Below are 72,089 nucleotides of genomic sequence, written 5' to 3'. Positions count from 1 at the left end.
TACCCCACCCTCTCCATAAGCCAACGTAATTCCTGATTTATGAACGATGTGTCCTATGGAAGGACCGCAAACTTCAAGAGGGTTTCGCCCACAGTCCCACCTACTCAGCCTTATTAAATGTCATGAAAGGTTTGTTTCCAAGCAAATCCCAGTCATTCCTGTAATTGAAACACACAGAAGCTTGTCTATAAACAGGAACATTGACGGAAGATGTTAAGCAAAATATTAAGACAGCCAAAGCTGCTCACTGAGATGTGCAAGTGACTCGTGGGGAGGCAGACATGCCACTTCAGCACCAGAAGTTATTAACTTAAACAATGTGATTCCACGACCACCACCCTTACCCAATCTCCTGCCTTCCCACACCTGAACTCCAAAGAAGTTTGAATGCAAGGGGAATTTAAATAAAAGTGTTCAAAGGAAAAGGTATCGAAAAACCCTCAAGTGGACGAGTGGGTTTTTTTTTGTTTTTTGTTTTTTTTTTTTTGCAGAGGGTTTCAGAAATGTAACTTTCATTAGTGTTCATGTGAGCCGTCCTGCCTAAAGCCAGCTATTGAGCAAGTTGAGTAAATCCCCCGAAGGTATGAAACAAAGTCCTCTCTCCTTACATTAAAAGGAAGAAACATTTAACAGCAGAGTCCAGACATACCACAAGGCTTGCTTCATAAATAAAGGGTTTTATTTAAGAGATAAGGTGAACTCTGGGGATCTGTAACAGTTCCTTTCTGTGAGATAAATGCTATGGCATTTGTAGAAAATAAAACTCTCAGAGAAGCCAAGACTTTTCTTGTCAAAACAAGGAGATTATTTTTTAGCAGCTAAGTTCATTCTCTTTGACCTTGCCTGCCATTAGGGTAAAGGAGATAATAAAGGAGGAAGGGGGAGATTGAATGAGATGGCTAATGTGCAAAGAGAATGAGAAATATATTTAAATATTTCTGGAGAATTCTGCTCCAGTGAGATACTTTTAGGAAAAGAAAGAGAAAAAAAAAAAAAAAAGATGCATTCTCCATTGCTCCCAATTGGATTGCAAAAGTAGCACAAGGTTATTTGGAATCACGTTTTATTTTTATTTACGATCTGGAGGGGGAGGTGATGTGTGAGGGCTGACTCCTATTCCACAGCTGCACTCTCTGGGTTCTGGAGCTGAAGACATGGCGTGCTCTTGAGGGAAAGGTTAGCGCTGAGAACACATTGCTGTTTCTTGCTCAGATGTGCTGGCAAGAGGGGCCCTGGCTTTGCCTTGTAAAAGTAGCTCCGGAGCAAACCATTAGCACATCTAACCTCAATGTTTTGAAATCCAGAAACAACATTGAGTCATGCTGGTCATACTATAAAGTTTTACTGCATTTTTTTGTTAAGAAACAGAGTCAAAAACAAGCTGGGGATCATGTGAATTATCTCTTTACATGTGTCAAGCCCAGGAATTTGGCACTTGGATCAAAATGATGGAATGGAGCAGGGAAGCCACCAGGAGCATGTCATTAGAGGGAAATCACCCTGGGCCCCTGGAATGCATGGCATTTTATCAAGCGGGGTGCCCCTTGTCTTAACCACATACCTGGCACAGTGTCTGATCTTTGGAAAACTACAGCTATAAATATCCTTCGTCTGTACTAAAAATAGAGACTCTTTAACATGAAAAAAAGTCAGAGGGAAGAAGGATCGGCCACTAGTGACATCAGTGTGTGTCCAGTGTCTGTGTCATCCTGGCCATGTCTCTGTGAGACGGTGAAGCCAGGATCTTAGTGTTTTCAGGAGAAAAACGAATGAATGAACTAATCCCCTTCTGGAGAAAACTCAGGATGCGTTGATGACTGGAACTCCTTGTCAGCTTTTCCCAGATGCTTTCATGAGTCTCAAGGTCAACCTTTTCTGGGAACAGTCCAGCAATTTCACCCCAAGCGTCAACTTTGTAAAAATACTCTGTAGACACAAATCCAGGAATGGTTCCTTAGTCTACGGCACCCAAGGCCACGAGAGCAGACAGTTTTCCCAGGCTGCTCAGGGGTGACTTTACTAAACCGACCATAATTCATACTAACACCTTGAATAATGAGGAGCTCTAAACACATGAGAAAATACAATAAAGTATTTTAGAAGACACACAAGAAGATGAGCAGTAGACTTGCAGTGCCAGGTGCTATTACAAAGCTGCAGTAATTAAACGAACATACCAGGAGCCCCAGAATGGACTAGAAGTCAATGGACCAGAGTAGAATGTTGAGACCAGATCCCCCCAAATTCAGTACTGTATGATAAAGGTAGCAAGTTCATTTAGAGGGGAACAGATGATTACTAAGTTGTGCCAGGATAACAGGTTGACCCTGGAAAACACAAAGTTAGTGTTTTACCTCATGGTTTACACCAAAAGAAATTCCAGATGGACCCAAAAAAATAAGGATTTGAAACAAAATCATCAAAGGAGAAAATTTAGTTGTTTATAGAGTTGTTTTATGAGAAGGGCAGGTCTTTCTAAGCATGACACAAGAGGTAGAAACCACACTAGTAAAAACGACCAGTGGGGATGCAAAACAAACCTTCTATACATCATACACACACACACACACACACGGAGAGAGAGAGAGAGAGAAAGAGAGAGGGAGACAGAGGGAACAATATGTAAAGGAGGTGAATATGCAGTTCATAAGAGAAGGCATACACACAGACGATAAAACCATGAAAAACCTCACTAATAATCAGTTATGCCAGGCATGGTGGCTCACACCTGTAATCCCAACACTTTGGGAAGGGGAACCAGAGGATTGCTTGAACCCAGGGGTTCAAGACCAGCCTGGGTAACAAAGCAAGACTCTCTCTGTCCCTGCAAAATAAAAATAAAAAATTAGCCAGGCATGGTGGCATGTGCCTATAGTCCCAGCTTCTCAGGAGGCTGTGACGGGAAGATCACTTGAGCCTGGGAGGTCCAGGCTGCAGTGAGCCATGATTATGCCACTGCACAGCAGCCTGGGCAACAGACTGAGACCCCATCTCTTAATACAAAAAGCCATGAGTTATTATTTGGTTCTTATCACATTGACGAATATTTAAAATAATGCTAATGCCTAGATTGGGCACTGTAGAAAGGCAACCTCTCTCATACCCTGCTGGTGAGAATATAAAATGTGTTCAAGGTTTTATAGTTATTCTACTGTATTTGTCCTACTGTATTCTTTTATAAGATAATTTTTGAATGATCACCCCTCTCTAATATAAAGCTCATGGTGCTGGTATGAATGATCCAAGAGTCCAGACTGAAAGGACAACTGAGTGACATCAAAGCCATTTTCCTGGTAACTGGAGCATTGAAATAGTCCTGTGGCCATCGTATGTTGTGGCTGGGCATGGCAGCTACCACTGGCTGGCTGTCCCAACCACCATGTGTGAACCTCTTCCTCCTAGTTCATGCTGATCATAAAGGCTATAAAAATCTCAATACTTACTTTCCATACTTGCAGCCATGGTTGATCACATGATGTGAATCTGTACAAAGAGTTGTAAAAAGAGGTTTGTTATAGCTTCTGGGACAGTCTTCGCTTTTGTCTCTGGGGGGCACTTCTTTGTTTCTTCCCATCTTGACTGAGGAGGCAAATCCTGGAGCAGGGGCAGCCATTTTGTGACTGTGAGGCAAAGTCAAGAGGCTCATAGAGACTTTAGCCCCAACACTGAGAACCTTCTGCCATCCCCAATTTTCTTGTTGTATAAAAAAATGAACCCATATTTGTTTAAGATAACATAAACCTAGCTCTGTACTACCTGGTAGCAAATAGCATTCCTAACTGATTGAGAAGTTCACAACCGTTAGAAAACGTAACATAAATGTGTAATATATGTCAAATCCCTTAATACATAGAAAAGAGGAAAGGGTACGCATTCAGAAGACATTTAACAGAGGCACATTATTATTTTTTTAATAAGTATGCTATTTGGAATAAGATGCTTACATTCTAGCAATATCATTAGCTCATGAACAGCCATGCCTGAGCATTCTGAATGAATAATCTTTCACCACATATCTAAAAAGCTTTTAAAATAATTCTGGTATTAAAGTAACATAAAATAATAGAAACAAAATGTACATTCAGGAATGTTCATTTTAACAGTATATTGTCAAAATAGAAAGGGAGGAATTCAAAAACCTAGGTGTCTAACAAGAGGAGATTGGTTAAGTGAATAATGGTCAATCTATAAAATGAAGTCATATGTACCCATTAAAAATAATGTTGTAGAAGAATATTTATTGGAATAAGAAAATTGTCAGTATATAATTAAGTGGAAAAAGCAGCCTACAAGATGGAATAAATAGTATATAATTATTTCTGTTATTGAGACCACCTTAATCTTGCTTTTCATTGCATTCCCAGTGTCTAACACAAAGCCTGACACATACCAGTGGTGTTTTTATTTTTTTTTAATTTTTTTGGAATGGAGTCTTTCTCTGTCACCCAGGCTGGAGTGTAGTGGTGCAATCTCAGCTCACTGCAACCTCCGCCTCCCCAGTTCAAGCAATTCTCCTGTCTCAGCCTCCTGAGTCGTTGGGATTACAGGCGTGTGTCACCACGCTCAGCTAGTTTTTGTATTTTTAGTAGAGATTGGGTTTCACCATGTTGGCCAGGCTAGTCTTGAACTCCTGACCTCATGATCTGCCACCTGGGCCTCCCAAAGTGCTTGGATTACAACTGTGAGCCACCAGTCCTGACCTTAATTTTTTTTAATGAGGCTGGGTGTGGAGGCTCATGCTTATAATAACACTTTAAGAGGCTGAAGCCAGGAGCTTGAGACCAGCCTGGGCAACATAGTGAGACCATGTCTCTACAAAAAATTTAAAAGGTATCTGGGCATGGTGGTCCACACCTGTAATCCTAGTTACTCAGGAGGCCAAGGCAGGAGGCTCACTTGAGCCCAGGAGTTCGAGGCTGCAGTCAGCTATAATCACACTACTGTGCTCCAGCTTGAGTGACAGAGCAAGACCCTGTCTCTAAATATATATATATATATATATATATATATACCAAATATAAATGAAAATTGCATTAAATGAATTAAAATGTGAAAGAAATATACTACATTGTTGCGAGTGTTTTTCTTTCTTTTTGCTTTTCGCTTTGAACATATACATATTCTTTTTCTTTCTCGTATTTTCCAGATTTTTGCATTCAACATCTATGACTTTTTAAATTAGGAAAAACTTAAGACAACTCATGAAATGAACTTTCCTTTTCTCTGACGCCGCTTTTCACTATTGTATCCAGAAAGGGTATGCAGACTTTACTACCCGAGGCCCCCTCCTGACCTGTGGTCTTCACAGGTGTGGAAGTGAGCATGCGCCAGGTTGGAACAGAAAACCAAATGCCAGATGTTCTCACTTATAAGTGAGAACTAAATGATGAGAACACATGGACATGTACAGGGGAACAACACACACTGGGGCCTATTGGAGGATGGAGGGTGGAAGGAGGGAGAGGATCAGGAAACATAACTAATGGATACTAGGCTTAATACCTGGGTGATGAAATAATCTGTACAACAAACCCTCACGACACAAGTTTACCTATGTAACAAACCTGCACATGTACCTCTGAACTTAACATTTTAAACAAACCTATTATTAACTCATAGTTTTAAAAGCCACCTTTTTCCTACACCTGTACCTGTACATTTTGTTCCTGTCGCATTACCCTCTTCCTTAAGCTGTTCATTTCAGCAGCTATGAAAAACAGAGTGCTCTGAAAGTTTGCAGGGTTCTCCCAGGCCAGCTCTTGTACATGAAGTGCAGAGCTGCACAACTGCAGACTATTCTGAATGTGCATTTCTGTGTAAACACGAGTACCATCATAACTGGTCAACATATTTACACAGCTTGCCTGAGAGTGTAAAGAATTAAATTCATACACACACACATTTTACATTAAAATATACGCATGGAAACATAAAAGACTTAATGCGTGTGTATATCCATATCTGTAACAACACAGATAAAGACAAAGAAAGTTTGCACCAAGTAATTCTGGGACACCCAGGGCTGTACAGTGGGCAAAACAAGCTAACTGTAGGGTAGGAGTCATCGTGATCTTTTTGCATGGCCTCAGAGAGAAAGGAAGCTGCTAGAGTTATATAAGATGCTGAAATCTCAGCCGGGCACGGTGGCTCACGCCTGTAATCCCAGCACTTCGGGAGGCTGAGGAAGGTGGATCATGAGCTCAGGAGTTCAAGACCAGCCTGGCCAAGATGGTGAAGCCCCGTCTCTACTAAAAATACAAAAATTAGCCAGGCATGGTGGCGCATGCCTGTAATCCCAGCTACTGGTGAGGCTGAGGCAGAGAATTGCTTGAACCCGGGAGATGGAGGTTGCAATGAGCCGAGATCACACCACTGCACTCCAGCCTGGGTGACAGAGCAAGATTCCCTCTCGGGGGAAAAAAAAAAAAGGCCGGACACGGTGGCTCACACCTGTAATCCCAGCACTTCAGGAGGCTGAGGCAGGCAGATCAATTGAGGTCGGGATTTCAAGACCAGCCTGAGCAACATGGAGAAACCCTGTCTCAACTAAAAATACAAAAAATTAGCCGAGTATAGCGGCGCATGCCTGTAATCCCCGCTACTCAGGAGGCTGAGGCAGGAGAATTGCTTGAACCCAGGAGGCGGAGGTTGCGGTGAACCGAGATGGCGCCATTGCACTCCAGCCTGCGAACCAGCAAAACTCCGTCCCCCTCCCCGCCCTCAAAAAAAGAAAAGATGCTGAAATGGCAGGAAATTTAATGGTATATGTTCGCACTCTGCTGTAGGAAGCATTCCTAGCATTACTACCCTGAGACAGGCATGGTTATAACCTCAGAGGTAAATGCTGGATCCTCTTGGACACTATATACATGAAATTTATATTCATTTGAAAACTATTCTGGCTGTGAATGGGAGAATACAGAGAAACACTAGAGGACAAGGGGGCAAATTTCAACAAATTAAAGAAAACAAGGGAAGTGTTTAGAGAGCACAAGTAGTCTCATTAGAAGAGACTCCTTACTTTGCTTTGCCTCTAAGGCAATCTGGAGTCTTCGCCACTCAGTTTGCCAAGTGAAATGTTTTTTTCTGTTTTACTATTGACCCAGCAAGTTGCACGGTGCCGTTTTATTGAAAAAACATGTGTAAAGTGTCTCCTAAGCAGCAATGAGGATGAGGCTGCTTGCTGCACTCTCTTGAAAGCAGCCACCAGCAGGGAGCCCGCTCTAGTTAACTGATGAAATGGCAGGCCGCCACAGCCTCAAACAATTGATGCAATCAGCCAAGCTCAGAAATAGCCTGACTTACCCTCATTTGTGTGTGTGTATGTGTGTGTGTGTTTGCCTTGTATTGGTTCCCTACTCCCAGGACCCATCTTCATTTTTGTGCTTGTTTTGTTTATATTTCCAAAATGCAAATTTTGACTTTCTCCCTGGGAACACTACAAAGTTCTTCCGCACAAACGTTGAGGAAACAGGAAACCCACAGATTTCTCACAAAAGGGGCTTTTAATTCCTATTAGATAAAATGATATTCATAACAGGTTCCCAGAAAACAAAATACTCTTTTTTTTTGCAATGTAAAGGAGACTGTAAGATTCACCTAAAAAATAGGAGAAGCAGGGATTAGGGGGTCTCTTTACTGTCTTTTTAAAAAATGCCTTACCAAAAATCTCTTGAATGTTAATAGAACTTTCTAGAATTTTCTAAAACTTTCTACACAGAACGTATAGAAAGTTTTTCTCATGGTTTCTCTTTGATTAGATAACATACAATGATTCCAGGGCTATGCCCCCTTTTTTCCCTCTCAAAAAAAGGTTAAAGGCCATTGTTTGGCAGGGTTTTCTTACACATCAGCCTTCATAGAAAGCTGATACAAAAGTTACATCAAGAGAGGGTATGTATTAGGAAGAGATGAAAACTTTCCATGCTGGCCATATTTCTTTCTTCGCAATCCTCACGAATTTCTGGCTAGCATGTTTGTCAGCTTCAACTTGGTTAGACATAAAAATTCTTTTTTTTTTAATGGAAACAGCAGGCGTTACACTGTGACATTGAGGGTTGACACCATTCATCTATCAATCTAGAATAGGTCTTCTGTGCCTAATAGTGTCTTCATCCTGAAATGCAGGACTCACTGCATCTGCTATAATCACTGCTACCGAGTGCTGTGGGTGCCCGTCTCACTTTTCAGGTGAGCTGAAAGGAATAGCTTGACTGACTTCCAATCACAACTAGGAAAAATTTGATCTAGAAGATGGGCCTCTAAGAAATGTCACCAATAGTCCTACCAGTAGCATTCTTTCCTTTCCATTGGCGAAACAATTTAAGATATTTTATAATAAAAATCTCTTCCACACTGCTCCAGCATGGGGCCTGTAACTTAAAACACTAGTCTTCCCTATAAGGTTAAATCACAGGAGAGTCACTTTTTAAATACAGAGGGTTTAGTTGACAGGGACCAAATCCAGTGAACAATTTATTTTTTCTAGAGACAGGATCTCTCTCTGTCGCCCAGGCTACAGTACAGTGGCACAAGCATAACTCACTGCCGCCTCAAACTCCTGGGCTCAAGCAGTCCTCCTGACTCGGCCTCCTGAGTAACTGGGACTACAGGCATAAGCCACCGTTCTAGGCTAATTCTTTATTTTTTGTGGAGACAGAGTCTCAGTACGTTGCCCAGGCTGGTCTCAAACTCTTGAGCTCAAGCGATCCTCCCACCTTGGCCTCCCAAAGTGTTGGGATTACAGAAATGAGCCACTGTATCTGGCTTGGTGAACCATTATTAGACTTAAACATGAATAACAGAGAACAGGTCTTAGAGGAAAGGACAGAGGGCTGTCAAAAAATAATACTGTTGGCTGGGCGAGATGGCTCATGCCTGTAATTCCAGCACTTTGGGAGGCTGAGGCAGGCAAATCATGAGGTCAGGAGTTCAAGACCAGCCTGACCAACATGGTGAAACCCCATCTCTACTAAAACATTCAAAAATTAGCCAGGCATGGTGTCACGTGCCTGTAATCCCAGCTACTCAGGAGGCTGAGGCAGGGGAATCGCTTGAACCCAGGAGGCGAAGGTTGCAGTGAGCCGAGATTATGCCACTGCACTCCAGCCTTGGTGACAGAGCGACACTCTGTCTCAATAAAATAAAATAAACATAAATCATACAGTTGAGGCAAAGGCAAAGTTTCAAAAAACATGGCTTTGCCAGGGCTCATGGCAGGATAGGATGCTATAGCAAAGGCAGCCTGGGGCCACAAGGGTATTAATTAAGATACTGGATACCTCCAGGTGGGTGGCCTGGAACAAGAATACCACTAGAGGAAGAGGTGGGTGGTGAGACACCCAGAAAGCTGTCTGCTAGGTAATTCTCCCTGGTCTACATTGTCCAGATAAAGACATTGCCTTTGAGATTCTTATATGACATGATTATTTATCTCCAGACTTAGGGACACCTGGCCCAGGAGGGTGACGACAATCCCACCATCCTTTCTATTCCACAAATATGGCAATTGGTTTTCTAGGCTTCCTCTCTAGGTTTCATAAAAGAGAAATGGAAATTAAACTAACGATGCACATCCATCAATACCTTGCTCAAATTGTATTTCAAAACAGTAAGTTCCTTCAGAAATGTTTTACTGCTATAAAACATTCAGAAAAAATACGTATCTCAGATGAAGTGACTTTATGCTTCTAGCAAAACAATATTCCTGGAAATACGTCAAAGTCTACCCATTTCAAAGACAATATTGATATGAGAACATCAAATATTAACAAAATAAATCATGCCATCTGAAGGAAAGTAAAGAAATGACACAGGGCTGGGCGCGGTGGCTCAAGCCTGTAATCCCAGCACTTTGGGAGGCCGAGACAGGTGTATCACCAGGTGAGGAGATCGAGACCATCCTGGCTAACACGGTGAAATCTCTACTAAAAGTACAAAAAATTAGCCGAGCGCGGTGGCGGGCGCCTGTAGTCCCAGCTACTGGGGAGGCTGAGGCAGGAGAAGGGAGTGAACCCAGGAGGCGGAGCTTGCAGTGAGCTGAGATCGCGCCACTGCACTCCAGCCTGGGCAACGGAGCGAGACTCCATCTCAAAAAAAAAAACAGAAAAGAAAAGGAAAAAAAAAAGAAATGACACGGAACTAAGCCTTTCATGTGTTTTTGATGGGGATGTAATAGGATTTATAAGGAGTCTGAGTTTCTCTTTAAAATGGTAGAATCCTTGTGAACACGTGTTAAATTCCTCATATTTATGGTCCAGTTGGTGAAGTAGTTCCTTGGGAAACGAGATGACAAATGCGTTTTGGTTTCATAAAATGTACTTCTGGCTTTCTTCGGTTGGTATTTAATTGGCTATGAAAACACTTTCCACAGATTGAAACAGACACCTCAGGATCTCATTTATAGTCCACTGGGACAGGGAAGTATATGGCAGGAAAACAGTTTCAGCTTCCTTGGAAACGCAAAATGAATGAGAGTTTGCCAAGTCAGAAGTGTTTTGACCATCATCGAGTGTGGGGATCCTTAAGGCTGGTCCACATCAAATTTTAGGGTGAACTCCCCGGGTGAGTTTGTGTGTTTATGTGTGAATATCCATTGTTCTAGGGCTATGGTTTTCATCATATTTGGAGACAACTCCTAAAAGGTTAAGAACCACTGATGTAAAGTAAAACAAAAATGAAATAGTAAGAAACACAAGTGTATTTTGGAAAGAACAAATATTGTAAAATTGAATAATTACTGTAGGAGAAGGACTTGTTGGCTCCAACATTTTCCTAAAGACTCAGCACCCAGGCCTGGGAAGGGGCAAATGCACAGCCCCATTCCCTTGGGGGCAGAGGCCATCCCTGAACAGTCTTTGTATTTTATGTCTTAATGTCCTCAAAGCCAAGGTTTACTTTTAGGGTTTTACAAATGTATGGTATTTGTAAAATGAAAGGCCAAAACCCGTTGTGTCCAGAAACGGAGATGGGGCAGGTCTAGCATGAGAACCAACAGGTTTCCCAAGGACTCAGACCGGCACTGCCTCATTCTTCAATTCTGAAATTAGGATGACGTTAGAGAATATACTACAAGCAAAATGAACCCTTTGTAATTGTCTTGAAGTCAACACCTGCAGGAGGATTTCATCTGGCCTACAGATATTGACATTCATATCTTTTAACATTAGTGTGTGTAAAAACCAAGACAGACAATAATGTAGGTCATAGTCTTGCAACTCACTTGCATACATGCAAAGCCCAGCTCAAAGAGAAAGAGTGCAGCAGTCAGGTTCTCCAGAGAAGCAGAACCAATAGGATGTATACTTCTATGGAGTTATGTGTAGACAGAGAGAGAGAAAAGACAGAGAGAGGAGAAAGAGAGAGACAGTAATATAAGGAATTGGCTCATGTGATTATGGGGACTGGCAAGTCCCAAGGTCTACAGTTGGCAACCTCAGGATCTAGGAGAGCCGACAGTATAGTTCCAGTTGGACTCTGCGGACCTGACAACCTGGTGTACTGATGGCACACATTCCATCAGCCCAGAAAAGCCAATGTTTCAGTTTGAGTTTAAAGGCAGGAAAAGACTGATGACCCAGATCAAGGCAGTACGGCAGGAGGAGGAGTTTCCTCTTACAGCCTTTTTGTTCTATGTAAATCTTCAATTGACTGGATGAGGCCTACCCACATGAGGGAGAGCAATTCACTTCACTCAAGCCACCAATTGAAATGTTACTCTCAAAAGCATCCTTACAAACACACCCACAAAAATGTTTGACCAAATATCTGGGCACCACATGGCCCAGTCGAGTTGATACAAAATTAAGCATTAAAAAGAAGCTGGTTCTTTTTAATCAATACCTCAGCTCCTACATATCAAATGTCTATTGTCTTCTTCAAAACTGGCAATTCAGTAGTCTTTGCAGATCTAATAATAACGGCTGGTCTTTGCTTAGCGGTTACTGCATGTGAGAAAAAAAAATCTGAGCATGTCACACAGTTTGACTCACTTGACCCTCACAATAACTCTGTAATAGGGGTTCTACTATTTTCCTCATATTATAGATGAAAAAACTGAGACACATTTTCTACAAGAGTCCAAGAGATTGTAAAAGAAGGGAAGGAGCTGAGATTGAAATCCAGGCAAACTTGGCCCCAGGATTAGGCTTCCAGATGTCTCGCACTCTGTCTCATGCATTTACTACTAGCCTACAACGCTTCCGCATCTCAAAATGCTTTCATCACTTTTTTTTCAGAAACACATTCAGTGCCAGTATGCACTAGTTTGAAGTTTATGTCCTCTGAAGCTGAATTTTTTTTAAAGCCAAGTATAATTCCATATCATATCTGCCTATTAAGGTAGTTGATAAACTCAGATAATACTAACTTGGCAAGGGGTGCCTATAACATAAGAAGGTGAATCCTCAAGTGTTCTTCATATAATACCTCTAGCAACAAAAGCAAAAGAGAATTTGGTCAGTGCTGCAGTGTAAATGTTGTGCCCTCTCCTAAATTAATATGTTAAAATCCTAATGCCTAAGGTGGTAGTATTAGGAGGTGGGGCCTTTGAGAGATGATCAGGTCATGAAAACACAGCCTTCATGAATGGGATTGGTGCTCTTGTAAAAGAGACCTAAGAGAGTTGCCTTGTCCCTTTCATTATATGAGGACAGAATAAGTTGCCATCTATCAACCAGAAAGCAGGTTCTTAGCAGATACTGAATCTGCTGATGCCCTCATCTTGGACTACCCAGATTCCACAACTGTGAGAAGTAAATCTTGGTTGTTTATTTCATCATACCAGTCCAAATAGACTAAGACAGTGATTCAATGACACATGTAATTGATATGGAAATATTCTATCCTAACCAAATATGATAGCAGAAAATATAACGATAGTTATTCCTGGAATTGGAAACAAAGTGAGTGCTGTAATTTTACACACCAATCCTCTGCCTGCATTCCAAACATGTAGCATTAACAGGTTAAAGTAAATTAATTTTTAAAATCATAACCGTGCAAAAAGAAAAAAACCCCAAGATTAGTGACCTCATGGGTTATGAACAGAACAAAATACACCACAATAAGTGGGAACTGAAGCCTTCCTACTGGGATTCAAGATTGAAACATGTGTGAAACCAGGCTCTAAGGTGGCCCTCCCCAGTTCGAGTGGAGCTTTCATGCTGTGCCGTTAAACTGCACAGAGCTGCTGCCTGATGTGGTGGGAGGAAGTAGAGACAGCTGTACAGTTTGGTGGTGAGCAGGCCCTTGCTGGTTTAGGAGCAGGAGCTCTGACATCCCGTAGGACACACTAAGAGAAGAACTGGTTCTGAACTGGGAAACCTGGTGGAATAGAGCCAACTGTAAGATATCTACATAGAGGTATTAACAAGGGGGAAAGGAAAAGAAAACATACCACACACACATAAACACACACACATCCTTCTCAAGGTGAGCACACATACACACACATATCCTTCTTAAGGTGAGCACACACACACACGTCCTTCTCAAGGTGAGCTTGAAAACCAAAACAAGAACAAGACACTATGAAACAAACAAACAAATATATGAATCCAGAACAGGGACGATTATAAAAGATAAGTACTACCACTCAAACAATAATATATTAAATGAAATTTAAAACTAAATAGAAGTGATAATAAATACTAGACTTGTCATAGCCATAATATTAAAGAGCTGTAATATACTGAATGATCCAAAATGAAGCACAGACAGATAAAGAAACCTAAAATATGGAAGAGAAGCCAGGAAACAGAGAGAACAGATTGAGACCCTCTCTGATGGACCTAATTGCAGTTCCAGAAGTAGAGAATATAGAGAATGAATGGTTGGTGGAGTGGCATTTTTGAGAAGGCAATGGCTTAACATTTTCCTGAATTAAAGGGGAAAAAAAGAGTGTTCATACATGTAGTGCATGCCAACTGTGGACAGGACAAAAAAGAAATAGAACTACACCTAAACATTTTGTAGTGAAATTGTAGAACACCAAGGAAAAAGAAACAATCTTTAGAAGTTATAAGGGAGAAATGACAGATGCGCTACACACTGGTAACACTAAGAGTACTGTCTTAGTTTCTGTGCTATGTAAAAAATTACCACAAGCTTAGAGCTTAATCAACACACATTTCTTATCTCGTTGTTTCTGTGGGTCGGGAGTTTGAACATGGCTTAGCTGGGTTCTCTGTAAGGCAGCAATTGAGGTGCCAGCCTGGCCTGGGTTCTCATCTGGAGGATCAATTGGGGAAGGATCTGCAGCTTCCAAGCCCACTCAGGTTGTTGGCAGAATTCACTTCCTTGCAACTGTAGGACTCATGGCTGCTTGCCTCTTCAAAGCAGCAAGGAGAGCAAGACTCCAGAACCAGTCTGCAATCAGTCAGTGTTATGTGACACAGTGTGATCGCAGGAATGGCATCCCATTACTCTTGCCATATTCTCTTGGTTAGCAGAAAGTCACAGGTACAATCCACACTCAAAGGGAGGTGATTATATAAGAGCTTGCACACCAGTTGTTGAGATTGTGGAAGCTGTCTTGAGGTCTGCTTGCATAGGAAGTAGGCATCTCACCAGCAAGAGATACCAGAAGACAGTAGAGGAATAGCCTCAAAGTGATGGAGAAAATAATTATCAGTCTGTACTGGGATGAAATTTCATTTAAATTGAGAGCCAAATAAAGTCATTTTCAAACACCTAAAAACTTAGAAAGGTGACTATTGTTTCTGACTTTTGGAACAGTATTTTAAAATTATTTTAAATAACAGTAACAAAGACAGTGGTAAAATATGTTGACATGGCTAACTACTATATTTAAATGTTAAATGATTGATTATATTTTGTCTTCATAGAGATAGTTCTAAAAATTCCAGCTAGAAATATCATGAAGATGGGGAGATAAGATGGAAAGGAGGAGGGAATGCATGCTAACCGACTAACAGAGCCTTTGTTGTTCAGAAGAAAGACAGAGGCACTGGATAACTTTAGACATCATTAGGAAAATGTAAAATAAAATATATATATTAAAACCGAATTTCACCAAAAAGTGAAGGAATACAAGCTATAATATTCAAACCAGCCTAAGGGAGAGAAAAAAGCAAATTCGAAACAAGAACAATTAAATAAAAAGATCTTTTTTTTTTTTCTGAGATGGAGTCTTGCTCTGTCACCCAGGCTGGAGTGCAATGGTGTGATCTTGGCTCACTGCAACGGCTGCCTCCCAGGTTCAAGCGATTTTCCTGCCTCAGCCTCCCTAGTAGCTGGGATTACAGCTGTGCACCATGACACCCAGCTAATTTTTGTATTTTTAGTAGAGATGGATTTTGCCGCGTTGGGCAGGCCAGTCTTGAACTCCTGACCTCAGGTGATCCACCTGCCTCAGCCTCCCAAAGTGCTGGCATTTACAGGCATAAGCCACCATGCCTGGCCAAAAAAATTTTTTTTAACCAATTCAACAGATGTCAGGAAAGTAGGAAAATATATGCAAAAAAAAAAAAAAAAGAAAAGCATGGTTCAAAAAAGATAGCAGGAAGAAGTCCAATTAAACACAACAAATAAATGAAACATGATTACACTCACCTATGAAAATACGCTGACTGTAAAAGGCACAGTTAAAACATCTGGGGAAAGGTTTAAAATGAAAGAATTTTTTGAATTCATGAATTTCCAAAGCACTCTATTGCTTAGCCAATGATTCTCTAATGTCTAGTGAAGGATTTGATGAAAATGTGGATTCCTGGGCACTGCCTCAGAAATATTGGTTGAACAGGTCTGGTTTCTAAGCCAATCATCTGGATAATTAGTAAATTAGCCAGTTTTCTCTGATGAAGATGACCTGAATGCCAAGCTCTAGAAGGTCAAGTTCTTCAGCAGCCTTCGGCCTAGCCATCTAAACCTTCCATCATCAGCTCATCTTACTTCTCTCGATTTAGCTTTCCCTGATCCCCTCACAAACCATATTTTTCCTTTTACCAAGAAGAGAAGGGAGGCGTGACTTTGTTACAGGAAAGGGGTCCAGATCTAGACCCCAAAGTGAGGGTTCTTGGATCTCACACAAGAAAGAATTCAGGGCGAGTCCCTAGAGTAAAGTGAAAGCAAGTTTGTTAAAAAAGTAAAGGAATAAAAGAATGGCTACTCCATAGACAGAGCAGCCCTGAGGGCTGCCAGTTGCCCATTTTTATGGTTATTTCTTGATGATACATTAAACAAGGGGTGGCTTATTCATGTCTCCCCTTTTTAGACCATATAGAGTAACTTCCTGACATGATCGTGGCATCTGTCATGGCACTGGTGGGAGTGTAGCAGCGAGGACAACCAGAGGTCACTCTCATCACCATCTTGGTTTTGGTTTTGGTTGGCTTCTTTTTTTTTTTTTTTTGAGACGAAGTCTGGTTCTGTCGCCCAGGCTGGAGTACAGTGGCCCAATCTCTGCTCACTGCAACCTCCGCCTCCCTGGTTCAAGTGATTCTCCTGCCTCAGCCTCCTGAGTAGCTGAGATTACAGGCGCCCGCCACCATGCCCAGTTAATTTTTGTATTTTTAGTAGAGACAAGGTTTCACTATGTTGGCCAGGCTAGTCTTGAACTCTTGACCTCAAGTGATCCACTTGCCTTGGCCTCCCAAAGTGCTGGGATTACAGGCATAAGCCACCACGCCCTGACTGGCTTCTTTACTGCAACCTGTTTTTATCAGCGAGGTCTTTATGACGTGTATCTTGTGCTGACCTCCTGTCTCATCCTATGACTAAGAATGCCTAATGATCTGGGAATACAACCCGGTTGGTCTCAGTCTCATTTTACCCAGCTCCTATTCAAGATACCTTTTGCTCTAATTCAAATGCCTCTGACAACTTGTCTAGTTTACTGCTTCCCAGGCTCAAAACTACAAGAGTAGGTCCAGGGTGCTCTTCAGCCCTTGTTTCTGCAGCAGCAAAGATGAAAGTCAGACAAAATAAGCCAAAAAGTGCTGAACTATGACGGCTAAGTCCTTAGGGGTTTATTAGATTTTACTTTCCTCGGACATTGAGAAAAGTCTTCAGCTGAAGTCCATTAAGCAAATTGAAACACTGGAGAAAAATAAACATAGATTGATGTAGATAGCAGTTTTATGAGAGAAAGGAAGCAGTTAGTTCTAACAAAGCTCCCGTCTGTTACTTGGACTCTTGGATGCTCTTAAAACTCAAAAGATACTGTTCTTTCCAAGATATTTCTTTTATGACTGCTGGCAATCATAAAAGAAAGTTAATAGAATTTTTTTCCCCGCAAATACGAAAGTTGGTACAACCTAAAATAAAAACATAATCACATTGTTTCTCAGGACAATTCCTGACACCAAGTCATTTGTCCTTGTGTCTCCAAACAGGGAATTAAATACTAAACCCAAGACTATGGTATATTGGGTACATGCCACATACCGCTTGGACTTCAGATGAAACCAAATCACACTCATATACACTTCCCCCAAAGTAGAAACCTGTATGATAGAGAATCACTTCAAATTCATACTTTGGGGGAATTATTAGCAAAATCTGAAAAACAAGACATTTTACAATATTCCAAATCTTTAATAATGCAAATTTCAAAAAAAAATTTTGTGGCACACCTATGATGTGCAATGCTTGGGCCTATGATGCATGCGAAGAAGATGAACAAAAGATTTATATGCAAATCATCTTTTTTGCAGATGATTCCGTGCATTTATTTTAGGCATTTAAAAATAAAATCACCACTTGGACTTTGTCTCCAAGGCAAGGAATATTCCCTCAGGGCGATGACTCTCAAAGCTCTATGCATGCATATTTTCCTAAGGGACGGGGGTGAAGCCAGCGTTAGATTTTTCCATTTCACATTCTGTGGCATATTCAGAGGCCCTGCTCTCTTCCTCACCTTGCCCTGAGGTTATGGAAACAGAGCCTGGTGCCAGCCTCACTCTCCAGCAGATCCACATGCATGGGCTGGTTCCTCTCCAGGGGGCAGGACTGCAGAAGATGGAGGAGGTGAAATACAGATGTAGTCCTTGGATTTTCTAAGCCAAGTAAATTCAATATTTCAAAACATTCTTACATTTTAAAAGGTTCAAGCTTTCTAAATACTGCAAAATTCTTTACTTCCAAATATTTCTAGCCTTGCTTCATACTGAACATATATGTGCATAATTATAGACATTGCATATTTCCAAAGAAATAAGGGGGAGCTAAACCCCTGAGTCATCTAAACCTATTACAAGTGAGAACTGTTGTTTTGCAGAGATGTCACTGTATTTTTTTTAAAGGGAAAAAAAGCAAGTTGTACTAATTTTGTAATAGATGAAAGCACAATTTCCTCTTTTGTGTGCAATTAGTTACAAAGGAGAGCATTTCAGAAATATAAATGGCCAAATTCTCCCTCAGCCCAAGTAAATATCTCTCAAAAGAGCCCATAATAATCTCAAAGCTAGCTGCTGCTCTCTTGACACTGAAAATCAAATTAATCTAATTATCCTTTCTAGCAGGGCTCGGGAAAGACATAACCAGTTTAAATCCACAGAAACCCCGAACTTCGTTTTTGCCACTCATTCTAACGTTTCCTTGAAATCTTTCACAAGAGCTGCCTTAAAAAAACAAAATGGGCTAATTTGGCCCCTCCTGTGCCATCTTTTCTCTCTGGTTAGTGAAGACACTATGGTATGCATTGCGCAGAAACCAGAGACAAGAGGTTCAAATACTCCACAAACCAGATTACCAGCCAAAGGAAAAATCTAAAGAAGCGAGGTTTCCCCAAACTCCCAAATGAAATGAGAAATAATAACCCCCTGGAAGTGCCCAAGGTCTTTAATACTTGTGGAATGCTCGGTTGAGTTAATATCAAATATGATGACCACATCTGGGTTAGCAGGCAGAATTCCCACTCAACCCTGGAGCCTTGATTTTTCTCATGCAACCTTATTAGTGGCAGAAACCCTGCCATGAAAACCCAGATTTGCGATTGGCATTATCTCCTGTTAAAAAGACTATGTGTACAACAAAGTGTAGAATTCTATGCTGTGTAAAATATGGGGTGTATTTATAAAATGGGGAGCTTGAGAGGTGGGGGTGCCTTCTTAAATGGGGCTGGTGACCCATTGCCCTTGGAGTAGAAGATAAATGGGGACCAGCCTTCTGAGCACTCAGAGGTTTGGGAGGGGCAAGGGGATCTGATTAAAGTAGATGGAGAAACTTTTTTTTGCAGAGATTGTGAAAAAAATGACGACTTCTAACAGGGACAGAATGCCTTTACTCAACATCAGCTACCATGAGCAGAACACTTCTCAATTACAGCTGACCCTTGAACACCAAGGGTTTGAACTGTGTGGGTCCACTTGCCTTCAATTTTTTTTCAATAAAAGTTGCATGTAGTATGCCTGCCTCTTCTGCTTCCTCTTCTACCTCCTCCACCTCTGCCATCCCTGAGACAGCAAGACCAACCCCTCCTTTTCCCTTCCTCCTCAGCTTACTCAACATGAAGACAACGAGGATGAAGACATTTACAATGGTCCACTTAATAAATAGTAACTATATTTCTTTTCCTTGTGATTTTCTTTTCTTTCTTTCTTTCTTTTTCTTTTTTTTTTTTTTTTTTTTTTTCAGAGTCTCACTGTGTCACCAAAACTGGAGTGCAGTGGCGTGATCACAGTTAACTGCAGTCTTGACCTCCTGGGCACAAGTGACCCTCCCACCTCAAGCCTCTCAAGCAGATGGGACCTCAGGTGCAAGCCATGATCCCTGGCTAATTTTTGTATTTTTTGTAGCGACGCGGTCTCACTTTGTTGCCCAGGCTGATCTTGAGCTCCTGGCCTGAAGTAGTCTGCCTACCTCAGACTCCCAAAGTGCTGGGATTACAGGTGTGAGCCACCACACCCAGCTGTGATTTTCTTAATAGCATTTTCTTTTCTCGAACTTCTTTTATTATAAGGATACAGAATAGAATACATATACCCTACAAAATATGTGTGAATCAACTATTTATGATGTCGGTGAGGCTTCCAGGCAACAGTAGGCTATTAGTTGTTACGTTTAGTGGGAGTCAAAAGTTACACATGGATTTTTGGCTGTGTGGGTGTTGAGGCCCCTTTATTCAAGGATCAACTGTAATCTGAATGATGGATATTGGGCAATGGCAATAATTTGCTGTTCTGGTTTAGAATTGTGCTAGATGACTGCCATATTAACAAAGGAACATGATGACATAGGTTTTCATTTTACACTGATATGAGCTGGTTATGTGGACAGTTGCATCTCTGGATTAAACGATAGTTTATTATTATTCATTTGTTGACTGAGCTTCCACAGCCATGTCCTATTAACTCAATATTCATTAAGCTCTGACTGGGTACCTGGCACTAGGACTCTCTTTCTCAGAGCAAGTCACTCGATCACAAATATTGACTCAACAAGCACTTACCAAATGTATAACTCAGAGCCAAACTTTGTGCTACACATTAAAAAGGCAAAAAAGTAACTCGCTGGGTCTCAGCTTTTTTTTTTATCTGTAAAGGACAGTACTGGACCACAACAATTTTGGGGGGGTTCCCTCCTGTTTTTTAAAAAAAATGAAATCTCATTTTTGGTTTTATTATTTGTTTATAAATAATTACCTTTAATTTATAAACTTCAAGAATCTAGATTCATTATTGTGGCTTCTCCTGATTCTAAATTAGACATTCGAAAAGTCACCAGATGATTCCATGCTCACCATTGGAGCCTGCCAGTGTTGGGAGATCAATGTGAACTGGAAATTTCAACACATGCTTACAAATTACTGCAAACCCCAGATACAATAAACACATGACAGAGAGGGAATTGAGATCCTTAGAATCATTTCATAAAACACCTTTCCCACTTGATAATGGCAACATAATCAGGATTCCAGCACAGACGGGACCCTCCTGTGTGAGGAGGAGCTCAAGGCTGGAGGTGGTGGGGTTGGTGCCTCCTGTCCCTCTTTATCCATCTCAAAGTAACAATCATTTTGCCATTGACAGGAGCCCACAGTTGTAAGCCTGCTGGGTTTCTGATTTTTCTTATTCTGGGAGTGCATGGTTGGATTAAATGATGGAAAAAATCATGCCACACAGACATTTTCCTTTGAAGACGTTAAGGAGAGTTCAGCCACAGTGCAAGTTCTTGCTGCATTTATCTTGGACTTAAAAAAAATTGGAAATGGCTATAACATGACATGCTGACATATGAGAATAAAAATGGGAAAGATCTGTAAAGATGTTGGCAAAGAAAAGAGGTCTACCCATGAGTGGGCATTTGTAGGAAAAAAGTAGCAAAATGCATTGGGCATAGGACTGAATGTTCTCACACACACACACACGCACACAAATACATACACACTCACATAAAGACACACTCATAGCAGGAGAGATTCTCCAAGGGTTAGAGCACCAATAACTCAAGAAATTCCTGGAGTACCACAAAGGTAGTGAATTTGTGTTTCATGGAGTAATGCGTGTTATCCTACTGTCCCGAACTGTGTGTGCCTAAAGGATTTTGGAGTGTTTGGGATCCTGGAAAATTTCTGCAAGCATTTGGCAAATGTCGAAAATGTCAAGGAATTGAAATAATTTTTAAAAGACCCAGTGCAAGATGAGTGTGGCATGGAAGATGCTGAAGGATTCATGTCATATCCATCCACCTGCCTCCAGACTAAACAGCCTGCAGAAAAGCTATTTAACTTAGCAGGCTCGAAAGTAGCAGTTATTAACATTGTGGAAGTCCCACGTTCCTTTGAGAATTTGGTCACATTTAGAGTGTGTCCCCAGAAAAATGAACCTGAATACTCCCACTTAGCATAAATTTACAGGTTTTTCAGATTACTTGACGCCTTGGACTAAGAACTCCTACCCTTAATAGAAAACACCCCTAGACCTTATTGATGAATTAATCTCTATGCCAAAGGGCCTCACATTTCTTCACCAAAATAACTCAAACCTACCTGATACTTCCGTCTAAGGCTTCATTTTTTTTTTCACCATGGGGGTGGGGTAACAATAACATTCATAGTAGTGATCTCTCTACTAATGATCATAATAACCATATATGTTGAGCTCTTGTCATGTGCCAGGAACTATTCCAACAGTTTTTATGGTAACAATTGGTCATTGGCAGGGCACAAGTTAATATCCTAAAAATCTGATGTCAGAGCTTGCATTCTTAACCTTCTAGATTCTTCTACCCATGAAAATGTTCCTTTTCTATGCATGACAATGGAAACTGTTGAACAACATACACGATACAAAACTATAAACCGTATTAAAAAGAAATTTTTTTTGAAACAGGGAATCACCCACCACATCTGTCTGTCACCTAGGCTGGAGTGCAGTGGCACAATTGTAGCTTACTGTAACCTCGAAGTCCTGGGCTCAAGAGACACTCCAGCCTTGGCCTCCTGAGTAGCTGGGACTACAGGTGCATGCAACTATGCTCAGCTAATTTCTCGATTTTTTTTTTTTTTTTTGCAGAGACAAGGTCTCACTATGCTACCCAGGCTAATCTTGAACTCCTGGCCTACAGTTATCTTCCTACCTTGACTTTTAAAGCTCTGGAGCTGTAGGCATGAGCCACAGTGCCCAGCCTTAAAAAAAAAAAAAAATTATCCTTTTTCCTTATCATTTCAAAGAACTCTAGATGGTTACCTAGGGTTGTGGTCAAAGTGCACATCCTTTTGTGAGGATGGACTACTTTGCAGTTCCAGTGACCAGCTGCTACCCACCAAATTCATAATTGGAACCCTACAAAAATCTAAGAAAGAGTGTAGTATTGACATAGTATGATGTCAAGATATATGGATGGGTCTCAAATGACCACTGGAGTAATCCAACCTGTTTGATCACTTTTAGAAACATCTAGAGAGCAAAGACCAACTCTTTCCTGTGATATAGTTGGTGCTTCTTTTGTGTTTGACTTTTTGAAATAAGCTTAACCAGCAATGGTAGTGTCTATTGTACAAGTCTAAAATAGTGGAGGTGGTAGCAGAATATATACAGTGGGATGGACCAAGGCTTACGACTTGGCAATGAGGTTTGATTTCCTGTAAATCCATCTCTGTGTTTATAACACGTTCTATTGCTGTGTTAATCCTGGTGGTACTGTCTTAGTTATATCAGGAAACTTACCCAGTGCACTTGACTTAGAGATGCATTACCTGTGGGCACCCTTGAAACTTAGAGCCATGTGCTACAGTCCCCAAAGTTCCCTACAGTAGTCTTAGACTCAGCCCTACCTGTCACCCTAATGGCATAATGACTCCCCCACTGGTCTATAACAGTGTCAGAAATCTGACTAGTAGGAGTTCATTGATTTGGGTTAAGGGGGTGTTTTTTTGTTTTTAAACAGATTTGAAACCAAGTCTTATTCAGAGCCCAAATATTCAAGATACTTCCACTTCCCCTACACCACAAAATGTAGAGCTGCAGAGCAAGTTGGATGCCCTGGCAACAGGAGTGGGTCTGTCCATTCCCAGGGTGGCTCATACCTCCTGGTGTGGGACTTCGGGAACAGGGGCATCCATCCTAAGGCAACTTCATGGGGCCTTTAGTCTCTGAAGAACTAAAGTTTTCACAGTCTGAAAACAGGTTTTGGGGAAAGAAAACCACAGTATTTTAAAGATATCTCAATTCATACTGCCATTCTCTTGGGAAAAGTTACACATTGAGTCAACCTCAGTGATTAATTCCCAATCATAAATTCATTTGTCAAGTTGGTCAGCTGAGCCCACAGGAAAGTGGCCATCCACAGTGTCAAGGTTAATAGAAGATGGAGAGGACTAGCTATTTCAGATTTTCTCACACTTCAGTAGGCATTAGGATCACCTGGGGAGTATGTCAAATCTCAGATTCCTAGAGGCCACCATACCCTTAATTCTGATTCTGCAGACCTAGTCTGAGATCAAGAAAATTTTATTTTAACACGTTTTTCAGGTGAGGTTCCCAGGCTGATGGTGAGAACTACACTTTGAAAAACACTGGTAAAATCATTGTAGACCCAGTTACAGGAAATATCCAGAACAGGTAAATCCATAGAGACAGAACACAGATCAGTGGGTACCAGGGCTGGGAAAAGAGGAAATGGGAAGTGAATTAATGGGAACAGAGCTTCCTTTTGGGGAGATGAAAAAGTTATGGAACCAGAGAGAACGGATGGATGCCTGCTGTGAATGTACTTAATGACTCTCATTGTATACTTTAAAATGGTTAAAACAGTACATTTTATGTACAAATTTTAAAATAAATAAAAACACTGCACACATTTAAAACCTCTGCTGCCATCATCACCGCTGAGCTGACCAAGTCTATGTTTGATTTGCTTCGTGTTTCTGCGTGGTCTCAGCTTTGTGGCTGGTCACTCCATGTAGGTAAATGTGTAAGTCAGCTGAGGAGCTTGAGTCTTTACCCCTGTGTTGTTTGGCTCTTGTGTCTTCATCTCACTTTCTATGGCCCCCAGATAAGAGGATGGAGAATAATGTATCAGTTTGCTCCTTTTAGTTTACTGCAATATGTGGTCGTTTAGATGGCACAGGATATCACCAGTGCAGTCCTATTTTATACAAAAATAAGTAGGATGAGACTGTATCTGTAGAGTGAAATTAATACAGTTAATTTGATTAACATGAGACCTTTAAATAATAGAACCTTCACAACAATTGATCATGAGAAGAGGAGCGACTTTGAAAACCTTTTGTGGTACATGTGTGCTGGGTTTCTCACTGGCAACGCAGTTACAATCATTGGCCACTGTAGAGATTAGTCAAGAGATTTTACAATAATCAAGCAATTCAAATCTGCTCACCTCTTTTGTGATAAGTGGCTATCAACAGTATGCTAGCTCACAGATTTTTTAACTTATTTTGGAATCATTTTAGATTGATAGAAAAGTCGTGCAGAGTCCAGAGTCCCACATACCCTTTTCCCAGCTTCCCTAACACGAACGTCTTACACGTCCACAGCACGTCTGTCAAAACCAAGAAATTAACATTGGTGTAATGCATTAACTGCAGGCTTTATGCAGCTTTCACTTGTTTTTCTAATATTGTCCTTTTTCTATCCCAGGATCCAATCCAGGACACCGCATTGATTTTAGTTCTCATACTTCCTTAGTCTCTTCCAGTTTAGCGTTTTCTCAGCCTTGCTTTTCTTGACTTTGATATACTTGAGGAGCAGCGGTCAGGCATTTTGTGGATGTCCATCCTTTGGGGTTTTATTATTGTTTTCTCACGATTCAAGTGGGGTTATGGATTTTGGGGAAAGAAAATCACAGAGATGAAGTGCCCTTCTCGTCACGTCCTGTCAGGGGGACCTACCATGACTCATCCCTGGTGAGGTTAACCTGGATCACTTGGCTAAGACAGAGTCCCCTGGGTTTCTTCACCAGAAAGTCCGCATTTTCCCCTTTCTGTGTTCTATCCATGGGAAGCAAGTCAGTCAGTCCAGCCCCTACTCAAAGGGAGGAGAATTAAGCTCCATTTCCTGGAGGGGGATTATCTACATAGATTACTTAGAATTCTTCTGTGAGACAGACTTGTTTCTTATCCTCAGATATTTATTTATTCAGTCATTTATTTATATCAGTATGTCCTCATATATATTTATTTTATTCTGTGTGTTAGAATCCAGTGCGATCGTTATTTATTTTGTTGTGCGATTGTCCCAGTTTAGGCCATCGGGGTTTTTCTCAGTTTAGTTCCTGTGTCCCTTAGACGTGTGCCTCCCCCACCCTCAGCATTTCCTTATTCTCTGGCACCAACAAGATACTCTAAGCTCATTTTGCATTTTCCCTGACTCAGTCCTGAAATTAGCTTATTTTCTAAGGAGTCCTGGTTTCCTTTACTGGCGAATGAAATGGTATTAGAAGCAAGTCTGTGTGTTGAGAATGCTCATAGCTACTGGAGTGCCACTGTTTCTAGGTAGATGGGCAGATTTATATTCATGTCTCCGACTCTAATCCAGTGTCACAGAGTTCAATTCTAGTCTTTCTCTTTTGCTGATTTTTAACTTCTCTCTCTGACAGTGTGAAATCTGGCTCCCATTATCTGCAATTTTTTCCCTCATTTGTTTAATGCTAGTTTACAGGTAGTTTCAGAATTGCTAACACTTACCCCAGTGAGAAGCGAATTCACCAACTGGAGTACAGTGTTTATGTACAGACTGTTTTGTCTTTAGACTTTAAATATTCAGTCAAAACACTGTTTTCTAAAGTTACCTGGATCCGCATCTCTTTTCCCACGCCTTCAGTAAGGTTATGTCATACGTTTGTAATAGTTAGGTCTTTTTGTCACAGACTAAATTCTATCCTGGTATTTCCCAACATCCTGGATGATTTTTTAAAGTTTACATACAATGAACTTCTCCCGTTGTGGTGTATGGGTCTATAGGTTTTGACAAATTCTCGAAGCCTTGTATCCACTACTTAGTATCATAGAGAACAGTTCCAATGACCTAAAATAAAATAGAATGTGTGTGGTTCCTTTGTAGTCAATTTCTCCTCTAACCCTTGACAATCACTGGACTGTTTTTCATCCCCATAAATTTTGCCTTTTCCATAATGTCATATATATGGAATTATATATAATACGTAATCTTTTGGGTCTGGCTTCTTTTACTTAGCAAAACGCATTTAAGATGCATCCACATTGTTGCGGATCAAATAGCTCATTCCTTTCATTGCTCAGTAGTATTCCATTGTATGGATAGATCACAGTTTTTAAATATATTTGCCTGCTGAAGGTCATCTTTGTTGCTTCCAGTTTTCAGTGATTATGAATAAAGCTGCTATAAACATAGGTTAGCTTGTTTTTGTGTGAATGTAAGTTTTTTATTCACTTGAATAAATACTTAGGAGTGTGATTGTCAGTTTATATGATAAGTTTATATTTAATTTTATGAGAAACTGACTAACTGTTTTCCAAAGTGACTGTACCACTTTGCATTTCCACTAGTGATAAATTGGAGTTCTTACGGTTCTGTGTATTCATCATTTGGTGTTATCTAATTGATTTTAGCAATTCTAATTAGTGAGAAGTGATATCTAATTGTGGTTTTAATTTACACTTCCCCGGTGACAGTGATATTGATCATCTTTTCATATGCCTATTTGTCATTTGTATATCTTCTCTGAAGTATCTGCTTAAATCATTTGCCCATTTGTTTAATTGGGTCATATGCTTGCTTATAGTCGAATTTTAAGAGTCTTTTGTATATTCTGAATACAAGGCTTTTATCAGACATTGATTTGTAAATATTCCTTCCAATCTGTAGCTAATCTTTTCATTCCCCTAATAGTGTCTTTCAAAGAGCAAAAGTTTTAAATTTTGATCAAGTCCAACTAATTGTTTTTTTTTGTCCTTCCATGGATTGTGCTTTTGATGTTATATCTAAAATTTCATTGCCAACCCCAAGGTCCTACAGATTTTTTATGTTTACTTAAAGAATTTCATTGTTTCACTTTTTACATTTAGGCTTTTGATCCATCTTGAATGAATTTTATTTGAGATACAAGGTATGTATTCTTTTATACTTTACGCCTTGCTTTATTTTTGTTGTTATTTTTGTTGTTTTGCACATAGACAGTCTTATTTTAGTACCATTTGTTGAATGGAACATCATCTTTCCATTGAATTTAATTTGCATCTTTATAAAAAGTTAGTTGACTACATACGTGCAGCACTATTTCTAGGCTCTCTATTTTGTTTCACTGTTCTATGTGTCTATTTTTCCACCGATATCATTCTATCTTGAGTACTACAGCTTTATATTAAGTTCTAAATTCAAGTAATATGAGTCCTTTAATTTTGTTCTTCTTTTGAATAGTTTTGCCTATTCTAGTCCCTTTGCCTTTTCACATAAGTTTTAAGATCCTCTTATTGATCTTTTCTAAACAATTTTCTGGGACTTTAAATGGGATTCCATTAAATCTATAGATTAAATCTTAATAATATTGACTCAACAAATTCATGAATATGGTATATCTTTTTAATTTAATCAGGTCTTCTTTAATTTTTCATCTGTCTTATAGTTGTCAGCATACACATCCTGCACATATTTGGTTAGGTTTAAATTTAAGTACTTCATTTGTGTTTGTGTACTATTGTAAATGTTTTTTTATTTCAAATTCTTATTTTATATTCTGAGTATACAAGACTGTAAATGACTTTTTTATATTTACATTGTATCTGAAAACTTGCTAAACAAGCATTTTTGAAAAAGAAAAAGACAATCTACCTCTATTTTCTTACTGATTATACAATCCCTATTTCAAAACATTTCGAAAAAGAGGTTTGAGTGAAAAATGTATACATTTTCTCATATTATAGACAGTTCACAAGAAAAGGCCCACAAATGGCTTCTAAAGATAAACAGAAAAGACCCTCAAGAAGCTTGAAATAACAAAAGTTGAAATTAAACTCTACTGAATTATGTCTCATCTCTAATATTGACAAATATTGAAACATTTGATAACACAGTGTGCTCTCTTCCTGATACAAGCCCATGTGAAAGGCAATTTGGCAAATATCTAGCAAAATTACAAAATTATACCCTTTGATCCAGCAAGATATTCTTGCAAAGGTACAAGTGACATATGTACAAAATTACTGGCTGTAATATGTTTATAATAGAAGTATAAAATAAGTGTGCATCAATATGAAGTTGGCTATGTTATGTTGTATGTGCACAATGTAATACTACATGAACTTAAAAATAGATTTCAACAAAACCTTTGCATTATTGGCAGATGGAATTTAAGAAAAATAATGATTAGTTAGGTGCAGCCAACAATAAACTTCTACGTAGATCTACATATTCCAATGAGAATTCATTTTAAACGTGTCACTAAATTTGAACATTGAAATAAATAGACTTTGAAAACAGCTCTTTAGTTATTGATTCACAAAGTGTTAAACCAAATTTTCCAAAAATAATAAAATCATGTTATTACCAAAATATTTTATTAATAATAATTTGACTATAGCAAAGAAATGTGCTGTTAATAAATTTTTAATGTTAATTTCACCTCTACATCATTAATTTTCAAATTTTAGTTCTGTGCATGTTGATAATTTATATAGCATATTAGTACAGAGGTACAGAAGTATGATTTATAATGTAATGTCCATCTAAAGAGGATACAAGCTTAACTTCCTTTATTAATGGAATTTGTGATAACGTTTGTAGACTGTTGCCTTAAAGAAGAATTGTCACTTGGATGGGAGGCCCTGGCCAAGTTGTGTAGTGAAGAGGTTTGTTGAGGGGAAAAGAGAAAAAACAAGAGGTATTAAGCCCCAGAACACAGTTATCACCTGCCTCAGAACACAAGCATGCAGGATGATATAGCTTTTAGTCCCAAGAAGTAGAATTCTCGCATCTCTAGGTGGTGAGAAACAAAGGATTAAGAATTTTTCTTTCTCTGACATTCTAAAGAATAGTTCTTGAGCTAGGAAAGGATTACTTGCACCTAGTGAGAATCAGACATGGCTTCAGGGGATACAGAACGCTCACCTGAGCTGCTAGTCACCGACTGAGTAAGTGGAGCCGTGTTTCTTCCGCAGACTCACCTGAGAAATCGGCCTCTGGGGCAGGCACCGGGAATCTGCCTTTTCAGTAAGACCTGAATTACTCTTATGAAGCCACCTGTCCCTGAGAACCAGCAATGGCAGATTCTTGAAGGATGTGGAACATGACGCTTGGGGTTATAAATGCTGCAGGTTTTCTTTTGACTTGTTTGAGATCAGTAAAATTCTAAGGCAGGGGATGGAAACCAACTTTATTTGCATGCTCTGCATCTTTTTTTTTTTTTTTTTTTTTTAGACAGGGTCTCTCCTTCTGCTGCCCAGGCTGGAGTGCAGTGTCACAATCATGGCTCATGATAGCCTCAACCTCCCAGCCTCAAGTGATCCTTCCACCTCAGCCTCCCAAGTAGCTAGGACCACAGGCGCAGACCACCATGCCTGGCTAATTTTTGTATATTTTGTAGAGACGGGGTCTACCTTTGTTGGCCAGGCTGGTCTCAAACTCCTGGTTTCAAGCAATCTGCCCGCCTCAGCCTCCCAAAGTGCTTGGATTACAGGTATCATCCACTGTGCCTGGCCTTAGCTCTGCATCTTAAACTTCGTTTGTCTGTCCCTCACAGCTTAACACCATGCTGTACACCACGGACTGGCATGCTTTCTCTGAAAAGGGCCAGATAATAATATGTTAAGTTTTGTGGTCTATGCAGCCTCTAACACAATTACTCAACTCTGTCACTGTAGTTGGAAATCAGCCACTAATGATATATTACCAAATGGGTGTAGCTATGTTTCAATCAAAGTTTACATACAAAAGTGGCCCTTGCTATTCACGTTTGTAATGTACATACCCCTCATGCAATGCAGTTCCTTACCTTATTGCTTAGTCACCTTAAAGCCCCGCTTGTTACTTGGTGTGGTGGCCTTGCTGATGACTACTTAGCCCTGTTTTGGGCCTAGCCTTTCAATCCAGCCCCAGGGAGAGAAACTAATGACTGGAGAAGTTTCCAGGCAAGTGCAGAAAATGACACGGGATGAACATATGTATGAACATCAAGTTCAGGATCCCGAGCAGGTGTCAGAAATTTCACTTCACCCCATCCCAGCAAGGCTGCTGTATTTGGGGAAGACATTATTTCAAGAGGGGAGGAGATTGTGGAAAATCAGTAGGCAGCAGGAGACAGCGCCCTTGATCCTACTCCCATTTCAGATGATTCCACGGGGGTCTCTTTATTGCCCCTCTGCTTCCCCAGGTGCTTTCCTCCTTTCGTGAGCCATCGTCCTCCATCCCTGTTGCTCCCCAGTCAGGTGCCAGACTTTTAGGAGGCCCCCCAGAGCACTGGTGGTGAAGCCTAGCAAAGCAATGCATTTGCCATCTAAGATAAAACACTGGTACTTTGGGCTGAGCATGGTGGCTCACACGTTATCCCAGCACTTTGGGAGCCTGAGGTGGGCAGATCACGAGGTCAGGAGTTCGAGACCAGCCTGACCAACAATGTGAAACCTCATCTGTATTAAAAATACAAAAATTAGCCAGGTGAGGTGGCACACACCTGTAATCCCAGCTACTCAGGAGGCTGAGGCAGGAGAATCACTTGAACCTGGGAGGGAGAGTTTGCAGTGAGCCAAGATGGCACCACTGCACTCCAGCCTGGGTGACAGAGCAAGAGACTCCATCTCAAAAAAAAAAAAAAAAAAAAAAAAGCACTGATACTTTGGAAGCAATACTCCCACATTTGGAACTGAATCAAGAAAGAAAATGAAAGAGTGGGTGCTTAATCTTCACCCTTCGATAAACCCCGAACAATAAATCTGAAAGTTTTCCACACAGACATCATCTCTGGGTGAAATGGGGTGTCTGTTTCTACACATCCAGTTGACCCTTGAACAAATGTAGGGGTTAGGGACTCCAACACCTGCTCAGTTGAAAATCTGCATGTAACTTTTTACTCCCCAGAAACTTAACGGCTCCATAGCCTACTGCTGACTGGAAGCCTTATTGATAACATAAACAGCCAATAAACACATATTTTGTATGTTCTATGTCTTCTATACTGGATTCTTACAATAAAGTAAGCTAGAGAAATGAAATGTTATTAAGAAAATCATAAGGAAGAGAAGATATATTCACTATTTGTAAATATTAACTATTTGTTAACAGTAAATATTTACTATTATATTATATTCACTATTTGTTAAGTGGAAGTGGATCATCATACAGGCCTTCATCCTGGTTGTCTTCACACTGAGCAGGCTGAGGTGGAGGAGGAGGAGGGGTTGGTCTTGCTGTCTCAGGGGTGGCAGAGGAAGAAGAAAATTCAGGTATAAATGGACCCACGCAGTTCAAACCTATGTTGTTCAAGGGTCAGCAGTCTAGGGAATGTTTCACCCTTGTATTCTATTCTTTATTCATAAATTAAAATAGAAATCCTGAAAATGCCCCCTGTGGTTTTCACCTGGATGTGTATTAAGAAGTGTTAATTTTTTTGCTTGCTTAACCCTGAGAACACAGCATTGACTTGAAAGTTACTGTATGGAAAAGCACTAAGGAAAGAGCCTTCAGTCACATTCCTTCCCTGGACTGTAGAGTGGCCGGTTTTGCCTGATGGTGGCTCTGAATGACCAAAGTGACAGGCAGCATCTAGGCAGGGCTGTGCACAGTCACCGCCGCTGGATTTCAAAGTTCCCGAATGAAGATCGTCTGACTCGGTCTCCTGCTCTTTGGCAGGTTCTGTCTCCAGCAGGCTCTGAGGATGAAGGCTGCGGGTATTCTGACCCTCATTGGCTGCCTGGTCACAGGCGCTGAGTCCAAAATCTACACGCGCTGCAAACTGGCAAAAATATTCTCGAGGGCTGGCCTGGACAACTACTGGGGCTTCAGCCTTGGAAACTGTGAGATTCTTTCTTTCCTCCTCTCTTTCTGTCTTGACCTCTGCCCTGAGATGTTAAAGTCCTGGCCACACTCCCTGCTGTGTCTTCCCAGCTAACGATGCTGTGCCCTCACCGCACCCAGGGGCGGCTGCCGGCCTAACTGTGGCTCCCTGGGTCTCCTCTCCTTCCTCCCCTGCCCCTCATTTCCTTATTCCTGGAGTCCTGCCCTTACAACACCAGCCAGGGAAGGGGAAAATAACGCCACCTCTGCTGGCATTGTGGGGAGTGGGGGGACCTGACTTTTGTTCTAGATTAGGCTCAGCCGCTGACTGGGTGTGCAGCTTCAGGTGCGCCATCCCAGCCCCCAATGTGCCCTCGGTGTGCCCCCTGGATGCATACCTGTCCTGCTCCGCCCCAAGGAGTATTGGGAGGAAGCAGTCAGGTAACAGGGATAAGGAAACTCACCCTCAGACCAGGCTTAGAGCAAACAATGCACTTCCTTTGCTGGCATTTCTGGCTTTGCCCCTCCAGGGATCTGCATGGCGTATTACGAGAGCGGCTACAACACCACGGCCCAGAGGGTCCTGGATGACGGCAGCATCGACTACGGCATCTTCCAGATCAACAGCTTCACGTGGTGCAGACATGGAAAGCTGCAGGAGAACAACCACTGCCACGTCGCTTGCTCAGGTGAGGCTCTGACTTTCAGCGATGCCATGCTGGGGACCAGGCGAGAAAGCCGACAACAGGATCACCAACCACATTTTGCTTTAACTAAAATTTGGAATTCAAGCTTGCAAATAGGTCTGTTCCAGATTGGTAAATTATGCAACAGTTTCCAAGGTGACACTCAGGATCCTGCGGCTGACTTGTCCAAAGATGACTTATTCCTTGTAGGACAGTTTTATGAAGCCTTCCACTATAGCAGGGGGATGGACAGATGACCTTACTGCCCTTTCATATTAGAGATATTTGATGTCTGCAGTAAGAAAAAGGAAGCTGCCTGCCGGCTGCTTTCCATAAGCAATTTGCTCAGAGGATGCCGTTTGTACTCCTTTGTGCAGAATAAGATGAATACACTTCAAGTTTCTTTCTTCTCTTTTTCCTTTTCCTTTTTTTTTTGACAGTGTCTCACTCTGTTGCCTAGGCTGGAATGCAGTGATGTGATCACAGCCCATTGCAGTCTTGACCTCCAGGCCCCAAGCAATCCTCCCACCCCTGGGTAGCTAGAACTATAGGCACACACCCAGTTATTTTGTAATTTTTTTCGTATAGACAGAGTCTGGCTACGGAGTCTCGTTATGGGGTCCCATCTGGGCTGGTCTTGAACTCCTGGCCTAAGGAGATTCTCCTGCCTTGGCCTCTCAGAGTGCTAGAGTTATAGGTGTGGGCCACTATATTTAGCTAGCCACATGTCTTAGACATTAGAAATTAAACTAGAATTTACTTTCACGTCTTCTACTTTAGTCATTCCAGAAATACACATGAGCACAGCATTGAGGATAACAAAATACATCAGGCATGAATTCTGCTTTACCGAACTTTCATGTGACATGACAAGAAAAGAGAATATGTGCTTACATGAAGTTAAATCATGTAAGGAGCAGTGCACTGAGTGCCATGGGCTTCAGAGGAAAGCAATGGTATTAAGAAAACCATGGAGCTGGGCATGGTGGCTCATCCCTGTAATCCCGGCACTTTGCGAGGCCGAGGCAAGTGGATCACCTGAGATCAGGAGTTCAAGACCAGCCTGACCAACATGGTGAAACCCCGTCTCTACTAAATAATACAGAAATTAGCCGGGCATGGTGGTGGGCGCCTGTAATCCCAGCTACTCAGGACGCTGAAGCAGGAGAATTGCTTGAACTCGGGAGGTGGAGGTTGCAGTGAGCCGAGATTGCGCCATTGCACTCCAGCCTGGGTGACAGAGCAAGACTCATTCTCAAAAAAAAAAAAAAAGTAAAAGAAAAAAAGAAAATCATAGAAAATTCTGTAAACACAGTGATACTTGACCTGAGACTCAGAAGATAGGGAAGATTTGGGTAGAGATAGAGAAAAGTTATCCCAGGTCAGGGGAACAGCAAAAGCAAAGAGGTGCCTGGGGGAAGGTGTGGGGCATGAACGGAGAGTAGGGAGAGGCTTGTTTTTGTTTTTTCTGTAACAAAGTGACACGAAGAGGAATTCCAGGAAAGGCAGGTAGAGAGGCTAACGACCACCTGAGTGTGAAAAACCCAAGCTAAGAGGCTTTCACTGATTTCTGCCTGCAAGAGGAAACCAAGAGAGGCCAGTTAACTAAGCATTGCTTCAGCAACATCAGTCTGCAAGCAGGGTGTGGGATGGATTAAAGCAGACACCATTTAAGTGTCACTGCAGTTATTGAGCTAAGTGCCACAAAAAGACTGAATGATGGTCATGGTTGGTGACATGGAGAAGACTGATGCAACAGATGCTGAACAGGCAGAGGGCAGAGCTCAGTCAAAGGCATCTTCTTTGTGTTCCCTCTAGAGTGTAAGTTCCTTGAGGACAGAGAGTTCTGTTTCCTTTGCTGATGTATCCTCAATGCCTAGAATGGTGCCTGGCCATTGCAAGAGCTCAATAAATGTTTATTGAATAAAAGGAGAGAATGAGGAGCAAGAGTGAAGTGAGAGAGTCATAAAATATTCTATTGCAAATTCTTTCAGAGCAGAAAATAAACTGTTTTAACTTCTCTTTGCCACATCCAGGAGTCCCCCACTTATTGAAGGGGGATACCTCCCAAGACCCTCAGTCGATGCTTGAAACTGCAGATAATACCTAACCCTGTATATACTATGATTTTTCCTGTACATAGATACCAATGACAAAGTGTAAGTTATAAATTAGACACAGTAAGATGTTATCAACAATCAATAATAATGGGATAATTATAACAATACACTGTAATAAAAGTAGGTAAGCACGTTCTCTCTCACTCTCAAAATATGTTATATTAATAAAAATAACCAACCACTGCTGAGTGTAAATGAAAACTTGGAAACTGAAACTGCAGACAAGGGGGAGCTATTGTACAAGATAATCAGTATATGGGTTTGAATGTTTGAACGACTGAATAATATGTGAACTTACCTAGCATAGTGTCCCTACCCTAACATTGATAAAGAATGATCACTACCTCCTGAGATAGATCTCCCAATTGTTGGTCAGCCCTTAATTTAGAACATTCCTTGGTTAGGCCAAAATCTATCTTCTTCTAGCCTTCTATATCAATCCTAGTTTTTCCTTCTGGGTTTATTCAAAACAAGTTTGCTTTATGTTACACAAAAAAACTTATTAACTGTATGCAAATGATTTGTAAGTAACTCTCATCTCTGGTTTCTCATCTTCTGAGCTAAAACATTTAGTATATTCACTTTCCCATAGGCATGACTTTTGAACCCTTCCCTGTCCCAGTCAATCTTATTAGCATTCCCTAAGAGCTCACCAATGAAGTCTTTCAGTTAAATATGAGGATTAAATGTGTGCATTTACCTCCCATGGTGGGCTGAGCCTCCAACTTCCAAATGTCCACTCTCTAATCTCTGAAATCTCTCACTCTGTTACCTTACAAGGCAAAAGGAACTTTGCAGATGTGAGGAAGGATCTGAGCTCAGGCAGGGGAGATTATCCCGGACAATGTGGGTGGAGCCAATCTAATCTCATGAGTCTTTAAAAGCAGAGAATCTTGCCCAGCTGTGGTCAGAGAGAGCTCCAATGACAGAAAAAGAAAGAGAGATTCAAAGTGTGAGAGGGACTCGACTCATCATTGCTGGCTGAGAAGATGGAGTAAGGGGCCATGAGTCAAGGGGTGTGAGTGGTCCCTAGAAGCTTGGAATGGCCCTCAGGTGACAACCTGCAAGCAACAGGATCTCAATCTGACACCCACAAGGAACTGAACTCTGCCTCAAGTGAGCAAGGAAGTGGATCTTCCCACATAGTCTCCAGAAAGGAAAACAGACTTGTCAGCACCGTGACTTCAGCCCTGTGAATCCCCTGGCACTCTTCCAGCCATCAGTACTGTAGGGAAATTTTGCAGTGTTTAAGCCACTAAGTTTGTGGTAATTTTTTAGGGCAGCAGTAGAAACCCAATACCCCTCTCTTCCCTCTTGGTGTCCTACTAAATTAATACTAAAGTGATTCGAGAATCAATAAGATAAAAAGACAAATCCACATATACAAGATAAATGGAAGAGGAAACAATACTAAAACACTTAGAAGCTGGAAAGCAGGAGGCAAGTGGTGACTAACTTAGTGATTAAAGAAATCTGAATCCTAAACCAGCAGTGAGAAAGTTGAGAAGCAAACATGGAACCAATAACAACAACAACAACAGCAAACAGCTCTGAAATCAGCAGCATTAGCTACTTCTGGAAGTTAGAATGAAGACAGATTACAAACAGAAAGATACATTTAAAGTTCCCTTAAGGAGTAGTTAGAACATCCAGTCCGTTCCTGAGGCATTCACCTACTGACTGCCCCTCACTCACCCTACCAGAATACTGGGACTTTTTCCTCTAGACAAGTAAAGTAGAAAACCTCTCAACTGAGAGACCTCAACAACCTTTGAGGGTGAGAGCTCCAGACCACAGACATGGGAGATTAAGTTATAGTTTCTATAGTTTCAACCACCTTCTCCACTCAGACCCCACAGTGATGGCAGCCAGGCCACACTCTCTAGATGAGAAGATTTTTCTTCTAGGGATCTGGCCAAATTGAAAGGAAATAACTAATGATTCTGAGTGAGACTCTCCAGTGAACAAAACTGGTCAAACCTCCCTGCAGTGAGATCCACAGTTGAAAATCCCTACCTCTGAGCAAAGGGCTCTGCCAGCTTTTAGTGCCCCTCTCTTAAATAGTTGCAGAGAGCCAAGGATCACCAGACTTCAGAGAAGTGGCAGTGATATGAAAAAAATGAGGCAAAAACCAAACACATAAAACTTTTTGAAAGCAGAGTTTATGCAAGGAAATGAAACTTCAAATTCAGAAAACTATCATTAATATCTTCAGATAGATAAGAGAGGATCCTTGGACAAAACAAAGCAAGATGCCTTTTTTGAAAAAAAAGAAAGAAAAGAAAAAGGAAACATTCAGAGAACCAAATAAAGAGCCTTTGGAAATTAACAATATGATAACAGAAATGGAAAACTCAATAAAGTAGTAAGAAGATAACATTGAAGAAATCTCTCTAAAAGCAGAATGAAAAAAAGAGGTTAGTGGGAAATAGGATAAATAAGAATGATAAAATAAAGGGATATAAAAATATGTTTTACTAGGAGAGAAGAGAAACAATAGATAGGACACAACCTTTAAAAAACATTTCTAGAACTAAAGAGCATGTGATTTCAATTTGTAAGGTTCATCACATGACCAGTAGAGCAGTCACCCCTTGCGTATAGTTTTGCTTTCCATAGTTTCAGTTACTCATGGTCAACTGTGACTCAAAAGTATTAAATGGAAAATTTCAAAAATAATTCATAATTTTTAAATTGCATACCATTCTGAATAGTGTGATGAAATCTTGCACCATTCTGCTTTGTCTCATACTAGATATAAATTATTTCTTTGTCCAGCATATCCGCACTGTACACGCTACGTGCCCATTAGTTACTTAGTAGCTGTCTCAGTTATCTGGCTTAAAAAACATAGTATATATAGAATTTGGTACCATTCATCATTTCAGAAATCTGCTGGGAGTCTTGGAATGTATCCCCCTTGGATAAAGAGAAACTACTGTACAATTGATTATTGTACACTCACACTCAGGAATATCCTTATGCAATTTCAGAATGCTATAGAAAAACAGAATATGCAACAGGCTTCCATTTGAAAAAAAGTTCCATGCAAAAAAATCAAGCATCAGAGTGACATCAGACTTCTCAACCACAACACTGGAAGCTAGAAGAAAATGGAAAAAGTCTTCAAAATTCTGAGGGAAAACCATTTCCAATATAAAGTTCTGTGCTACCAAATGATCAACACATTTTCAGCATATAATGAGTACATTTTCAGAGAACCAAGTTGTTAAATTTTTTACCTCCTGTATCATAAAGAATCCTGGCTGGAAGACAGAACAAACACAAACTGAGTAATTGGAGGAGAATATTAATAAAGACTTACTTACAAAAATCTGATCAAATCATAGAAAAAACACAGCAATAATGAAGGAAGGGATTAGAATCACAGGCTATTATCACTCCCTTCTCCAATGAGGACTGGAAAGAGAACTATGACCATCACCGAGGTACAAAGGGTCTGCAGGGAGAGGACAACCTTCTGGGATCTGAGACCTTCTTTCAAGGGATGTGACTTGTGCTGAGTGACCTCACAGAAAGAAAGCTGGAAGATATTATATGTATATCGCAACCTCAGTGTCCTTCCTCTGTCCCTTCCCTGCTGATGCCTACTCTTATTTAAACCCCTTCAGAAGTCAGAGGACATGGGAGACCATTGACGGCAACTGTGTGCATCAACCTCTCAGTGCACAGAGCAAGATAGAGAAGGGTAGAGAGTGGATCCGTCAGGGCAAAGATGACATATTCAGCTCATCTCCCATGCACCATCTCTCACAAAACTATAGGAAAACATGCTGCACCAAAAGGATAAACTAAAACAATAAAGAGGAAGACATGGTTCAGGAAACAAGGGACTCAATAAGAGAGAAAGGCAAGAGGAATGCCCAGCCTGATTGTGAAGGATGATCCCAGGATGAGCTTTTATTATAGATTTCTAGTTACACCTCAATCCTCATTACGGTCAGAGAATATGGTCTATATCAGCAGCCCCCAACGTTTTTGGCACCAGGGACCAGTTTGCAGAAGACAAATTTTCCATGAACCAGAGGGAGGAGGTTGGTTTCAGGATGATTCAAGCACATTACATTTATTGTCCGCTTTATTTCCATTATCATTACATTGTAATATATAAGAAATAACTATACAACTCACCATAATGTACAATCTTTGGGAGCCCTAAGCTTATTTTCCTGCAACTGGACAGTCCTATCTGGGGATGATGAAAGACAGTGGCAGATCATCAGGCATTAGGTTCTCATAAGGACCGTGCAACCTAGATCCCTCACATGCTCACTTCACAATAGGGTTTGCACACCTATGAGAATCTAATGCGACCACTGATCCAACAGGAGGTGAAGCTCAGGTGGTAATGCAACCAATGGTAAGTGGCTGTAAATACAGATGAAGCTTAGCTCACTTGCCTGCCGCTCACCTCCTGCTGTGCAACTAGGTTCCTAACAGACAATGGACTGGTATCCATCTGTGGTTCGGGGGTTGGGGATCCCTGGTCTATATGGTTTCAAACCTCTAATACGTCTTTAACCTTGTTTTACAGCACTGCAAATGTGTCTTATGGTGAATGTGCATTTGAAAAAAAATGTTTATTTTATATTTGGTGGGTAAATGTTCTATAAATGACTGTTATTTCCTTTCTGATTTTCTTACTTAGAACTTATTAGATAGGTCTTACTAGAACTATCCTATAGTGAGAGATACATATTGAAATTTGCAATTATCATTTTAGTTTTGTCTATTTCTCCTTTCAGTCTTGTCCATTTTTGAAGCTTTGTTATTAGGCACATATTCATTGAGGACTGTTATGTCTTCGTGGCAAATTGACCATTTTGTCACTGGAGTCCATGTTTCTCCTTAACTCTGGTACTATTTCTCATCCAGAAATCTACTTTATCTGATAGCAATATAGGCCACTCTCACTTTCTTTGGGGAAGTCTTTGCATAATATCTTTCTTTTCATCCTTTTACTTTTAACCCATCTGTGTCTTTATATTTAAAGTGAATTTCTTATAGATAGCATATAGTTATGTGTTGCTTTTATATCCATTCTGGTAATTACTGCTTTTCAGTAGGAGTGATTAAACCATAGGTCAGCAAATATTTGCTTAAAGGACCAAATGGTAAATATTTTAGGCTTTTCAGGCCGTATGGTTTTGATTGCAACTACTCAACCATGACAGAGTGTGAACACAGCCATAGAAAGTATGTAAATGAATGGGACTGGCTGTGTTCCATTAAGGCTTTATTTACAGAAACAGGAGGCTGGCCTGTGGGACATACTTTGTGGAACCTTGATTAGATCATTTACATTTACATTTACATTTAATGTGATGATTGATATGGTTAGTTTTAAATCCCATCTTGCTATTCTGTTTTCTGTTTATGGCATCTATTCTTGGTTCCATTTTTTCTGCCTTCTTTTGATTTTTCAAAAAACATTTTTTATTATTCTCTTTCATTTCCTCCATTGGTTTGTTAGCTATATCTCTATTTTGTTTTTAGTAGTTACTCTAGGGTTTCCAATAGGCATCATTATCTTATTACATTCTATCCTCAAATAACACACCACTTCATATAGAACATACGAGTTTCTTAACAGTATTCATTCCATCCTTTGTGCCATGCTGTCATGCATTTTTCTTCTATATTTATATACCTCACAATCCATTTATACTATCTTTGCTTTAAACAACTGTCTTTTAAATAAATTTTTAAATGATGAAAAAGATTCTATAATATTTATTATATATTTACTATTTCCAACACTCTTCATTCCTTTGGTGGATTTATTTGGGGAAGTAGTTAATTGATATCACTTTCTTTCAGCTGAAAGAACTTTCTTTAACTTCTTTTTGGTTTTGGTTTTGGTGTTTTTAGACTAGAGGTCTACTAGCAAGCATTCTCTCTGCTTTTGTTTGTCTGAAAATATCTCCATTTTATTTTGATTTTGAGGAACATTTACTTTACATATAAAATTCTGGGGTGACAGTTGTTCTCCTCTCAGGTTGTTGCTGTTTTGAGACAGGGTATTGCTCTGTTGTCCAGGCTGGAGTGCAGTAGCATGATCACAGTTCACTGCAGCCTTGACTTTCTGGGCTCAAGCAATCCTCCCACCTTAGCCTCCTGAGTAGCTGGGACCACAGGAACATGCCACTATGCCTGGTTGATTTTTATTTTATTTTTTGTAGAGATGGGTGATATAGTTTGACTGTGTTCCCACCCAAATCTTATCTTGAATTGTAACTCCCATAATTCCCAGGTGTTGTGGGAGGAACCCAGTGGGAGGTGATTGAATTATGGGGGTGGGTCTTTCCTGCACTGTTCTCTTGATAGTGAATGAGTCTCACAAGATCTGATGGTTTTAAAAACAGGTGTTCCCCTGCACAAGCTCTCTTTTTGCCTGCTGCCATCTATGTAAGACATGACTTGCTCCTCCTTGCCTACTGCCACAATTGTGAGGCCTCCCCAGCCATGTGGAACTGTAAGTCCATTAAACCTCTTTCTTTTGTAAATTGGCCAGTGTCAGGTATGTCTTTATCAGCAGCATGAAAATGGACTAATACACAGGGTCTTGCCATGTTTCCCAGGCTGGTCTCAGATTCCTGGGCTCATCCTCAGCCTCCCAAAGCACTGGGATTACAGCTGTGAGTCATCACGCTCAGCTTCAAATTGTTAAAGATATTCCATTGCCTTCTGGCTTGCTTTCATTGTGTATGATGAGAAACCAATGATCTTCTTATCTTTGTCCCCTGTATGTAATATGTCTTTTTTCTCTAGGAATTTTTAAGATTTTCTCTCTATCACTCATTTTCAGCAATTTGATTATGTGTGATATTTGTGTTTATCTTACTTGGTATTCATTAACATTTTGTATCCCTGAGTTTATAATTTTCATTACATTTGAAAACATTTCAGTCATTCTTTCTTCTAATACTCTTCTCCTTCAAGGATTCTAATGGCACATATGTTAGATTGCTGATGCTTTCCCATTTATCACCATGGCTCTTCATGTTTTTAGCCTTTTTCCCTCCTTGTGTTTTATTTTCAGTAGTTTCCGTTGTTATGTCTTCAAGTTCACTGTTACTTTTTTTTTTTTTAATGCTAATCTATTAAGCTTCTTGATTGGATGTTTCTTTTCAGATACTGTGTTTTTCATTTGGTGTTAGGCAAACTTTCGTGTCTTTCATTTCATTTTATTCGTGTTTTTCTTGAAGTCTTCAATGTATGTAAACATGTTTATAAGAAGTGATTTAAATTTCTTATCTGCTATGGAATCAACTGTCATTTCTGGGTCTTGCCCTTGATTGATCTTTCTCCTAGTATGTGTCACATTTCTCTGCCTCTGCACAAGGACTTATTTTTTATTGAATACATACAGTGTATGTGTTGATGGCTGTTGTGAGTCTTCAAGTCTTGTCTTCTTAGTTTAAAATAATTTCAACAAGAGACACAGGAGATGTAGCATAGACTAATTTATTGAAAAAGAAAAAGAATATTTTGAAAGTTAGGTGCAGAATGGACAGTATATCATGAGAGAGACTTCAGGGCAGGCTGCTCATAAGGATGAGACAGCAAAGGCCAGTGCGAGGGATGCTCCCTTTATGGGAGTCTTCCATGATTATTCATAAACAGGTGGAAAGAGGTGTTGCTAGTAAGCCTGTTCTGGGCGTACCTCTTGGTGCATTTGCGTAGCAGCTGTACATGGTTGTTCATATGTTGCATGTGTCATTAGCATCTTAAATCTCCACTCAGGAGTGTGTTTTTTATTATCATAATGAGCAAAGGGTCAGTCTGAGGAAAAGTCAAAATGCGCATGTTCCCTAGGGAAATTCTCTTCTGGAGACAGCTTTGTTTGAATGAGCTGGCCTACAGTGCGAATGCTGAGGCTTACCATGTTGACTGGACAATCACCACAGTTGCCATTCCCGAGGACATGGTTGCTTCCTTGCCTACCTATCCCACCTCATATGCAACATTGTTGAGTGTCTAGATTATACTGCCTTCTTTTAAGGAGTGTTGAATTTCTTTTGCCAACCAGTTAAGTTTACTCTGATCGGCTTAACCCTTTTAAGACTTGTTCTTAAACTTTGTTAGTGAAGTTCTGGAGTAGTCTTTACGGTAGGGCTAGTTTAGTCCCACTTCCAAGGCATGACTACGCATCCAGTGTCTCTTTTGAATGTGCTGAGGATTCAGCAAGGTCTGTTCCCTCGGCTAGTCAGAAATCAAATGTCTTCCAGTCCCGAGTGAGGTCTGTAATTGTCCCGCTCCCGGGGGTAGTTCTCTGCCTAGCCCTGTGGAATTTTACCTATGCATACCCAGTTTGGCCTTCAGTCAACGACTGGGTGGAATCCCTTTGCAGATTTCTGCTGCTCTTCTTCTGGGCAGCTCCTGCCTCCCAGGTATTCTTCACAAAATCTGAGCTGCCTTGGCGTCTGATGTCTGTCTCCTCCTCTGAGATGGTCATCCCCTGCCTGGTTCTACCTCCCTCGTCTGCAGAGCTCCTCTGGGCAGAAAGTCATGGCAATCACAGGGTTCACTGCGTTTTTCTCTCTCTCAAAGACCATGATCCTGCATTGCCAGTTGTCCAATGTCTGAAAACAATTTTTCATCTATTTTGTCTAGTTTTCTAGTTGTTTACAGTGGGAAGATAAATCTGTGACTCCATCATGGTCGTGTTTGACTTTAAATGCAGATTACTAATTTAATATTGTTCAGTTTCATTCCAATTAAGGAAGTCTGGGGGAGGGGTCTATCTGCAAGACAATCTTAGATTCTAAGAAATTAAAGTGTTGGACGGTTCACGGTCAGAGGTAAAAGGACACTCATATCTGTTTTCTTATCGTGAAGAGCATGGGATTTTCAGGGATAGCCTTAAAATAGAAAGCAAGATGTTGGTTTTATATACTAACCGCCTTCCATGGCAGGCCTCCCTTAGCCTCAGGCCAGAGAGGCTTTCATTAGAACAATGTCATTCTGTCCCACATATTACAGAAGTAGGCACATTTGTCATGGGAACCTGAAAAAAAGTGAGCATTAGGGTATGTTTACAAAGTACGTGACATTATATGCATATACAGTATAGATACACTTCATGCTCATTTTCTTCTTTTTTTCTTTTAATAGAGACAAGGTCTCGCCATGTTGCCCAAGCTGGTCTCGAACTCCTGGGCTCAAGCAATCCTCCCGTCTTGACCTCCCAAAGTGTTGGGATTACAGGCGTGAACTGCTGCACCCAGCCCATGCCCATGTTCTGAAGCTAGACAATCTCCTCACTCTAATTCGAAATTGTATCCCTAAAATTCCTACCTACTTTCCCCAAACTATTTGGACAGAAAATTGATGCTATATTCGTATATACAAAGCACACATAAGCACACACATTCATATACCTACACATATACATACACACAGTATACAAAATGCCTGATGTGATGACAGTATTTTCCCCAACAGCACAGATGTCATTAAAATAAGAGCATTTGAGGAAAGAAAAGGTTACTGACTTTCTATCTAGTCTAGTGCACTTATATTAATCTTATTTCTCATCGCCCTGGTATCTGAATTGGCCTTCGTCACCTCACAGGGGAAAGAGATGAACATCGAGGGCGTGGTGGCTGCTAGATTTCACTTGGGAGGCAGGCGGATGCTGAGGAGAGACAGAGATACTTTGAAGTAGAACTAACAAAACTGAAAATAGGACTGAAGCTCATTTTGTGTAGATTGTTGCTGTTTTCTGTTGGATGTGAAAGAATAAACGATTCTTTGCTGTTCAACATAACCCTTTCTTTATTCATGTTTGACTGGACAGAATTGTCTATTTAAAGTAAATTGAGCAGAAACAATTATTGGCACGAGTCCTCCTTTAAAAAGGGCCATCTTAACTCATTTCTGCCCCTCTGCTGCCCTTCTGTGGCTATTTCTTGTAACGACACCTCAGTGCTCAGGGCTGGGGGTGGGGAGGGAGCTCTTGATTTCCCAGCCCCTACTTTCCCTAACGTATTTTCTTAAGCAAATTCAGTCAAGTCCAACTTTCAAAACATCCCAGTTGTGCAACAAAATGCTCTAACAAAACAGAAGGCTACAAACAGCTGTACTCGGTGTCCCCTTCCTGGTCCTGCATGGCCCGACCCTCCCAGAAATCCTTACGGGGCATTGCCACAAACTGCCCTGCCCTCAGCACAAAATGTGCTCTTTCTGTACATGCCTGGGATGACCTCCAATCCCAGAATAATACAATGTGATCTGCTTCCTCCTCACTATGTATTATATAATCTGTGTCCCTCCAACCTCTAGAGACAGCCCCAAACCCACATCTCCCAGAAAATATGCTAGACCACTTCCAAATACAAACCACAGGGTCTCAGCATTTATCAAGCGTTTACACACCCGAAATAAAGTGTCTCTAAGTAATCTGAACATGTATCAGGTACCAAATGCTTAAATTGGATAACCTCATAGATAATTACATGAAAAATTAATAAAGTATATTTTAATTATCAACTTTATTAACATGTAGTGTTTTATGAGCAAGAATCTTTGCTTAAGTGGCCTCTGTTGGAAGAAGAGATCAGAGGAACAGAATTTAAGCCCTCTATCAGAATACAGGCTCATTATCTGGGTGTGTGACCTCGGTTTATGGGGATCAAATGGTACCCACAGAAATGGTTCTTCAGAGGACTGATGGAGATTTTGCGTGAAGAGATTTAACATGTGCCTGACATACGGTAAGATTTCTATAAAGCGTAAACTAGTAGTAATAGCTACTATTATCCGAAATATTTATATCTTGAGAAAATAGGCAAGAGACTTTTATAAGCTGATACAGCTTTCTTTTTCACTGTAGAACTGTAAACCAAATGCTAGCGAATTTGCATATGTTGTTTCAATTGCTATCTCTTACAGATGATATATTTTGTTAGTTTTTCTCCTGGTTAATAGAATTTTGTTTTAACTAAAAATTAAGTCACATTCAGAATACATTTGCTTAAAAGAAATCTGTCACTACCTTTATATTCTAGTTAAGCCGAACTGAGAAAGCCACAAAATTAGCAACTGGGGAAATAGCATGCTCGAGGGAAAATTCCACTTTCAACAGAGTTAACAAAATAATCTGGTATTACAATGCTCTATTGAAATGCAACATTTTATACTAATATTTTTTTAAATTTTTTTTTCTGGTATCAAAAATAGTGCATTTCTACTGTAAACAAATTTTAGAAAATACACAGCTAAGACTTAAGAGCATAGGTGATCTCACAGTTAAGAGCCAATCCTTTTTAAAGTATTAGTGAACTAACGACTATCTTTTTTTCCTAAACCAGTGCTGTCTAATAGAACTTTCCATGATGACGAAAATGTCTTCCATCTGTGCTGTCAAACATGAGAACCACTAGCCATGGGTGGCTATAAAGTATCTGAAATGTAGCTAGAACAAATAAGGAACTACAGTTTTAATTATGTGTGATATTAAATTAATTAAAATGCATAGTTTTTAATTTTCCCAGCTTTAGTGAGGTATAATTGACAAATCAAAATAGTATGTATATAAAGTAAATAACATGATAATTTGATTTTTGTATATATTGTGAAATGATTATTACAATCAAGTTTAACAAATCCATCACCTCACATAGTTACCGCGTGTGTGTGTGTGTGTATGTGTGTGTGTGTGTGTGTGTGTGTGTGTGTGTGTGTGAGAGAGAGAGAGAGAAACACTCTGGCTTTGTCACCCAGCCTGGAGTGCAGTGATGCAATCTCAACTTTTGCCTCCCAGATTCAAGGAATTCTCCTGCCTCTGACTCCTGAGTAGCTGAGAATACAGGGGTGCGCCACCACACCTGGCTAATTTTTGTATTTTAGTAGAGACGGGCTTTACCATACTGGCCAGGTTGGTCTCAAACTCCTGACCTCAAGTGAACCACCCTCCTCGGCCTCCCAAAGTGCTAGGGTTATAGACATGAGCCACCGTGCCTAGCTACTCTCAGCAAATTTCAAGTAAGCAGTACCGTATAATTAACTATGGTCACCATATTGTACATTAGATCCCCAAACCATCCTCACCTTATAACTGAAAGTTTGGACCCTTCCATCAGCATCTCCCCATTTTCCTCATCAGCCACTGCTCTACTGTCTGCTTTTGAGTTCAACTTTCATAGATTTTGTGTATGAGTGAAATCATGTGGTATTTGTCTTTCTATGTCTCACTTCCTTCACTGAGCACGATGTCCTTCAGTTCATCCATACTGCTTCAAATGTCAGCATTTCCTTCTTTTCCATGACTGAATAATATTTCACTCTCTACATAAACATATTTTTATCCATTCATCTGTCAACAAATATAATTTAAATGGAAATTGTCACATGTAAGTAATGCCTGCCATATTGGCATTGGCCAATACAGCTCTCAATGGATATATTTATGATATTGGGAACTTAACATTGCATTGGGAGCATTTCCCCCATGTTATAAAACATCCTGGGAAAACATGATTTAAACGGCTCTTTCTTTTATTAAATGAAGGTATTATGAATAATTTGAATATCACTGATTGTGAGGCAATTAGATTTTTTCATTTTAACTCTTGTAAATAAAGCTATAGTAAACCACTTTGTAAAGAAATATTTATCTAGCATTATGACTGTTTCCTTAGGATAGATCTAGAGAGAGAAATTATTAGGTAAAAGGATAAAAACCTCTTTAAGGCTCTAAACACATGCTGCTATGTTGGTTTCCTGAGATGTTGAATTCATTATACTCCCACCAGCAAGCATCCAGAGAACCTGCCTCTCTGTGCCCTTGTCAATATCAAGCATTACCCAATTCTCAAAAAAAAAAAAAAAAAAAAAAAAAAAACTTTTGTGTAATTGACAAGCAGAAATGAGATCAAGTGGTTTGAGTATTTTTGTCCTTGGTTGGTGGTTGTGGTGGTCATGGAGATGAGCCTTCCAGAGGGAAGACATGCCGTCCCTGCTGCAGTTGTGTGATAAGCAGACAGTACCTGCCACCTGCTTCAGGATCGGCCTCAGGTGCAGGTTGTTCCCTTCCGGGGTGGCCCACGCCCAGTGACGTGTGAGGCAGAGGCATGCGGACCTGGCATGTGGGCCCGTCTTTGGCCACTCCAATGGGCAGTGCTCACTCGGGAGCTCATGGCTGGGTTGCCCGAGGAATTGCTGGGTCTGCATCACAAATGGACATCTCCGTCTGCCCATCCTGCTTCCCCCGCATCCCATTCCTTGCATAGGTGTGGATCCCTGAGGAATATCTAGCACCCCAAGCCCATCGCAGTATCTGTTGCTGGAGACCCAAATTGCAACAGAAATGATGGACTTTTAAAATTTATTTGCGTTTTTCTGTCATGTTTGTGTTGAGAAGGATTCTGAGGCCACTTTTCAGGCAAGCAGGAAAGAATGCAGATATCAAAAAATACATTTCAATCAAAAGATGTGTTACGTCTGAAGCAATAGAAAATGTAATAAATGGCCGGGCACAGTGCTGGCTGTAATCCCAGCACTTTGGGAGCCAAGGCAGGAGGATCACTTGAGCCCCAGAGTTCAAGACCAGCCTGGCCAACATAGTGAAACTTTCTCTCTATAAAAAATACAAATAATAAAAATGGCTGGGCATGGTGGCACATGCCTGTAGTCCCAGCTACTTGAGAGGCTGAGGTGGGAGGATCACTTAAGCTCAGGAGGTTGAGACTGCAGTGAGCTATAATCGTGCCACTGCACTCCAGCCTGAGTGACAGAGTGAGATCCTGTTTCAAAAAAAAAAGAAAAGCAATAAAGATAGAGATAGATGTGTTTGACTTAAAACTTTCTGCATATGAAAAACACCCTAGGCCGGGTGCGGTGGCTCACGCCTGTAATCCCAGCACTTTGGGAGGCCGAGATGGGTGGATCACTTGATGTCAGAGTTCGAGACCAGCCTGGCCAACATGGTGAAACCCCATCTCCAGTAAAAATACAAAAATTAGCCCAGCATGGTGGCACACACCTGTAATTCCAGCTACTGGGGAGTCTATGGCAGGAGAATTGCTTGAAGCCAGGAGGCGGAGGCTGCAGTGAGCCGAGACTGTGCCACTACACTCCAGCCTGGGTGACAGAATAAGACTCTGTCTCAAAAAAAAACAAAAAACAAAAAACAAAAAATCCCTGGATAAAAAAATTTTAAGGCACAAATTGAAATGATAATATACAAAAGTTTAATATTTACCTTTAAAGAGATCTTATATGTCAAACTAATCCAAATAGAGAAAACACTGTGCTATCCTGTCTTATGTGCCATTTTTTTTTTTTTTTTCTCTGAAGACAGAGTCTCACTCTGTTGCCCAGGCTGGAGTGCAGTGGTGTGAACATGACTCACTGCAGCTTCAACCTCCTGGGCTCAAGTGAGCCTCACACTTCAGACTCCCAAGTAGTTGGGACTAGAGGTGTGCACCATCACACCTGGCTAATTTTTTACTTTTTGTAGAGATGGGATCTTGCTATGTTACCCAGGCTGGACTCAAACTCCTGGCCTCAAGTGATCCTCCTACCTTGGCCTCCCAAAGTGCTGGGATTGCAGGTCTCAGCCACCACATTTGACTTGCACGTATTTCTTTAGGACATAAAAAACATTCTTGCATGGCATCTTCTCTAAACACATTTCTAAAAACCCTTCAGGATCGGGCTCTTCCTCTGAAACTTCAGGTAGCGCAAGATGAAAGTGGTCTTAAAACAACAAAAAAAGTTCTTTTTGAAGAAGTTTAACAAAAATGAGATTGTGGCTTTGCAGGCAAAATCATAGTTCTTCCAACCCTCTTGATCCAAAAAGACTGAGAAAAGTGAAGTAAAGTTGAGTTGAGGTCCCTCTCCAACAACAAAGTCTCGCCTAGCCCTGATGTCTTCTGTCTTTTACAGCCTTGATCACTGATGACCTCACAGATGCAATTATCTGTGCCAGGAAAATTGTTAAAGAGACACAGGGAATGAACTATTGGTAAGAGTGTTTCCTTGGGAGACTTGGGCTGTCATGGGCAAAATATAGTGTGTGTATTTATCACAGTTATCGTGGAATTCACAAACTCACCTCCACAGGGTGGTCCAACCAATGGAATGAGACCTTGTATAAATTCTCCTCCATTGGTGTGCAGATGTGCAGTGAACATGGTAGTACAGAGAAGGGGAGAGGAGAGATGGGATTGGGTTAAGATAATTTGCAATTGCTTTTCATATGAACATATTCCAAACAATGGAGAAAGATATTTTCTAAAGTGACTTGGAAAGGGTCAGTTGAGTCAATTCAACAGAGGGAAAAAAAAAGCTTGAGTTTGCTCTAGATTTGGATAAGATTTTGAAGGTTACAGCAACATTTTGCAGGGAAAGAGAATGAGCAGCAGCAAGAGGAAAGTGAGTCATGGTAACTCAGCAGAAAGTGTCCCCAGGATTGAGCCTGGGTCCTTGCATTGCCTGCTGCTGTGTCCTAGTGAACATTGCCAGCCGGTTACCCACTCAGAGAATCTGAATTTTCAGAGATGTGGGTATGTAATGAAATGACTGGTCCTTACAAAAGTCAATTGCTTGTTGCTGAAGCTAACAATGGCTAGGAGAAAACCAGGAGAGAAAAGTCTGAACAAGGCAAAATGACAGCACCCTTGAATCTCAGAAGCAAATGAAACCCAACTCAGGGTTCCGCTGGTGATTTTGGTTAATTTCTGTAGACTTTGAAACTAACACGATTTGGGTTGTCATGCTTCTTTTTGCTGCTCCTGCTTCCCTCTCATCCTCAGGCAAGGCTGGAAGAAACACTGTGAGGGCAGAGACCTGTCTGATTGGAAAAAAGGCTGTGAGGTTTCCTAAACTGGAACTGGACCCAGGATGCTTTGCAGCGATGCCCTAGGATTTGCAGTGAATGTCCAAATGCCTGTGTCATTTTGTCCCGTTTCCTCCCAATATTCCTTCTCAAACTTGGAGAGGGAAACTTAAGCTATACTTTTAAGAAAATAAATATTTCCATTTAAATGTCTTCACCCTGTCTCAGTTTCAATGATGTCATAATAGCATGGTGTTAAGACTTGAAAAATCACCTCCACAATGCTCTAGCCCTGGAAGAAATAAACTTCTTCATTGTAGGGAGTCCTGGTTTCTGTGGTCCTGAAACTGCTGCTCATTCAAAAATAAGACTCCCTCATCTTCAGGGCCATCCTCAGAAACAGGACACATGCAGAAGGGTGAGGTTAGGAGCTAGGAGCACCTGAGGAGCCAAATCCCCTTAAGAGTACCCCAGAAGGACCGTCTATGCATGCATACCCACAAGCCTAGACACCATTTATCTACCTACACGCACGCAAGAGACGTGGAGAGATAGGGCAACTGAGATTCACGGTTTGATGACTGAAATTCTCATAAAGGTTCTCAGCTGTATTTTCTGTATTTTGTATTCTGCATTTTCCAAGCTTTTCCTGATACATTTTGCTGTTAAAGAAAAACATCAGCAGGCACGGTGGCTCACATGTGTAATCCCAGCACTTTGGGAGGCCAAGGTGGGTGGATTACTTGAGGTCAGAAGTTTGTGACCAGCCCGTCCAACATGGAGAAACCACGTCTCTACTGAAAATACAAAAATTAGTCGGGCATGGTGGTGCGCACTTGTAATGCCAGCTACTGGGGAGGCTGAGGTGGGAAGTGGAGGTTACAGTGAGCCAAGATCGTGCAGCTGCACTCCAGCCTGGGTGACAGAGCAAGACCCTGTCAAGAAAGGGAAGGGGAAGGGGACATTTTTTTTCCAGAGAAAAAAATAAGACCCCCACCCAAGCATGGTAGCTCACACTTGTAATCCCAACAATTTGGGAAGCCAAGGTAGGAGGATTGCTTAAGGCCAGGAGTTCAAGGCAAGTCTGGGCAACATAGCAAGACCCTGTCTCTACAGCAATTTTTTTTTTTTTTTTAGTTGCAGCTTTTATGCCCAGATCCTGCTGGAAATTCTAATGGGTCCAAACAGATAAAATTGTAGCTTTTACCCCCAACATCCAGACAGTACCGCATGTTATTCCAACTTCTACTTAAATCAAGCTTGTCAAACCCACAGCCTAAGGGCCGCATGTGGCCCAGGATGGCTTTGAATGTGGGCCAACACAAATTTGTAAACTTTATTACAGCATTATAAGTTTTTTTGTGATTTTTCTTTTTAGCTCATCAGTTATCGTTAGTGTATCTTATGTGTGGCCCGAGACAATTCTTCTTTCAATATGGCCCAGGGAATCCAAAAGATGGGACACCCTTGATTTAAATCAAACCCATCCAATTCAAAAAGCCATGTTTACAACCCCATGACAAAGTTGTTTTCAACCTTAGACATACAGATTATATTCGTATGGCCAGGAACTTGGTGACCCTCTGATGGAAGTCTGGTGACATGGCAGTGAGCTGAGCATCTCAGACCCCAAAGGGATATTCCCAGGATGCCTTCTGCTCTGCACAGGGATGGCACCTCCTCCTGTCTCCCATGGTGGGGTGGCTCTGTGGCACCTGCTGGGTTTTCTCTTGCCCATTATCCACATGCCTCTGTTCTACTGGGACCGAGCTGGTTGGAGCTGTCTTGTTCTAAATTTAGGTGAAGGTAGTAGGCTCATATCGAATGCAATTTGACCTAGAAAATGCCTTTAATTGAGGTTTGTTGGAGAATTGGTTATGCCAACAAGTAAGTTTCCCACTCAGAAGAAAGTCTCCACTGATTAGACTGATGGATACTGTGACAGCGCCTAAATAACCCTTCAATATGCTCTTATTGCCAACTCCCCAGGCCTCACTGATGGCTCCTTTCCTGCCCACTGGCTTCCCTTGCATGTAGAGGCTTTAAGAACTCCTAACTGCTACTTGCCTAAATATATAAACATGTTATATATAAACATACATGTCATCCTGGGACAATTTAACAGGCATTACAAACCCTGGGGGAAAAAGGCTTTTTAACCCCATCTAAGAATTGAAAAATAATTCTATAAGATACCCAAAGAAAATTTTAAAAATGTAGAATCCATTAAGCTGCACTAAATCAATAATCTGTGCTTATAGAAGGCCATAAATACGCATTTTTCATTATTATTGTCCTGTTAGCCATCTGCCTTACAGTCCCCATTCTTAGCCAAATTTCTGCTTCATTAAAACCAATGGCACCTGTTTATGAGCTAAGTTAGCATGAACCTGGCACCAGCCATTCAAAGACTGGGGGAAAGATTTTTTTAAAAACCAACTCCAAAAATAAGTGTTTTAAAACTCAAGGTAAAAAGACATTGGCTGTCCTACAATTAGACTCATCTATCTTTTTGCAAAACTCACAAAATTTCTAAGCATGCAATCCTACTCTTCCCCTTCCCCCATGTTTGATTTATTTCTATAAAGAACAATTTAGGATGAAAAGAATGCATTTTCCCAGATAATTTTCCATAATTAATGCCTTCAGAAATTCAAGAGGAAATGAATACTTTTATGCCAGAGTTATCTTTATTTAACAAAAGCATATTTTAGAAAAATCCACACTCATATTCCCCTTTATAGTTTCCAAGACACTTGGAAGTAGATTTTCATTTACTCCTCATGGCCACATTATCTGCTGGTTACCAGATACACTGAGCAGACCACTGGGTACTGGCAGATAGTGACTGGCTTAGGTGGGTATGTTCTTTCTGTGGGGACTCAGCTCTGCCTGATTCTTGGGACACCTCCCACTTCCCCAGCATCTGGCCCTTTGAATCCCAACTTGTTCCCTGTTGTTCTTCGATGCTTTCTGGTCTGGTCTATGATTTTCCCTTGATGCCTTTTATATCCAGTATATCATTTCCTCTCAGGTGTCCTTGCTCTTGGTTTTTCCCATACTTGGAGGTTGTGCCACTCCCCTGCAGCCTATTTAAGCCTGGCCCAGCCAACATAAGCTCCTGGCTCCTCTAACCCCTAAAGCTCTTGCCTCTGAACTCAAGCCCGGTGTGTGCTGTAGGACTAAGTCACTGGGGATTAGTGTCCTTATCCAGTCCGTAAGCTCCTTGAGGCCTGGACCATGCCTTTCACTGCAATGTTTCCATAATCCCCACTGCAGTGCTGAACACGTAATAGTTAACATTCAAAAATATTTGATGTTGGCCAGCCACAATGACTCAAGCCTGTAATCCTAACACTGTAGGAGGCCAAGACGGGAGGATCATTTGAGACCAGCCTGGGCAACATAGTGAGACCCCATCTCTACAAAAAGTACAAAGATTAGCTGCATGTGGTGGTGCACACCTGTAGTCCCAGCTACTCAGGAGGTTGAGGTGGGAGGATCGCTTGAGCCAGGAGTTTTAGGCTTCAGTGAACTATGATCGAGCCACTGTACTCCAGCTTGGATGACAGAGTGAGGCCTTGTCTCTTAAAAAAATTAATTAATTAAAATTTGATGTTGGTGTTTTGTACCACTGGACACATGTGGAATCATAGAAGGAATACAAATAAGACCTTGCATTTAGAACATTTTTGTTTTCAAATCAGGTTCATGTTTATTATTTCATATGCTCTTCACAACAACCTTGGGATATAGGGAATGTAACCTTCATTCCACACACGTCCCAGAGATACAGAAGGGGTAACTATCGCCCAGGGGCCACAGTGCAACAGCAGAGAATCCGAGAGGCCCCTGCTGCCCTGCAGGGATCTTCAGAACTCAGTGACAGAACGTATCCTAGTACCTTTATGAACAGAGAGTGCTTGAGCCCTTCACCTGTGTTCCACACAGCCACTTCCTTGAGTGTCTCAAATATGGCACAAACCCTAAGTCAGCCCCTGAAAGATCTGCAGGAACAATTTAATCTCTTCAAGGTGAATTTAAAAAAGAAAGCCTTCATCAAGAGACCCAGGAAGATTTCCTCTGTGTCTCCAAACTAGAAGGAAAATGCTCTGAATGTCTAAAACGGAAACTCTCAATAAACAGGAACTACTCTTTCCAACTAGAAATACATTTTTTTTTTTTTATTTAAAAAGTTTAGGCCGGGTGCGGTGGATCCCAGCACTTCAGTAGGCCAAGGTGGGCGGATCACCTGAGGTCAGGAGTTCGAGACCAGCCTGGCCAACATAGTGAAACCCCATCTCTACTAAAAATACAAAAAAAAATTAGCAGGGCATGGTGGTGAGTGCCTGTAATCCCAGCCACTCTGGAGGCTGAGGCATGCGAATTGCTTGAACCCAGAGGCAGAGGTTGCAGTGAGCTGAGATTACATCACTGCACTCCAGCCTGGGCGACAGAGTGAGACTCTATCTCAAAAATAAGTAAATGAATAAATAAATACAGTAAAAATAAAAAGTTTAAGGGCTGGGTGCAGTGGCTTACACATGTAATCCTAACACTTTGGGAGGCCGAGGTAGGTGGATCCCCTGAGCCCAGGAGTTTGAGACCAGCATGGGCAACAGAGTGAGATCCCATCTCTACAAAAAATAACACAGATTAGCTGGGTGTGGTGGCCTGTGCCTGTGGTCCCAGCTTCTTGGGAGGCTGAGGTGGGAGGATCGCTTGAGCCTTGAAGGTCAGGCTGCAGTGAGCTCCAGTCTGGGCAACAGACTGCCCTAGTCTGGGCAACAGAGTGAAACACTGTCTCAAAAAAAAAATGTTTAAAACATGAAAATTTCTTCCAACATAGACCAAAGAGCCCACTCCAGCCCCGCTCAGCCCCCTGGTGATACTTCTTCAGGTTGCCAGGTTTCCTCTGCAGCACTTCGGTCTTGAAGGGTCTAACTGCTTGAGGACAGACATCACCATCCCCCAGTGCTTGGGCTGCAAGCAGTTCTTTACACACAATGATGTCAGGGGAAGAAAATTCACACATCCAGCTTGCAGAGGAGTCACGCCCAGGGAGAGCTTAGGATCTGGATCTGGGAGGAACCCTGGGCATGGTAGAAGCTTCTGGAACAAAATGGGGCTCCTTGAGGGCCTGGAAGGCAGCTTCACAGCACTCTGCCTTGAACAGGTAATTCTTTCCCTCATTTTTCTCCCCTCTCTCATCCGATTCCGTTCAGGAAACGGAACAGGGGACACTCAGAAACTGTTCTGATTCACAGATTCAGCAAGCACCTTGGTTTAAACTGATCCTCCAGTAACAGGAGAAAGAGAAGAGGAAGCACAAGGTCAGAAGCTAATAAACAGAGTCTTGCTGGACAGCAAGAGAGAGAAGAGAGGCAAAGAATCTTTCTTTACACGAGGCTGCAGTTTGCATAATTTTTACCACTGGGGCCTCCTCACTGATGTAGCCCAAAAGAAACACTGTGTATTGAACGGAGGCATTGTTTTACTCACCTTATTGGTTAGGCTCTGATCATAACAATAATCAACATTCTTTGTAAAATATATGGAAAATATGTTCCAAAACCAAAAAAAATCCATAACTGCTATCAATATATTTTGATGTTTTTTCTTCCAGGTTTTTTCTTTTTCCTTTTTTTTTTTTTTTTCCTTTTTTTTAAGAGGCAATGTCTTACTTCCTCACCAGGCTAGAGTGCAGTGGCCCGATCTTGGCTCACTGTAGCCTCAAACTTTTGGGCTCCAGTGAGCCTCCCTCCTCAGCCTTCCAAGTAGCTGGGACTATAGGTGGGAGCCACCACTCCCAGCTAATTTTTAAATTGTTTTTGTAAATACAAGGTCTTGCTATGTTGTTCAAGCTGTTCTCGAAGTCCTGGGCTCAAGCGATCCTCCCGCCTCAGCCTTCCAAATTGCTGGGGTTACAGGCATAAGCCACCATGTCCAGCCTCTTCCAAGTTTTTTATACATTTTTAATAAAGTTGGAATTATAGGATATCTAATTTTATAGCTTTTTTAAACTTAATACAACACAAGATTTCCCCCACAATAATACTTTCTAACACACGACACATAGGAACAGCATAACAGTTACTTACGCGGACCCGTGATTCACTTCCTCTCTCCCCTGTGGTTGGATATTGAGGTTATCCAGTACCATTTCCAGGCCTGGAGCTCTAGGCCAAGTTTTGCAAAGAGCCGTTCCTCTTCTCACTGTTTATTCTCCTCCGAACCTCACCAGAAGTCCTCCGCACACGTTCTTTATGGGGGTCATCTTTCCCTGGACTGCTTGGCTACTTTAGAAGTCAAATCAAGACTAGAAGTATGAAAGCCAGTCACAATTTCACAACAATCAGGATCCATCATCCACCATTTGGTTGGTACCTAGAGAAAACATTTTAAGCCAGTACTGTACTGAAAAATCCAAAACACGCCATTACCTTAGCTCCGGGTCTTCTGTCCCTAGTGATGAAGCAAAGCCAATAGCTGTGCAAACAGAGTGGGGAGTAGACAGGGCGCCCTTGAGAGGCTGCCAGAGCTAAGCCCAACTCCTCTGTGACTGGCTGTGCGAGCACAGAGAAGACACTGAACTTCTCTGTTTCACTTTCTGTAAAATGAGAATAATAATATGGTAATAATAATAATAATATTTGCCATGCACAGCCATGATAAGGCTAGCAACCATATTAGAAGCATGTTAATCACCTGGCACAACCCAGGCTTGTAATAAACATTGGTGATTAATTTTGCAGGGGATGGTGGCACACACTGTAGCCTCAGCTACTTGGGAATCTGAGGCGGGAGGATTGATTGAGCCTGGAAGTTCAAGGTTACAGTGAGCTAAAGACACCACCGCACTCCAGACTGGGAAACAGAGTGAGACCCTGTCTCTTTAAAAAAAAAAAAAAAAAGTGATTATTACCCTATTTCTGCATTTTTCTTTGACTACGATTTTGTAATAGGTGATTTCTAACAGGATCTGCAGACACTTTGACAGGATAAACTACATTTTATGTGAAATAAAGCATGTTCAAAAAGCAAGGGGGCAGATGGTGGCTGAAAGAAACTCCACCTGAAACCCAGGCTGTTTATTTTCCCATGTCCTTGCTAAGATTTCCAAACTACAAGGGAAAAAGCTAAACTCATCGCTAGGTTTCCCTGCCTGCTCAAGACCACACCCCCACTGGCAACATAATTCTTGGTGAGGATGAAAAAACTAAAGCTATACTTGCCTTGAAAAGCATTCATGCAAAATAAAGCCCAGATTCATAAGTGATCTGACTCCAGCATCACTTTTCAAAACAGTATCCTGTTACCAGCTAAAGCAAACTGAGCGGTTTCAACCCCAGGAACTGACAGGCAGTGCAAAAGGGCAGATTGGAAGAGATTAAATATTTGTGCAAAAGCCCGTACGCCCCTTCACAAAGGGCTGCCTCTGTTTGACATAAAAGGGAAGGGATGCGGGAACTGAGAAGACGGCCTTATCTTTCCAGAGGAAGGACTGTTCGGGGCCGGAGGAGGTGAAGGGGAGAGAAAATAGCAGAGGAAGGGAGAAATCAGATGAGTGTGTGTCCCCTGGTCACCGGGCCAGGTTGCTGTCATCGGCGGAGGCTGCACTTCTGACCCCTGCGGTGAAGCCAGGCCACGCGGGCTCAGGGGCAGACGGAAACAGGATGACTCGAGCTTTGAAGCTGCCAGCCTGTGATGGCAGAGAGACCAGAGAGAAGCCCGCTCCAGAACCCACTCTCTCACCAGCAGCACCATATTAATTTGCAGGGAGGTGGGGAGGGCAGAGGAGGAGAGGGGTGGAGGGGGGAGGGCAGGAGAGGGCGGGCTGGCACCCAGGCCAGGGAAGAGGGTCATGTGCACACCGCAGCCTAAAGGCCTGCCGGGGGTGCCCAACAAGGACTCTAGAGAAGGGAGATTTTGAAAAATTATTTTTTAAAAAAATTGGTAGTTTTCAACTCTGCTGACAATCGATCAACCCTTGTTTCTGCCAGTGGCTGCCGGGAACTTAGAATTTAGAAGAGAAAAAAGAAGAGGAAAGGAAAAAATCTACAATGGAGCAGTCTGTGCGGGCGGTGGGGAGATTGCTGATGAGAGTCTTTGAGGAATTGGGATTTTTCTGTGGACTTCGGAGCTCCTCGGGGGCTCACCACGAAGACCAACATGGGGCCGGCGGCGCAGCGGAAAACACCCCTGGGAGGCCCTTTGAACACAGCTCAGGTTACCACGTTTGTGGAGAGACTACGGGAGGGACGGCCTGCGGTCCCTTGGGCCAGTTAACGGACTTTGCTGGAACTGTGGTTCCAAACCCTGGCTCACAATGCAATCGTCAGGACACGTCAAAAAATGCAGATGCCAGGCCTGGCTCGCTTGAGTTAAATCAGGCTCCCTGAAGACTAACGGGGTCCTGATGCGGATGTTTGTTAATGCCCCCGTTAATTCTAATACTCAGCCAAGGTCATGAGGCCTGAGTAAGAGACTTAACGGGACCCTGCTAAGCACAGGCTTCCCTTGGGCTACGGTGCCCATTTCCGTCTCCGCACTGGGAGAAGAGCATCAAGGTCACCCACCTTCCGGCTACCGTGAAGTCTCAGGAAGTCGTTCCTCTTGGATAGCTGAGAGTCAATACAGGGACCTGTAGAATGGAGCCTCCTCACTAGAGTAGCCAGGGGACAACAGAGGCCGGAACACACACACACTCAGCAAGTTTTCAGAGGCCAGGCACGGAGGCTCATGCTTGCAATCCCAACACTTTGGGAAGCTGAGGTGGGAGGATTTCTTGAGGCCAGAAGTTTGAGACCAGCCTGGGCAACATGACAAGACCCCCCTCTCTACAAAAAGAATTAAAATAATTAGCCAGGTGTGATGACTCACACCTGTAGTCCCAGCTATGGAGGAGGCTGAGGCAAGATCTTCCCAGCCCAGAAGTTCAAGCCTGCAGTGAGCCATGATAGAGTGAGAACTCGTCTCAAAAAAAAAAAAAAAAAAAAAAAAAATGTGAGTAACTGTGCCAGGCACTATGCTATGCAAATGGTGAGCATAACCAGTTGGTTGATTCTGCAGCTCTGGGTTTTCTCCGTAGGCAGGGGCAGGAGAAACATTCATACCCTGAGGTTTGTAAGTGCAGAAAGAGCAAAAGCACAATTTCCAAAAAGCTAAATCCAAGACCCTTTATGCAAATATGAAATGAATACACGTCAAACACCTTGTCTCCCTCACTAATTAATGAGGAAATCAATAAGATCTTAATACCAGTTCAGAGAGATCTGAGGAGCTAGGTATTTATAGGCAATTTACAAAAGGAATGTTAAGGTACAATTACTGGCTACTTAACAACTTCCAGGGAAATAAACTATAAACTATGGAGTTGTTTTTGCTTTTCCTGCCAGATAGAAATTATTTTCATCTCTACAAAAAAATCTACAACTTAACACGTAACTTCTCTAAGTCTAGGTATTTTAAATAATAGTTAAGAGTGTGTTGAACAAAGTTCTTCTTTCCCCGTATGACATTGCAAGGACCTGATGCCTACAGATTTGCCTTGAGGTCTCGCTCTGCCGCCCAAGCTGGAGTGCAGTAGCACAATCATAGCTCACTGCGCCCTCGAATTCCTGGCCTCCAGCAATCCTCCCACCTCAGCCTCCTGAGTAGCTGGGACTACAGGCACAAACCACCATGCCCAGCTAATTTTTCTTTCTTTCTTTCTTTCTTTTTCTTTTTCTTTTTTTTTTTTGAGACAGAATCTGACTCTGTCACCCAGACTGGAGTGCAATGGCACGATCTCCGCTCACTTCGAGCTCCGCCTCCCGAGTTCACGCCATTCTCCTGCCTCAGCCTCCCGTGTAGCTGGGACTACAGGCGCCCACCACCATGCCCAGATAATTTTTTGTATTTTTAGTAGAGATGGGTTTTCACCATGTTAGTCAGGATGGTCTCAATCTCCTGACCTCGTGATCCACCCACCTCGACCTCCCAAAGTGCTGGGATTACAGGCGTGAGCCACCGTGCCCTGCCCTAATTTTTCTATTTTTTGTAGTGATAGAACCTCACTATGTTGCCCAGGTTGGTCTTGAACTCCTGGGCTCCAGTGATCCTCCCTCCTCGGCCTACCAAAGAGCTGGGATTACAAGTGTGAGCTGCTGTACCCAGCCAATCATTTTTCTTGATAGCAAGAGACAGGTGATGAGATCACAGAAATACAAAGAAATATGAAGGTGGCATTGCACAAGAAAACTCAGAATCTATGCAGTTACAAACCAATAAAGTATAGGTGCTGTCTGGTTATACTGAGCCACGCTAAGGAGTCACCCACACATCAGCTGTGGCTCTGTCTCCTCAACATCCTGGGTAGACTGACTCCACCTTTTATAAACATCGGAAAGCCCAAGGTCTTCTGCTAGATTCCTGAGACCTAAAGAGCTTACATTTTCATGCTTTTCTCTGGCTCTGAGCCTCTGCTTCTGTTGAATTTGTTCATTTAAAAATCCTCTCCCTTCCTTGCTATTGTGTCACTGACAGGAAACGGGTCTCTTTTCTTCATCTGGACAATACAGAGATAAAATTAAATTAAACCTTCCATAGAAGATATTTATATGGACTTTCCTTAGAAGGTTTAGGAAGACAGAAAGATCTAGATTTCCAATGCAAAAAACTCAGACATGAGAAATTCCTGTTTCCCAAATGATGCTTCTCCTCCTGCTCCCCTTCTAGGGTTTTTCAAAAACTCTTCTTTTTTCTCTCTGACCAAACACCTGTTTTTCTTTTACTCTGTTTTTTGCTTGTTTGTTTTTATCATCTTGGCTCCTAATTATTCAGGTGCTCAAAGTTTTATCTTCTCATTAAGCAGTTGATGAAAAAGTGCTCTTAAATGAAATTCGATCCCACCTGTAAGAAAAATTTTGGTGCCAGCGGATAAGAAAGCAAAAATTTCCCCCACATTTATAGTAAAACATATATGTAATAGAGCTCTCTTCCCACCCCCACTTCCCCCACAGCACTGCTCACTCTGTCCCAGCCCCACACACCTGGGATCTAACCTGTTCCCCACACCCCCAGAATCTAACCTGTTTCCGGCACAGCCAGCAGCCTCTTGTTCCTCTCACAGGTCCCCGCTCAGTGGCCACAGTCTCATGGCGAGGACCGTGGGAAACTCTCCTAGGTGTGAAATGAAAGAGGCACCAAAGCACTCAGTCATCAGGATCAACAAGGTTTTAATGCATGATCTATTTGCAATATGTAATGCATTGAACTAATGCAAAAACTCCATGATAAGTAAAATGCCAACATTTCAAGGATAGGACCAATATTACTGATTATTTTTTCCTTTTTCTTTTTCCCTAGGTTTGAATGTGGCTCTTCACAGCACTATGAGTGATTTTCATTTTATTTTGACTTTTTTTTCTTTGTTTTTTCTTTTTTTTTTGAGATGGCGTTTCGCTCTTGTCACCCAGGCTAGAGTGCAATGGCGTGGTCTCAGCTCACCGCAACCTCCACCTCCCGAGTTAAAGCAATTCTCCTGCCTCAGCCTCCCCAGTAGCTGAGATTACAGATGCCTGCCACCACGCCGGGCTAATTTTTTTTTTTTTTTTCAGTAGATACAAGGTTTCACCATGTTGGCGGGCTGGTCTTGAGGTGATTCACTAGCCTTGGCCTCCCAAAGTGCTGGGATTACAGGCATAAGCTGCCGTGCCTGGCCTATTTTGAAATTTTGATATTTTCTTCATTATGGATTTTTTGCATTAATTTTGATTTTTAAAAAATAATGCCTTCAAATATTATTTATCTTGACTACTGAGTTTTTGGACACCCCCTTAAATTGTGTGCTAAGGCTTCACCCTCATCCCAGCCCTGGAAGTATTCTAATCAGGGTGGAAAATAAAGCTAGTTGTGTTTTCTGAGCAATAAGTAAGGGAAGGAAGGAAAGAAGGAAGAAAGGAAGGAAGGAAACAAGGAAGGAAGGAAGGCAGGGAGGGAGGGAGGGAGGAAGGAAGGAAGGCAGGGAGGAAGGGAGGGAGGAAAGCGAGGGAGGAAGGGGGGGAAGAAAGAAAGAAAAAGAGAAAAAAGGGGAGGGAGGGAAAAAAGAGAAAAAAGGAAGAAAGGAGATAAAGAAAAAGAGAGAAAGAAAGATCTTTCCGAGAAATAAAAGGTAGAGAAGTGGAGTGGGGCTTGTCACACTGACTTAGCCAGGAGCAGCAGATGGTAAGCAGTATTCCTAGCAGAGCAAGCTGGCAGGAGAATCTGTCAGGCCCCCCGTCTCATCTAAAGATAGTGAGTTGTGTTGGTTCTCACCCCTGGCGGCACAGGAGAATTGTCCAGGGAAGTTTTTTAAAAATACTAATGCCCCGGCCCTCCCCACAGACTAAAAAGTCAAAACCTCTGAGCATGTGGCCATCAGGCCACTGTCATTTGCCACCAAGGTCACGAACCCCAGGCTCCTTCCAGCTCCAATATTCTGGACTGTCTCTGTTTGCTCTGCGGCTGCTCTTGGAGGGATCGGTAAGGTCGCTTTTGTAAACTCCTTAAAGAAACCTTTGAGAATCTGAAAACAACAACAACAATACACTCCCCTCTTTGGCAAAACACTCATTTCGCACACGCACAATTCAGTTTCAGGAATCCCACAGCCCCCTCTTTATTCTCGAGAAGCCACCAATTGGTTCTAAATTAAAAATTCCTGATCTATTTTAAATAGCATCCAAAAAATCTTGATTCTTTGTGTGTGACCCCATGCTAAGTGCTGCATGCGGGAGTTTATCTGGACCCGTTTCTCTCCCTGGAAGCTAAGACACAGCTGGCGGGGTGGACTGCAGTTCCTGCTGCCACCTCTTGAGCTCCCTTCCGCAGTCTTCAGAGTACACGCCTCAATCTAAGGCTCCCGGCCCTGACTGCCGTCAGACTCACCTGAGAGCTGTTAAAAAACATTCCTGCCTGGGACCCACCCTCAGAGACCCTTATTTACTGAATCTGCAATGGACATGGGCATTTTTTATCATTGATTTATTTATTGAGACAGGGTCTTGCTCTGTCACCCAGGCTGGAGTGCAGTGATGCGATCATAGCTCACTGCAGCCTTGAACTCCAGGACTCAAGCCGTCCTCCCGAGTAGACAGGACTACAGGCATGCCACTGCACCTGGCTAATTTTTTAAATTTTTTTATAGGTATAGGGTCTCACTTTGTTGTCCAGGCTAGTCTTGAACTCCTAGGCTCAAGCAATCCTCCCAGCTCAACCTCCCAAAGTGCTGGGATTACAGATATGAGCCACTGCATGTGGCTGACATCAGCATATTTTAAAGCTATACGGTGCCTCTCATGGGCAGGCAGGATGAGAGCCCCTGTCAGTCATGCGGTGGGAGACATGGAGGGCTGCCCCGGGACAAGGGCCTGCTGCACAGGTAAGCTGGCTTGAGGGGGCTTCTGATCTAATCACTCCCAGCTGCAGGCCCAGCTAAATGGGTGGTTTTGTAAGCTACTTAAAGTGTAATAATCCAAAATATAGAGCGCTTTTAGCACAGTGTAACAAGAAGAGAACTGGCCAAGGAATGAGAAACCAAGGGTTCAGGTCCTCGCCGTGCTAACAATTTTGTGACCTTGGCCGAGATTCCACTCCCCAGAGCCTGCCTCTTGCACCAGCAGTTAAGTGCACAGCCTACTGGGCTTGGCAGACATCAGGTCAAATCCCATCTCTGCAGCACAGAGACTAACTTACCCTGCCTTTGCCCTTGTTTGATCGTCAAATAGCATTACCTCATGGGATTGTCCTGAATATTGAAGTGCCTAGCATAAAATGGAGAGCAAGCACTCAATACGTTTTTGTTACTATTATGATTCAGCTCAGCAAACCTCACAGAGCCACTGTAAGGACAAATGGAGTAATATATATGCAGCCCCTAGTTAACTGTGAAGTACTGTACGGTAGTGTCACTGCTGTTGACCTTGTGACTTTCAGTAGACTGAAGCCAGGACGTGAGTTTGTGGATTTCAGAGTTCCTGGAACAGAACTCGTTTCTTACTGCCCCCACCTCAGTGCTTTCAGAAAGCTTGCTTGAGATCAGAATTTGAAGCTGGGCGCAGTGGCTCATGCCTGTAACCCCAGCACTTTGGGAGGCTGAGGCGGGAAGATCGCTTAAGCCTAGGAATTGGAGATCAGCCTGAGCAATATACGGACCCTATCTCTACAAAAAGATAGGGTCTATCTGTAGACCCTATCTCTACAAAAAATCCAAAAAAAATTAGCTAGGCATGGTAGCATGCGTCTGCAGTCCCAGCTACCCGAGAGGCTGAGGTGGGAGGATTGCTTGAGCCTGGGAAGCAGAGGTTGCAGCGAGCCGAGATCATGCCATTGCACTCCAGCCTGGGCATCAGAGTGAGACCTTGTCTCAAAAAAAAAAAAAATGTTTTTTGAGAGAGTTCTGGAACAGTCCCATCCTAGTCAGATTGGGAACCACAGTCCGTTTGGCCAAGCAGTCTTGTAATGGTTGGCAGTTGCTTTCTCACGTGAGGCTGAGTGAAAACCCAGCTCTCAGGGTCCATGCAAAGCCTAAATACAAGGGCAACAGCAGTGATTGGACTGAATTGGTTAAATTAGAAAAAGAAATCAGGTGAGCATTATCTCATTCTAGATATTTGAAATGCTCCCACAGTGAGGCCTAGCAGAGCTTGTAGGCATCTGAAATACTTAAGAGGTATAGCTCAGAAACTATAGACATTGCCATTTGCTCTTCTGTGTCTTTCCAACGAGTGCTGACAAATGCAACCTGAAAAAAGTCAGCTCCTAGGATTCCTGGCCTTCCAGTGAATACGCAGTATTGGGGCATGTGGTTCCCTGATCAGTTAAAGAAGAATCTGTCCATTTCAGAAAGCAGATCAGAAACTGCTTTCATCCAATTAATGAAATGTTGCTGCCTTTATCGGCATAGTAGTATGCATTGCACTCACAAGTTCAGGCATCCAAGTAGTAGCTTGCTACCTGCTTGAATAAAGAAAAGGAAAGAGGAAGAGATTTTAAAAAATCCACTAAATTCTCAAAAGTACCCTGCAATACTGAATATAAAGTGTTGGAGCCATGGTATAATGGTTTGTCAGCTGAAAAATCAAAATGTTTTACACACAGCAGATTCATGGGCATTGCAGAGGGTAACAACTAATGACATAATAATAATAATAATGCTTAATAAATGTTCTTCTGTGTTGGAAACACAGCTAAGGACTTACCATTCATTAACTGAATATTCTTAACAATCCTATGAAACTAATCTTATCCTGTTTTACAAATGAGAAAACCAAAGCCCAGAGAGTTTAATTAATTTGCACAAGTTTAGTTGATTAATCTAGTTAATTAATTAATAAGGTTAGTTCATTAATTCAAGTAATTCAAGTCCAGGTCTTTCAGATACTAAATCCCTCCTCTTGACCATTGCACTATACTACCTCAATACATAGCCCAAAACAGAGTTCACCCAGAATTTTAGCTTCCCATTCCTGAGAAAATGTTAACAGTTGGAAAATATGTCGGAAAGAATATGGAGGGATATTTTTCTTTCTCTCCAGGATCCTTCTCTCCTCGTACCAGAGAGTAAGTAACAAAAATAACCAAAGGGCAAGCAACAGAAAGAAGGGAGCAAGGAAGAAAACTGAATTGATCAGGAGACAATTGTACAAAGCATCTTCAACCAAATTCGGAGATTTTCCAGAAGGTTTACACACTTAGAGTCTCTACTCAGTTACAAAACATTTGTTAGCAAATGTTCACACTGAATTGAAGGACATACATTTCTCAACTGTATTCCTGACTTTCTTACCTGCTGACTTGGTCATTTCAAAAGACCTACTATAGCTATGGGATATATTTATCATGATCAAGTAGGTTCCTTAATTTTATCTTAATACATCAACCATGTAATATTTTAAACTACTAGAAAAGTCTAAAATGGGAATGTGAAATGACAAAAGAGAGGAGAGGAGAGAAGAGACAGCAGTTCTAACTCAGCCTTCCAAAAAGACTTCCAAAAAGAAACATTCTAGATGAGGCCAGGAGAAGCCGCCTAAAGTGGCACAGAAGCTCCAAAAGGTTCCACAAAGAGCGAATCAATTGCATTTATGTGCTTTGGAAAAAACAAAAAGCCCAAACTTGGGATTTCCTGTTAGCAAAGAGCAGCGCGGCTCTATCCCTAGGACTCAGTGACTCCCAGTGCAAAAGCCGGTTCCCAATGTGAGTTACATCCTGCGTTTGACCATCTGATCTGCATTTTCCCATGGGTTAATAATTTGACCCCTCTGGCAGTCTTGCTGTGTGTACTGAAACTGTCTGTTAACTCTCCTGTAGACTGCTGGGTTTGGTATTTAATCTTCAACAGGAATTTCAGAAGGTCAAAGTCCCCATCTGAGAGGAGTGCCATGCAAGTAATGAAACCAGGCAGACAAGTTCACCCTCAAGGAGATGGAAGTCTTTCAGTGTGGTTGACAAAAGACCTTTAGACTATGGGCATTTGGGGCCTGGGGTGGAGCGAACAGAGAAGAAAATTAGCTTAGGGAGAGATATCCTTAAATCAGTGGGAAAAAGCAAAACATGTGACATGTGGAGTTGCAAGCTTCTGGGACATTTGGTTTCTATTAACTGCACAAACAATAGTTGTGGTCATTGTTGTTCATGTTGTGTATGTATGCCTTACGTTTAATGGGCACCCAACACAATGGCAGTAATAAAAATGGAACAGAGCAAGTATGTGAAGGAATTAAAGCTAGAACTAACCAGTGTACGTTTATTTCTAGTTGATTTTTGGAAAAAATAAACCCAAATATCTGCAGGTCCCAGGCGCTCCGAAGCCTGTAGTTTCCCACGCTTACAGAGAGCACCCCATGGCGTGTCAGCTTTCTCATTTCAAAGTCCAAATCATCCTAAAGCAAACATGAACCTCACAGTGAAATGGCCTCACTCTGATTTACACATCATTATTTCTCGAACTGTTGATTTAGTTCAGTCATCTAGAACCTTCTAGAGGAAAGCTTCTTCCTATTCTTCCCCAGGAGACAGTCAAGGCCGTCCATGGACAAGCGGGTTGACACAGCACACTCCATGCTAAATCTGAGGGCAGAGGAAATTTCCTTGTGCTTTCTCCTGTTTCAGTTCTGCAACCTCCATTCCAATGCATTCGTGTGAATCGTTTTCTTCTTTGGGTTAGTAATAGATGATGCCGTTTATTGGTCACGTATATACTCAGCCCTCCCCTTATGGAGAGGCAATGGGAGAAATTGAGGTCTTTATCTAGTGACCTGCTCCATGCCAGCATTTCTGTAATTGGGGGTTGGGACATCTGAGCTATGGGAACTTCTGAGAGTCCTAAGGCAGTGAGATATTTCTGTAGTGACCACCAACATCAGTGTTTGAAAAATTTATGAAATAATAATAGTAGCTACCTTTAACTAAGAATTCACTATACCAGGCATCTTTCATACATTATCTTTAATTCTCAAACAACTCACCCTACATAGGAGGAATCTAGGACTGTAGACATTCAGGAGCCTGGAAAGACCTTGCAGGTGGTAAAGCGCAGAACCAGAACTTGCACCCATGTATCCTTTTAACTTTGAAGACTTTTTTCCCCTGGACCTCAGGTTTGGGATAAGATGACCAGCATCTATCCACTTCTTCATACCTCCCCACACTCTTCCTTTTCTTATTATTCAGCTCGAGGATCTAATGTAGTATCAAGTGAGGACCATCCCTGGTGGGAGTTAATGGCTCATAGCTATAATCACAACACTTCGGGAGGTTGAGGCAGGAGGATTGCTTGAGGCCAGGAGTTCAAGACCAGCCTGGATAACATAGCAAGACCTCCTTCTCTGTTTAAAAAAATCTATTTTAAAAAAGGAAGGCCAGGCACAGTGGTTCACGCCTGTAATCTCAGCACTTTGGGAAGCTGAGGTGGGCAGATCACCTGAGGTCAGGAGTTCAAGACCAACCTGGCCAACATGGTGAAACCCCGTCTCTACAAAAATACAAAAATTAGCTGGGCATGATGGCAGATGCCTGTAATCCTAGTTACTCAGGAGGCTGAGGCAGGAGAATCACTTGAACCTAGGAGGCGGAGGTTGCAGTGAGCTGAGATTGTGCCATTGCACTCCAGCCTGGGTGACAGAGTGAGACTTCACCTAAAAAAAAAAAAAAAAAAAAAAGAGGGAACCATCCCTAAAAATCTTCAAAGAGTTGATTAGCAGCTGTGAAATTTATGTGACTCCACCTTAAAACGAGGTGGTTTGTTTGATGTCTACCATTCGTACTGAAGGATAATTTGGAATATGGATGATCATAATATTTCTTATGGAAGCAGTCAGGACCTAAAACTTTGGCAACTGCCATTCTCCTGGCGTGCTTTCCAAATGAGAACAGAGAAGATGCCTGGGATAGCGTCCCACGTTCCTGAGTGAGCTGCCATGCCCATGGTCTACTGCTTACCCCAGGTCATCTCTGCAGCAGCTCAGCAGCACCTTCCATCTACTGCCCCAAACATAACCCACATTTTGGTCTCCCCCACCTCCTCCCATTTTTGCAAAGCCAATTGGCTCTCATTATTCTGAACCAATCTTGCCTAGCGGTGTAACCACCGCTTAAGAGAAAGTTAATGTTATCTCAGTGCATTTACTTCTATTTGAAGTAGATGTTAGGGGCACTCTGCTTTATAAATTCTCCCCAGGTGAAACAGAGCTCTCTATGAGGCCCCTGAGAACAACAGAGTATTAACATAATTCCTGCCCTAAAGACATTGTGTCTCCTCTTAGGTCAAGAGCCAGTAAGCACATATTTGGCCCTTAATTGTATGAACCGTATTCCTGGTGCTTTTCACAGCACATGGCATTGCGTAAGGGTCAACATGGCTTGCTGATTTATGTGTTGATCTCTCTCCCCCCCTCCCCTCTGTGTGTGTGTGTGTGTGTGTGTGTGTGTAAAGAGAGAGAAGGGGATTTGGCAATGATGGCAGGCCACAGCAAGGGGGTCACCAAGAATGAGATAACTCCTATAATCAGTGTTGTTTACTATTCATTAGCAAGATAAAATACAATCACAATAAAATCCCTTTATGATTATAGAGGAGAATGGAACTATGCATTCCAGATTGTTTTCCAACAAAACATTCAGACACAACTAACACTCACACTTTTCCCCTAGAAGTAATAATTAGCAAACAGCTGTCAAAAGGTTTGTTGACAACCTTTCTAATGTCAATGTCTTTCAAAAGACCCACTTCTTTGCAATCCCTCCACCCACCAGCTGGCCGAGGTCAAAGGAACATGGAGTGCGCGTGTGTATCTACGCCTCTCTGTATTTTCCATCTTATTCTTCTTTCTCTTTCTCCCTCTTCCTTCCCCTCTTATTATTGTAGCTTCCAAGTTTTGTCAATTATCAAACACTACATATGCATATCCTTACTTAAAATAATTCAATGAAGCAAAAAGAAAGTCCCATATTTTCCTCTCTGTTCGCGCCATGCGTTAATGGAATGAACACTGAACTTCAGAATCAGAGACTTGGATTCAACTTCTAGATTCACTCACTTGATAACTGTGTGATGGAAATTTGTTTAATCTCTGCAGTTGACTCCACGGTAAAGTAAGATACTTAACTCATGGCATTATTCTTAGGATTAAAGAAACAAATGTACATATGAACAAATGAACGTAGTACCTGATACTCAATAAATACTCAACATACATTTCATTCCTGTCTGGTTTTTCCGGTGACAGAAAAAATAACACACCAAAACCTTAACCTTTTCATCAGGAAAGCCTAGACTTCAGATGAAGAACAAATGTAAGGCTTGTTTAGAACACTGGTTCCAGCTTTTTTTTTTTCCCCCAGTTATAGTTTGTAGCTCTAGCTTAATGGATGATACTAATTTTGGAGAGAGTGAAGATTTTTCTGAGAGAAGAAGACATTCAAAGCTGATCTCTCAACAAGTGATGGCAATATTTCCTCCACCAACATTATTTGTGCCTATTTTCAAATGTTATTTTAAAATAGCAATGGATTTTGCTATCGATAAATGAGTGTCATGGAGAATTGATCTGGTGTTCCTTCTCATTATCAAAGAGAAGAAAAAGGAAACTTCCCCTTCCTTCTCACATCAAGTATGGCTAAGCCTTTGGGCTTGGAGTTTTGGGCTCAGTTCCCCTCACCCCCAGCCCCTTTGAGGTGGGACAAGCTGAAAGGAGAGGAGGAGGGACAAGGCCTACTCTGGGGTCAGACTGAGAAAACCAAAGAAGTTGGTTTTAACACGTGGTGGAGACACATCATTACTCTGATGGCGGCAGTAGACTACAAGGAGGCCTGAAGACCAAGCAGGGGTCTGACATCACCAGCAGAGCTGCTGCCTTGGAAAAAGTGTTGAGTATCCCAGGCACAACTCTACTCACAAACCACAGACTCAATTTGGGTTTCACCAGTTTTTCCACTAATACCCTTTTTCTGTTCCAGGACCACACTGGATACCCCATTGGATTTAGTCATCATGTCTCTTTAGTAGCCTCAAATCTGTGACAGATTCTCAGTGTTTCCTTGTTTTTCAGGACTTTGACACTTTTGAAGAGTACTGGCCAGATATTTTAGGGACTGTCATTCCGTCTGGGTTTGCCTGGTGTGTCCTCATGATTAGGCTGTAGGAAAAGCTTCCCCCTTCTGACACATGCAACAACATGGATGAAACTTGAGGCTATTATGTTAAGTGAAATAAGACAGTCACAAAATGATAAATACTGAACGATTTCACTTGTATGAGGTACCTAGAGTATGATTTCAAGCATCTACTCATACTGTCATCAACGGCTTTTGATTGTCATCTATAAATGGAAATGCTACCTCCTATAACCTACATTCCCACATCATTCAAAATGTTGGTGACTGATTACAGCACACAGATCTATAACAGATGGTCGACTCCAAAAGGCAGGAGCTGGGACTTTTCCCTCTTATATCCCTGGCCCCTACCACAGCGTTTAAAAACAAATCATTAAGTAAGTAGGTGAGGCCACCCTGCCTAAACCTAGCTTGCTGGATATATGGCAGACTGGATGTGGAGGTCTTCAGTGGAAGG

The 72,089-nt window shown here is 41.7% G+C and overlaps 1 protein-coding gene across 2 annotated transcripts; it reads left to right on the top strand.

Moving 5' to 3' along the window:
• Nucleotides 1-29,422: 29,422 nt before the first annotated feature.
• Nucleotides 29,423-51,212, top strand: LOC101021285 (lysozyme-like protein 1). Of its 2 annotated transcripts, none has more exons than XM_003903508.4 (5): nucleotides 29,423-29,606; nucleotides 32,241-32,404; nucleotides 32,915-33,073; nucleotides 50,104-50,182; nucleotides 50,973-51,212. In XM_003903508.4, the coding sequence occupies exons 2-5, from the start codon at nucleotides 32,266-32,268 to the stop codon at nucleotides 51,040-51,042; spliced, it is 447 nt and encodes a 148-aa protein (XP_003903557.1). In that variant the 5' UTR covers nucleotides 29,423-29,606; nucleotides 32,241-32,265; the 3' UTR covers nucleotides 51,043-51,212. The 2 variants fall into 2 exon arrangements, with proteins under 2 accessions (XP_003903557.1, XP_009212444.1); XM_009214180.2 differs by having other exon boundaries at nucleotides 29,441-29,527.
• Nucleotides 51,213-72,089: the final 20,877 nt, after the last annotated feature.

Source organism: Papio anubis, chromosome 11 (genome assembly GCF_008728515.1).
Source record: "Papio anubis isolate 15944 chromosome 11, Panubis1.0, whole genome shotgun sequence".
NCBI lineage: Eukaryota > Metazoa > Chordata > Mammalia > Primates > Cercopithecidae > Papio > Papio anubis.
Note: the sequence above shows the minus strand (reverse complement) of the source record. Positions and strands in the feature narration are given on the sequence as shown.

Excerpts from the sequence above, each read along its gene's own strand:
- LOC101021285 (XM_003903508.4), top strand. The coding sequence starts at position 32,266 with ATGAAGGCTGCGGGTATTCTGACCCTCATTGGCTGCCTGGTCACAGGC. Across the intron at positions 32,405-32,914 it reads GGGCTTCAGCCTTGGAAACT|GGATCTGCATGGCGTATTAC; the intron begins GTGAGATTCTTT and ends TTGCCCCTCCAG. Across the intron at positions 33,074-50,103 it reads CTGCCACGTCGCTTGCTCAG|CCTTGATCACTGATGACCTC; the intron begins GTGAGGCTCTGA and ends TGTCTTTTACAG.